Genomic DNA, 56,306 nt, shown 5'->3' on the forward strand with positions numbered 1-56,306 from the left:
CACTGGGGAATCTTGTATCTCTAATCAGAACTGAGCCCCGCAGTTGTACAATGTATACATAGGCATGTTTGATGTGGTTAAACAAATCCTATGCAGAAATGCATTTAATTTCTGTAAGTACTCGTCTTCCAAGAATTTTTAAGACCTTGCAATAAACATAGCCAAAGCCATCATTCAACAAATTGAAATTACACTTGTATTAATGGGGTTGCTATATTCAGATTAAATTTAACCCTCGTGACTTTATCTTGTAATCCAGCAAAGTGGGTGGGTCAACAGAAGTTATGATCAGAGAGCTGAGTGAGCACTTCTTCTCTGACATCTCCTCCACCGCTTCCTTGATTTAAGGCGCTTCCTCTAGGGACCCCTTACCTAGGCAGAGGGCACTTGCTAATGTATCCCTGCGGATGCGTCTCCTCCACTGAGAGTCCCTGCTGCATTTCATATGTTGAATGAATTCACTGTTGTTTTCTAAAATCTGCTTGTTGGTCTGCCCCTTTGTGGCAGTGACCGATTTCAGGAGGGTGGTGTTCCACCTCACGCAAACAAAGTGCGGTCAATGACTCAGAAAAAATGTGGTTGTAGAAGTCATTTTTTTACCATCCAAGGTCCTGGTTTTCTTCCCTTGAAAGCATAACTCTAGAAGGTCCCCTCCCAGCAGGCCGAAGAGATCGCAGCACGGATAAGTTGCAATGTGCATGCCATGCTTTAGTAGCTGGGCTCACCCAAGGTATAAGGAATAAGCTCTTACTGCCAGACAAGGCGCTCTGAGAATAAATACCCAGTGTACTTACAAGCTCAGTTGCATCTCGCCAACATACACATTTTGTTTCCTTAAAGTAACCCAGGAAGTTCCTGGGGTCAAGAGAGCTAAATAAAACAACCAGCAAAAACACTGTGGTCTAGGAAAGGGCAAGATTTTTCAAGGGCTCGGCTCCCGTTGGTGGTACAGCTCCTGTACGGAGTGATGAAAGTGTTTAAGTCACCAGAAAGAGCAGGCAGTGACCTGCAGTAAGATACATGGCCTGGTGAGATACGCAGCGTCTCGCTAATGACCTCCATAGCTGGGTCAGCAGATATCACTGCAGGGGACACCATCATCTGCCAGGCAGCAGGCAGAGCTCCGCTGTCTTGGCATGCCTCCATCCTCACTGCAACCCTGGGCACACCGGCTCCGTGGAGGCCCAGTGAGGGCAATTTAAACTTTTGGAAATAACACCCACGAGTGGGGATTCTTCAGAAATTTTTCAAGAAAAGAGTCTCACCAGAAAACCAGGCTTTCCTATGGGCTGCAGATCCTAAAGTTAAAAGTCTCTCTGACACTGTGTGGCTGCAATTTCTTACCCTTTTGTTGCCATAATTAAATAAAAGCATCAGTGAAAACAGAGTGAAATTATACGGACTTCTCAAGCTTGCAACAAAAGTTTGGGATTTTGCTCGACCAAATATTTGCACTAGGAATTTGAGGACGGTTGTAAATTTTACCCAAACAAGCTCATCCTTTTATTCAGGCAAAGCTGGCAGTTTTCTGCCCCTAGCACATGGCGCTGCCTAATGAGAATACAGAACGGGCCAGCCCAAAGCCAGCCTTATGCTTGGTCCAGGAACTGTCTTCTGGCATGGAGAAAAATGGCTGAGGATTGATGGGTTGGGAACATGGTGCCAGACACATCCTGCTGCTCCACCTCCTCTCGGATCTATCTGGATCCCCTTCCTCCCTGCCCAGCTGGCAAGTTGTGTGGACTGCAACAGAGCAAGCTGGGGCACAGGGCAGAGCTTGCCCTTTTGTGCAATACTGGAGCAGAGTGAAATTTGTTTCCCAGGAGGCTTTGGGGTTTAGGCCCAGGTGTCCCACATAAGAGGACAGTTTCCAAGTGGTCCAGAGCCTTGTCCAAGTCTTGTAACACTGGAGTGTTGGAGGTCTGAAAGCCACACTACGGTGTGTAGCCAGGTCCATGGTCCTCAGGTCCTCCCGGGTGCCAGGCTGGGACTCAGTGTTGCTGCCATGTGCACTGTAGTTATTTCTCCTCCATTAGCATATCCCTGCAACACAAGTCCCAGTTCGGCACAGCACGTATTGCTAAATCTACACACCTTGTAATCCTCACCCTCTCCGGAGAGAGAGAAGACCTGATGCACAGCAGACATATGCCACACACAGCCCTCCTCACCAACAGTGGCCATCTCGGCTGGTGTGGCCGGGGGCATCTCAGAGCCCAACAGCACCCCCTCCAAAAAAACAATAATGAACTTCTAAACTTTGGGCCTCGGACGAGGGGATTGAGGGAGGGTTGGAAATGGCCCCGTTGCTTCACGCTGCACATTAGCAGCCGAGTTCACTTCACAAACACAAGGTGCGCTGTCAGAATAGCTCGGGGCAAAGTTTGTACTTTGCTTGAATTCTAACTTTTGTTTACCAAGGTAATAAACCGGTCTTCTCTTCCAGGTGTAAATGCTATTATGAAAAGGCATATTTGTGTTTCATCTCACCTCAGATGTACAGTATGTGCTCACATCCTACACTGTGTGTACAGCCCACATTGCTCCAGAGCCAGGAGAAGAAAGGAAAAGGGGTAAAAATAAATATCCCCACTCTGTCCTCAAAAATACAGTGTTCTGGAGAAGCTAGGAGTTTGATTTGATCTCTTTCCCTTCACACCATGTGTGCAGCCCTTGCTCTACCCTGTGAAGACCAGCTCAGACCTTTCCCGCATCCCTGTGGTCCTCCCCCTTAGTGCGGCTGGGCAGACCCCGCGTGGGGAGCTGGTGGAGACAACCCATTCACTCTGTGCTGACAAGCTGATGTCCAAAAATTGGAATTTAGTTTCCACCAGACTAGTTGGGTCGCCACTTTGGCTCCGTTGCCCTAAAGCCACCCGCATCTCTATTGTGACATGTGCATTCAGATGTGTTGCGTTTGGTGTAATCTCACTGAAAGTGATGGGAGAGGAGAGGGACGTGAAAAAAAAAATAAGAAAGGAAAAAGCCTGGCATTGTTTTTGTTGCACTTTACCTACTGTTCCTGGTGTCGTGCCCACTTGGCAAGATTTAGAGATAGCAGACGAGCTCTGGATAAAAATGACCTAAATGTTTCCTCATCCCTTCAAACCTGTTCGGTGGCCTTCTTTCTCCAACCCAATAGTAGTTTGGCCCGGCCGCTGGGGCTGCCACCTGAGCGTTCCCGAAAACCAACACCATGAGATCTGCAGCTACTGAAGTGACCAGAGCCCCGCTCCGAAGCGTGGCTCCCCCGGCACGGCATGGCACGGCATGGCACAGCGGGCATGGGCAAGAGTAGCGCCTGCCGAACCAGCGCACCCGCTCCCTGCATCGCCTCGCTTCTCTCCCATTAAGGCACTGACCTCGCCTGCTCCCACTGAGCCTGTAAAATTTCATGAGATGACATCTTGAAAAGCTAAGTGTGAAATGCCGAGCTTGGACGGAGCCCTCACAGAAGCTGACCAGCTGCAGGTCGGCAGTAATTTCCTCCCTCGTCTGTTGTAGCCTTTTATGAGCAGATTTAAGAGGGCAATAACTGCACAATAATTTTTTTTTTTACACAAACTATTTATTCTATTAAAAGCCTGTGCCCGTAACTCCATCTGTACAACAGAAGAGCTGCTGCAGAGAGGCAAAGAAAGGGGCTGAAGAAGACCACAGTCTAAGCGCTGTCTGGTGATGGCTTGGCATGCCCAGCGCAGGCACTTTCTCGGAACGCCTTTGCTCCCGGAATCAGAAACCCCACGGAGAGAGCTGGGCTGCCAGCGCTGCGCAGGTCTGAGCCTGCCCTGGCCCAGACGCCTTCCCCACCCTGGTGTTTACGCCGAAGCGCTCGCTCCGGCACAGGCTGAAGCTGCGCCTCTGGCTCCTGCACCCAGCGGGGCCCCGGCACGCTCTGCTCCCCAGTGGCATGGGCAGCAGCAGCGTCTGGCACCCCTCGGTGCTGCCCACCCCTCCGTGGACCTTGCACGGTCCTTCCCCTGGCAGCACAGGACCCAAGTGACCATGAGGCAAAGAGCCACGGTGCAGATGGAGAGGATGGAGGTCCCTGGCTGCACATGTTCATGCCTCCTCTTCGCTTCTGGAGCCCACAGAAGCTGGTTTTGGGTTGTTTATTTTTAATGTCCACAAAATGCATTGAAGGTCCTTAGCAGCTTTTGCAGTTTCACATTTATTTCTCAACTTCCACTCTTCCTTTACACTTCCACAGCTGGGATAGAAGGAACATTGCCCACAGGAAAGCAATTCCCCTCCGCCATCACACTCAAGCATTTCCAGCAGTTCTTCTATCCCTTCCCACCACATTTCCACTCAGCCACATGAGCTGAGCTGATCCTTAACAGCAGTGACTTCAAACAGGGTCCTTGCAGCAGTAGGATGAAGGGCCCAAGTCTGGCCCACCATTAACTAGGAGTGGGAAGCTCCTTTCTAGCAAGGAAGGGAAACTGGCACTGCCCAGAGAACTGGCCTGTGCTCGCCTCCTCATCAGGGACTGATTGCAATGAGCTACTGGCAAAGGTGGTGGAGAATGGGAATGGCGTGGGTTTCCCCACATGGTTAATTCCTGCTATGGTGCCTTCTTGGATTCACCCACCCCCTTGAGCTGGGTGGGGCAGAGGAGACCATGTCTGGGTCCACCCATGCGCTCCCAAAGAAGGAGCGACATGTCACCCCAGTTTGGAAACAGGTGTGTTCAGTGGCCAGATCAAGGCGCATTAGGAGACCTAGAACTTGTTTGACATGGGCTATTATTTCATGGCATCTTGAGTATATTCCACATGTCCTTTAAGTGCTCCAGCAAAGTAATGGCCCAGGCCAGCCTTTCCAATCATGTTCTTCTAACACGTCAGATTGGTTCTTCCAGAACAGGGAGGGGGTGGCATTTTGCCAGCGTTATGTAAGAAGCAGAGTGATTGCATAAGTTCAGTTGGTCGCAAAGGTAGAAAATAGGTTTTATTGGTAGTTACTACAGCTGGAAATTTTTCCAGAGGCATCTGTGCATATTTTACAAGGAACTTGTCCTTTTCTAGATTTAGGGTCTTCTGGGATCCTCTTTCTTCTGGATACTTTTGCTGTCAGAAACCTTTGTGCAAAGGGGAGTGTTTGGTTTTGTGCAGGAAATAGTAGAAGGAGGTTGTATGTCACTTCACTGGAACTGCTCTGGAGTTGCTCTGCTGACCTGTGGTCTGTGCACAGAGGCTGGTGCTTGTTTTAAATCAGTCCCCAGATGCAAGTCTGAGACGCTTGGTGGGCTCGTCCAGTCCTGCTGAGAGCGACAACCAAACCATATGACTGCAACTAAGCAGAACTGCCCTACTTGAGAGCTTTCTAGAGAATCATAGAGCAAATAACATCTGCTGAAAACACTTGCTACTTGACAAAATTTCACAAGTAGGAAAGGATCATTGCATTCCACGTGTCCGGGTGGGATGGGATCTTGTGTCTTTCAGGGAAGGGGAGAAATGATGCAGCATCTAAAAGAGGTCAGAATGTGACTCACTGTAACTCCAGCAACACAAAGAGAAATGGCAAACTTAGCTTTGTTCCTCTGAATATCTCCTATATGTATCACATTAAGCATATGGAAAAGACTTTGCAAGACCAAGGCCTGATCAGTAGCTAATGCATTCCCAGGTTCAATAACAAGTACACTTCGTACATCAGAGGAATGGCAGGCTGCCCAGAGCTTTTGGGCAGATGCTGTTTCTAAAGAAATTAAATGCGTGAATAGATAATAACCGAAGAAATCCCTGCTGGAATAGAGAATGGACAACCTCCTTCTGATAAAATCGAGTTCTTGCTCAATCATTCCCCACTTGAACACGAAGACCAAATTGAGTCAGTCCTGAAGGTCCTGGAGTCTTCAAATAAGCAGTTGGGTTTCTTTCCTCTTCGTCACGCTGTACATTATCCTAGGAACTGGCAAAACATAACAAGGATGACTCCTCTGTCCCTTCCTAAAAGCAGGACATTGCAGGAGGTCAGCTGGCTCTACTAGGCTGAAGAAGGAGTCACCCAGTTCCTTCTCAACTGGTTCCCTCCAACCTGCTAAGGGCAGGAGGGAAAGAGGAGAGGAAAGTGTGGCTGGCCCGTGTCCTTGCCATGCAAAGCAGGAGGAACAGAGTGATGACCCAGCAAGGAAGACCTGCAGAACAGCAAGCGGGAGCAGGGGCCCAGCGGTGAAAAGATGAACATGAGATTGGTGAGGACTGTGTGAGCTCTGACGTGGGAAGGAATGAGGTGAGGGTCAAGGTCAGAGGGATAAAGAGGGATAACCTCAAACCACCTGGGTATTTCAAGCAGCTGCCAGTCATGATGCAAGGTAAATTCTTCAGCTGGCCTCCCCCACTGCTGAATCTTCTCCCCAAGCTGCTGCCTGACCCTGTCATCGCTGCATGCCCACCTCTGGCTGAAATGGCTTTCACTGGTCTCACTGGAAGCCCTGCAGGAGCCGGGCAAATACTTGGCTGTGCTGAATAGGTTTCCTGGCAGGGAGAGTTTACACCTAGAGCAAGGCTCAGAGAACGGGTGGGTAAAGTGTACGTGGTAGAGCAAATGTTGATGCTGGTGTGGCCTCTGTCAGCTGCTGGCACAGAGGGGTGGACAGAGGCAACTCTTTTGTGCCCTGGGAACCAGGCTGCTGCTACCACATGAAGGCTCTGGGAAGTGCAGAGATGTTCGACCAAACCTTTTACAAAGGACAGACTCCAAGGCTTGCTTCTCTTTTCCCTATTATTCCCCATGGCCCATGGGGATGGTACAGCCTCACAAAATCTCTTCCAAGGCCATGGGCCCTGGATGCAAAGGACAATGACAGTTCTGCCCAGGGCCTGGCTCTGGAAAGCAAGGAACAGAGCTTAAGATACAGATTAAGAGTGGGACCCTGGCGCATAGTTGTAGCTGAGAGGCAAGTGGAGGTGCCCTGAGCAATGGTTAGGACACTTGGATGTCAGACAAGTGAGACAGTTACCACCAAGCCCACAGGCTCATCCTTTGCCTCCTAGTGAGTATGGCCAGGGGACTAGCTGCAGCGTGATTGCCAAGGCAAAACCCTGCTGTAGACGACAGCACGAGGCCAAGGACATTTTCCACACAGGCTTGATGGCCCATCCTGGGCTGTGCCCTGTGCATGACTAGGATGTGGTTCTTGACCATCTGAGGCCACAGGGATGTTTCTGAAATGCCTCACAGTGAGAGGGAATTTCGGTGCAACCAGTCATCCCGGATCGCTGCAATATCTGGTGTTCCTGGATCTCACTCAGCCTCTGAAATATATCTATGGTCTATGTGACAAGTGGTTTATTTTCAACACCTAGAGCATAGAAGGCAAGTGAGATGATGGGCTGTCATCTGGGGCACTTTATACTTGTTTAGTGCCAACTACGTTACGATATCATTTTGATGTTACCGTTTCCTCCTGCTGAAATAAAAAAAAAAATCCATTGCTAGACAACATTTCTCAGCAGGGAGGTTTCTGGGTTTGTTTTCCATTACACCTGCTTTTTATGAATTCATTGGCTTGTTCAGAAGAGGAAGAAACAGAAACAAGAGGGGGAAGAATTAATACATTTCTATATTTTTAAATCCCTTTAATTACAAAAGATCTGAACAATCCCTTAAAAAATACCTGACTTCGGAATGTCAACACGTAGTTGATGTCATAAAGAATTCATGGGGGCTGGGATTAAAGCTGACATTTTTTAGAGTGATTAAATTTGAGAACCTGAAGAGTAGAGCTGGGTTTTCCTTATTCCCCTGACAGGAGCAGAAAGTTTCAGAATTTGAGAGTTTCCAAGTATCCAGCACATCTCTGTGGAGCCCAAACAAATGGCCTGGGGAAAGCAATAACAGGTGGTACCCAACGGTGGGTACTACCATTCCTTTAAGCGCATCTCTAAAGCTCAGTTACTCATATGCAGCGCTTTCATCCTGATTTGTTCCACAAACCTGCCATGCCAGGCTTTGCAAGCGGGCGACGGCTCCTCCATTCCTAGACGCCTCTCGGGGAGCAGCTGCAGGTGCCAAAGCATTTGCCAAAGCTGTGGAGGGAGCGAGCGGTCCCTGGCAGGGCCAGCCGAACCATCGCCAGCTCCCTGCTCTGCTGCTGTAAGAGAGACAGACACATTTCCAAACACCCTCTCTAGCTATCCGTGCTGGATTTGCTACAGTGCTGCACGTGGGACTGGATGGAGCCTTCTACCCTGGAAGCATCTGACGCAGAAGACGTGGTAAACTAGAGCCTGCACACCTTTGGGAGATGCTGCCAGACACAGAGAAAGTCTGAGTTGTCTTAGAGGAAGTTTTTCCATGCAAAATATTGTCCCTGCTTGAGTACAAGCTCAAGGCCCCTCTCAGGAGACCTGTCCTCAGGAAGAGTTTTGTTCCCAGAAGAAAGAGCTCTGCAGAGGATTACTCTGCAAAGTAACCTGTCATGAGGGCTTGTAAATGAGCTCTTCAAGGACCAAGCTCTCCTGGGCAACACTTCAGAGTGCACGGGCTGAAAAAGGCCCAGGCTCTCTGCAGGGAGACAGGCTCCCTGACCAGGGAGACAGGTCAGAGGTTAACTGTTGAACTGCTGAGAAGCTCTAGCCCCCAAATTCACACATGAGAGGAAGGGATGGAGCAGGGGAGGATGCCCAGACTGGGCTCACTTGCTCAGGACCTTCCTCACTCAGTCAAGTTGCTCCAGCACGACCTGGCAAGAAAAGACTCAAACTTCCCAGGGCAAGGGGAGTTGATCTGGGCTGCCAGACCTTCCTTCCCTCCTCCTCCCCAGCCCTGGCAGCACCCCTCTGCAATGTCCATGTAACAACAGCGTCCTGGTGTTTGCCTAGCAGGGCTCCTACAGCTGGCATTTCTGGACATGGGCCTCCTGAGTACACCCATCTTAACTGACCCACATCTTTCCACAGGCTGTTTCTGGGGCAGCAGCAGCGTGTTTTGCTAGTGCTGCTCACGTTGCCCCTGCCCTGCCAGGGCAGTTTTCCAGGCAGGGCAAACATTTCATCATCATCTCCTTCATGTTTCTTTTTCTTTCTCATTTCCCTTTTTCCACCCCCATCTTTTTTTATTAAATATTGCCTAATTGCCACACGGGTGCAGGCGGTGGGGTGAGCTCGTTGTGCTGAGTGCTGCGTGCCAGCCCGGGGGCCATGCAGAGCCAGCATCCTCCATCCTGCTGGAGGCATGGGGGCTGTGGGGTCCATACGGAACCCTTCCATCCATGGACACAATCCTCAGCTGCACATCCCAGCACGACGTTGGGTGGAGCAAGCTGGGCCACTTCCATCAGCATCCCTGATGAGAAGACATGTCTCACGTGGAGAGCAAAGAGAAGTGTCAGCCTCACCACGGTCCTCATCTCCACTCAACTTTGCAAAACCGACCACTTCCAAAAAGGCTCATCTTCTCTTGTTCCCCACTGTGGGAAAACCAAAACCTTGTGTTTCCAGGGGGTTGGTCACCTGGGAGTGGGGGAGGCAGAAAGTAGGCAGGACCCACACGCAACTACCAGGGCAAGCTGCTGCCTTCCTGCACCTTCTCTGCTCACACCTCCCAAGAGACAGAGCGGGAACGTGCTGGTGGCAGAGCTCGCCAGGAAACGGTGCTTTCTGCAGGAAAAGCATTTTTTGGTTTCGTTATTTTCTCTTTCTGCTCTTACTATTTTTTTTTTTTGAGGGGGGAGGGGAATTGAGCTGGAGGATTTCACTAAAAGTATATATTACAGGGGAAAAAAATATCCATTTTCTGTCTAATCGGAAGAATTTTCTTGATGCAGATAAATATCACTGCCCGGAGGGCTGAATTACTTCTGCTTCCAGTTGCTGAGAACTACACTTTGTTAGATGGGAGTTTGATGAAAACCTTAAGTGTTGGCAAAAATGGAAATTTTGCAGAGATAGCTGCTGGAACCTTCAGAAAGGTCATGCTTTGTTGCTGAAAGGTTGTTTTAAACCTTTCTTTGGACCAGATCTTTCAGCAGGATGGCTTTGCCAGAGAAGAAAGACATGGTTTAGGAAAATGGGATGACGCCACTTACTTGGGGACAGATACAATGAGGAGAGATGGGATAAGGAATGAATGAAGGTCGCCTTGTGCTAGCACACAGGCAGGTGGAGCAACCTGGGACTGGTGGATACGAGCATGGCTGGGGGTTTGCCTGGGGACTTTCAGTCTCCTAATTCTAGGTCTGGTACCAGTAACTTGCATTCTGCCCCCCCCCCAAAAAAAAAAAAAATATTGGTAGAGTAATTCAGAGTGCTACAAAGGTGATGCTATGCAAATTTCTGGTGGGAAATACAGCTGTCTCAAAACATCGATAGCCTGTGGTTTCATTTATGTGGTGGATGTTAATGCGTCTAATGGTTCTGGGGAGAGCTGTCTGAAAAAAAAAATGAATTTGGAGTCGTTTTGTTTCATGACTAGTTCTGAAAAGTCAGGAAGGAGGGAATTAGTTCAGATTGCAAGTAGGTCTATTTATTTAAATTACAGCAAATGTGAAAGGTGAGGAGAAAATGCTGCACTTTGATTTGGAGTAATTTACAAGTAAAATGGAGGGGAATTTCAAACTGAAATAAACATTGCAAATGCACTTTCTTGGAATTTTTTTCTCAGGACAAACAATTTAGTACAACCAGCACTAATGCTCAAAACTATTTGTCACCAAATTTGCATTTTTCACACAAGGGAAGTTTCAGGTGAAAGAATTTCACCCATCCCCAGCTCTGAGCCTGGGAATTGAGGATACCTCCCAGCCCTTTGCCATTGCGTGAATTAACTCAACAGGACGTTTGCACCCAACACCGCACTGCTGAGGGGACATCCCCAGACCAGGCTTTGCATCATGTATTCGGGTAGCTCTGTCCCTTTAACATTTGGGCAAGTTTTTCCCCCAATGTGTTGTCACACAGAGTGCGACCGAGTGGCACATGGAGGTCCTCCAGCTCCTGGCTGAGTTTGTGTGGGTCACTCTCCACCACATTTTCTGAAACGGTTCGAAACCCCACCGTTAAGGTAGCCCGAATTTCCCATGCTCCAGAAGCTAGGCAAAGAAACTTTAATAAAACCAGACATTTTGAAATCCAGCCCCCCTGTTTTTTCCCGTCACTTTAACCATTCCCTGTGACCTGCAACCCAAACACTGATGCAGTGTGCTGGGACCTGGGAACCATTCATTAATGTTTACAAGACACTGAGATAATAGGGGAAGAGAGCCATAGGAATAGCGCGTATGAATAAATGGTAGAAATAATATGTTCAGTCCCTGTGATTACTCATGCTCTCAGATCTCAGCAGGTGCACAAGTTTTTACAGGTTTGGGCCTTGGTTTGATCCAGAGATACCTTCGGACCAGGCTGTTTGCTCCAGGAGCGGAGTGCTCCCCAGATCCACTTGGCTGCTCTGGGCAGGGAGGGGGAAGCTGTCAGATACCAGGAATTTGGCACTATTACCGTGTCACTTCAGCCGTGTTAGCGATCTGGAAGAAGGTCAATCACCAAAGCACCGTGTTGATAAATGCCACAGAAGTGTGGAGCTAGGGAGGTCCAGAAGGACAAACACTGTTTAGGTTTTACAGTGCAAATTGCACTAGAGACGGAAAAATGCCTTTCCACTTTCCCGATCCCAGACATTCCTGGGAGCATAGGCCGTGGCTGCTTTATTTTTAAAATCAACAAGTTCTTACGGAGAAAAAGCATTTCTTGGTCTCGTGACTGACACAGCAGCGAGATCAGTCCCCTTGCAGCCAGAGTCCAGTCTTCCTGCTGGACTCGCTCGCTGCCCAAGCCCCGTCCCAGCAACGCACAAGCTGTCTGCTATCTGGCAGGCCGGGCTGGAGCGATGGGGTTGAGACATTTCAAGATATCATCCGGGAGAGCCAGATAAATCGAGGAGAGTTGATTTGTCAATCTCTGCTGCTGCATTGCCCCCGCAGCTCCGTCTGCTCCGTGCACTGGCAGCACCTTCCACAGCACGCTGGGAAACCCAGCCACCCCTGGACCCGGGCATGCTGCTCTCCGGGAAAACTAGGCATGCTCTGCAAGGTCAGGGGGGATGCTACAGCCTCATCTAGCTCTCAGCATGCCCGCACACCACCGTGCACATGAAAGGCCAAGGCCACCCTTCCCAGTGGTGGAATCTCTCAGCAATCCCGAGGGTTCTGTAGCCACTGGAGTGGCCCTGTCAGAGCCAGATAGCGGAAGAAAAGCAACTTCTTTCCCCTCGTGGTGAAGTTGGATACAGTGTGACGGAAATGCCTGCACAATATGTTTTACGTGGAATAATGTTCTGCTCCAGAAAAATGCAAAACTGCTCCCGCTTCCATTTTCTGGCTGCGTGCTTGTTCTGCCTTATCTCTGCTGTACATCGCGCCTGAAGGCTGCCGCCCCATCGCCCGGCTGCACCGCCTTGTAGATGCAACCTTCTCTTGTTTTTCAGTCCGGTTTCATACCGGATAGTTAGTACCAGTTGAAACATCTTATCTCCTTTGCTGGAACAAGGTCTCCCCTCTGCGTGTTGCAGTTTAGCACCCTGGCGCCTTGAAATGGCAAGTTTCAGCCACCACCAGCTGTTCTGGGTCTCTGTGCAAGAGGCACCACATTTCCCTCTGACCCAATCGCTTTCCAGCCTGGCTTAAACCTCACCCACCTGCAGCAGGGTCCGAGCCCTCGCTTCCTGCCAAGGATGCGTTCGGGGTCTCTGATGGATAAGGATGGCATTAAGCCCGTGTCTCCTGAGAGTGTCTGGCAAAGCACAGCTGTGCCTGAGCTCAGCTCCCGGGAAAGTTGATTTGGGGAGGTGGGATCAAAAGGGCCTTCCCCTCTGCTGCTAGATGGTACAGTGCAGGCGCTGCTCCCCACAGCAAAATCTCTAATAAGGACACTGTGTTACGGATTGTAAAGCAGCATTCACTACAGTAACACCACTGTGCATTTGTAGTGGCTTCCATCTGGACATTGTGACATTAATTAACCCGTCCGTCCTCCCTACATCATAAAAAACAGTTATCCACCTTCTGCTGCAGGGTCAGCAAAGAGAAAACATGGAGAAGCATATTTCCCAAAGCCTCCCCTGACTTTCCATCCTGTTTTAACCCTGGCCATAAAGGAGCAGCGCGGGCACAGCGTGTCTCCGAGCCAGGGCACAGCCAGGGCTCTGACCTGCTCAGCGCCAGCCCAGCAGGACCAGCCGCTGCCAACAAGCAGGGAACCCCAAACAGGGGTTGTGTCTGAACATCGTCAAGGCTGGGGCTCGCATCTGAGGTAGCCATCTGGATGGCCCATAAAGATACCTGTAGGGCACAACCAGCTTACCATGGATTGCTCCATCAGGATGAGATGAAGGGCCTCTTTGGTTTTCGGCACCCATTAGAAAAGCGGTGCAGCTAGCCAGCCCCAGTGAAGATGCTCATGCTGGGATACCTGCCCAGGTTCACACAGCAGCAGGTCCAGAGAAGAACCGACCATACCATCTGCCTGCTCCTGCTCCCCTCTCCACAGCCACTCATCTCCCACCAGCTCTCAGACGGCAGAAGTTGTTTGAGTCTCCAGACTGAAATTCTCAGTATTACCATTACGGTCACATCATCTAGAGGGACCCAACCAAGACAAGGGACTTGTTTTGCTGGATCCTACTCATCACATGCTTGGAGGGAGTTTCTCTGCCTCTGAACATACTCACTAATTTCCTGGTCTCACAAATTCTTACAGGCATTACCATAAAACCTCTGAGAAATTACATGGAAAGGAAGATGACCAGGCTCTATGGAAGCTGTCTGTTCCTGTCCCTGAGTTTAATTAATCTGTCCACGGTCTTAAGCTGTTCTGAAACACCTTGTGGAAGAAAAAGGCAGGGCATGGAGAGCTTGGGAGGAGTTAATGACCCACGGAGAGCACTACTGAGCCACAGCACTGGGGCTCTGCTTGTCATGGTCCTGTGGGCACGTGCTGCTCTGGGGGGCTGCCCTCACGCGTGGCTGGTGTCTCCTATGTATTTGACTATTTGCAGTCAATGAATGAGTCTGAATGTCTCTTCTGAGACAATCTCCCACCGAGGCTGCAGTTTCCTTGTTTTGCATTTCTGTTCATTGCACAAACATATTTACTGTTCCTGAGAGTCGTCTCCCGTAGACCCCCACACCTGCATGTGACGGCTGCAGTGCTGACCCCCCAAAAACTGGATCGGCAGAGGGGCTTGAAAATCTGTGCACTGCCTCCCTCCAACGCAGAGCTGAGCTCTGTAGTGACCCACTGTGAGCCACCACCTCGTGGTGCCTGTCCGGCATCTGGATGCTAGAAACTTTCTCTACCCAGTTCTCTCAGTGACAGAGCTATACTGATGTGTATAATAGTCCCGCTCCCTCCCGAGGGAAAGCTCTGCACTGTCATTTTTTCACCTTGCCCAGGCAGACAGACCGATGAACCCTTGAGATACTGGGAACGCCGGCTACTAACAAGGTTGGCCAATGCCTGGGATGTCTGGGGGCTGCAGGCATCTTAGCTGAGCTCTTCCTGCTCAAGAGAAGGCTAATTAATCAGCTCTGCTATTCTGGCATCACCCAAAAGTGAAAATACTTTCTGGCAGAGCAGCAGGCACAAAATTAGCTGCTGCATTAAACTGCCAAATCTCCTTTACTCCTTTATTAGTTGCATTTGGTGATGATGAGGAGAGAGGCATTAACCGGTCCCTGATGGATAAAGAAACTATTACTCTGCTTTCTCTTTGCAGCAGGGAGGAGGAAATAGGTTTTATTACTGAGATTTCCTTGAAGACATTCACTTGACTTTGTGGCATCAGAGACAGAAGAGAAATGAAGAACACGGAAATCTTGGCACAGCAGGAGAGATTGCGCACGGATAATAAAAGAGAGAAGTACCGGGTCAATTGGGATCTGTAATATACTTAGGTGATTGAATCCTCGTGTCGGGTCGAAGCTCTGATGATCTGCTGGGCTCAACTAATTTCAGCATTACAGCCAGGATCTCTGTGCTAGCACTTAGGGCCTAAACTGGGAAACTTGCTGGGAACACACACTTGTAATCCATCAGAAAGGAGGGGGAGAAGAGAGGAGAGGAGAGGAGAGGAGAGGAGAGGAGAGGAGAGGAGAGGAGAGGAGAGGAGAGGAGAGGAGAGGAGAGGAGAGGAGAGGACAGAGAAGAGAAATAATAGATTATTACATCTTTTCTTTATTTCAAAATCAGATCTAGGACTTACCTATCCCATCTTAGTTTTAGGCCTAGATCCTGGCTAACATGACATGACCCTACTAAAGGAAGGTGCAGACGGGAAGAGCCCATAGAAATCACCTTATCCATGTCTCCTGCAATCTCAGAGGGTTCACTCCTTAGAGATCTGTGTCCTCCGCATACATCCATGAGTCACAGGGTGGAATGGCAACTTCTTCAGCCGCCACAGCTGTATCCAACAAGGGTCATGAACCAAAGCCCCACATACTAACTGCAGAAGGAGATGGTGATAAGGGCATGGTGCAGGCTGCCAGGTTGGTGGACAGGTTGCAGGACACATAGTATGTTCAGCTAATTCTGCTCCAGGGCCAAAAAGAGGGACAGGGATCAGTCAGTCAGAAATGGGCAGAGGTCTATTAAATCACTTCTGAATTAGATGCTGAATTTCTTAAGGCATAACCCCAAATTCTTGAGTTTTCTACCCATTTCGAAGCAAGACAAACACAGCCTGGACACAAATGTCCAAGAGACCTAGAGCATACAGAAGCAGGAGGGCAAAGCTGGTACCGAGCTGATGTAAGCATGGTGGGGAACCAATGGTCTATGAACAAACACAGGGTGGAAATTGTAAGAAGCAGCCTAACTATGTGGGGAAAGAGGTCCTGCAACAGGCAGACAGAGGCAAAAAGACAACCTGGCAAGCTTGTAGCTACCAAAGAGGATGTGATGGACCAGAGATGTGGGGACCAGGCTCCAAAGCCCACCAGGTCCTTCCTGCTGTTGGTCACTGAGGGACTGCCCTCATCTTGTGGGATTCTGGCATGTGGAGCCAGGCACCAGGAGGGCCAGGAAGGGCAACCACATGAAACCGCCTTGTCCCATCACTTCTGACACTGAGAGAAGATGACATGGGCTGGTGACCAAGGCATACCCTCCTGGCCAGGGTGCGTTTAAACCTCGCGGGAGGGAAAGTTCAGGCTCCTGGCTCAGGAGCCGGCTCAAATATCAGCACAGCATGGTGACAGGAGCTTGCCTCGTAGGACAGGTCCACCGAGATCCTGGTGGTGGCCAGAGCTTTGCTTCAGGCAGACCTTGCTGGCTGCTGCTCATGGCACTGCTCCCTGGCTCTGCCGCACCTCCGATCCTCCCGCCTCCCTCCGCCTCACTTTCCACATCTACAACGCGGAGCTAAAGCTAATTACAGCCCCTAGAGCAGAGCTGCGTGGCTTGGCTTTACTCGCATTTCGAAAACGCTCGGAGATGAAAGGTGCTTGAAAGAGCAGAGTATTGTTATTACTAATAATTACAAAAATTAACCAAATATTTGTCTAGCAGCCTCCATCCCTGCTGCTGTTTCTTACATAAAATACACACGCGCTCTGACTGCCAAACCAAAGCCCCAGAATTACTACATCAGCCCTACAGTATCGAGAAGGGGGGCAAAAACTGCCTTGGGTCTAAAAAAGGTTGTCTGTTCCAGCAATTAATTTAATTGGCCTAAATATAACCCAGGTATACTGCAGATCCAAATTGCTCGCTGACAACAAACCCAAACAGGGCCCACGGGCTGCGAGGCAGCAGGTTAAACGCTGCCTCTGAAGCTGACGGGCTGATCCTGGCACCCGAGGATTTTTTCTCCTGGTATTCACCACCGTTTGCTGCTGTGGAGTCAGGCTCTTGTAAAAACGTTTATCAACGCCTGGGCATCTTCCAAACCATGAAAGGGTGCACGCGGAGCGAAGTGTCCCCTTGCACTCAGCAGGGACTGGATTTCATCACTTGTTTTAATTCCCGTCTTTATAATTTTATTGCTTTTTTTGCCCCCCGTTTTCTAATAAGCTCTTCTAACACCTAATAAAATCAGTCCTTTTCCCTTCTACTTACCTCCCCCTGCTGCCATCGCGATTACCTAGACAAGAAAAATACAGAGCACGGGGTCCTGCAGGCTGAGGTTTTAGTGACTGATTTCAACCGATGTGAGCAGAATCGGCAATAAACTTCAATGTCATGGTATTTTGATTCCTCCTTCTTCCGTATTGCGTGAAATATCTGAAGGGGACAAACGCGAAGGAGTGAGAGGAATTCTTTGGGGTCGTGTAGCCAAAAATGAAACTAAGAAAGGAGCCATTTCCAGAGAGGGAGATGCAGTCAGCTGTGCAATAGTTATCTGTAATAGATGGCATCTCTCACTGACGTGATCTCTATTACCCTCCTATCTCAGCATCTCGCAGTCTTTAATGGATTCTTCCCTCCAGCATCTTTGTGAGACCGTGACGTTGTCCTATACGCATTTTACCAACTGGGACCAGAAGCACCAACAGGCCAAGACCCAGCTCCCCTAACCTACGTAGGCACCCAGTTCCCACCGGTCACAGCCTAAAAAATCCATCTGTAATCTGGGCACTACACTATTTAACCATGAATTTATTTGTGAAGGTAGAGAAAATGCTCTGTGACCACAGAGAGGCAAAGAAATCTCGTAAACCCCAAGTTTGTTATTTCCTGCTCTGCTTTCAAAACAAAACACAATGATTTTAGCAGACAATTAAACTCCCTGATTTCCAAGGGAGGCAGGCACACAAATACTTTTGAGGATCTGAGCCCACATGATTATGTAAGGAATTAGCAGGAGAGAATTAACCCAATCGCTGGAGCATCCTTGTGGAGAGGAGCTCATCCACACGCGGGTCTGCCGTGTGGGAACATGCCGGAGCGAAACATAAAACGCAGAAATACTTCAAATTTAAATCAGGGAAGTGCCAGAAAATGTCACAACGTGTCTCCAGGTCAGCGGAACGGCTGACCTGACCCCTCTTTACCTCCTGCCTCACCACCGTGCTGCCTGTGCTCCCTGGAAAACAAGCCCGAGGTGGCACGTACCCCTTGCGAGCATGCGGGACCTCTGTGCAGGGCAGCAGCCTGTGGACTTGTCACCCGTGCGGTGCCCGCTGTGCACAGATGTGGGCTCTGCGTGGGGGCAGACAGCCCCTGCGTACCCATGAGGAATTTGGCAAGGGGGCCAGAGGTGCCAACATGCCAGCCCTGCTCTGAGCAGCCGCGGGGACGAGGCAGCGCCAGCACGGGATTACCACGACTCGACAAGGATCTTGCATTCCTCCCTCTGCCCTGGGGCTGTTATTAAATATGCTGTCATATTAAAACAAAACTACTTTTAAAAAATTAATAATAATAAATAGAAGTGAGTAGGATTCGGGGCAGCAATGGGGAAGGTTGTGGGCCCGATCCTGCTCTCCCTCCAGCCGGGGTAATGAGGGGCGTTGGGTGAAGCCTGTGGGAAGGCAGGTCCGAGACGGGCTTCTTCATTCCAGCCTGGGTGGGACAGAGAGGAGATCTGGCCCCTTTCCCATATTTAATGCTGTCACCGTCAAATTTATCACGCTGAAAGCGGTGTTGGTCTTTGCAGGAGCGAGGACGGTGGCGACGGCGGCAGCCCTGGGCAATGTAGAAGGCGGCCGGGGGCAACCAGCCCTCCCTGTCCGGGGTGGATGCAGCTCCCGACGCGGAGCTGAGGATAAAAACATACCTTTCCCGGGCAGGCGAAGGCTGCCTGAACTGTCACTTTAATTGAAACCTTCTGCAGTCGTATACTTCACCTGATGTTTAATGATTCACCTCTTAAGCAGCCCACTTGTACCTTTGTAATCTTTCTGAAGGTTAACTTGTTGATCCTAGAAACTTGTCTGGAGAGAGGCAGGCAATTTGCAGGGAGGCTCGGAAGAAAAAAAAAAACCCACAACTATCATGTTTTCTGATGAAAAGTGTTTTTCTTGAGGGAGAAGGACGGAGAAATAAATTGCAAAATTCAGAAGAGCCGATGAGACTTTGGAAGAAAAAAAGAAAAGAATTAAAAAAAAAAAAAAGAAAGAAATGTCCTTAAAAAATAGGAGGAGCTGGGGGGTGGGGGGGAGCATTTGGGTTTGCTTTCCAGCTCCTGGGAAACGTTTTATTTCTGCTTTATAGGAATTAAAAATATATTTGTCATTTACCAGATTAAATAAAAATAATCCTAGAGTTAAATTATTTTTAGGACATTAAGAGTTACGTTCTTATGGGTAATAATCTATTTGTAACACGGTAATGGAGTAACTGGCCGTTTCATACAGCTTCGAGATCGATCCTTCCCTATTTGCCGTGTACCTATGCAAATAAATATCCCATTCGATTCATGTCCGTGTCGTAGAATCTGCTTGCTTCTTTCTTACTCCTTTAATATTTAATTATTTAAAAGAAGGAGAGATCCCACAGGGAATGTTTGTCTCAAAAAATAGCTGACTTATTCTTGTCATTTGAGAGTAACAGAAAAAGATGAGAAAACCAAATTCTTCTTCAGTCCTAAAACTGAAACTCAAATAAGAATGACAAGGAGAAAAACTCTTAAAACCCAGAACCAAACTTCCCCCCTGCTTTCACATGAATATTCTGGTTTTTTACTGTAGCTATTCATAGTCGTACCTAAATGTAGTCTATAAATTTACTAATATATTATTTAACACTCTAACTACTGGTATAAAAAATTATAAAATATTCTGTTGGCAATACATTTAATTGAATTCTTTTCAGAGACAGTTTGTTATTGCCAGACATGCTTTTAGAGATAGTACAGGCAAATAAAAGAATTTCAGGAGGCAGTAAAACAAATAATTACCTTTTTCACCATTGCTTCTAGATACCCTCCCATCCAGTCACGAAATCCTTTAAGTCTAAATCAAAGGGTTTCAGTGAACAAAATTGTGCAGATATTTCAAAGAGTATAAAAATTATGTTGATGTTTTATTTGAAGAGAGAAATTGAAATTCACGTAGCGCTCTGCCGGCCGAGACATCCCAGGAGTTATTAAAAAAAAAAAACAAAAACAAAAACAAAAAAAACCCCAACACAGTGGTTTATCCTGAACTTTAGAGGCCTCTTTCAAAATGATCAGGATCGATGCAAATCCCTCTTTTAATTTCGATGTTCTTGTGCCCATAAGACTTTGAGGCATCATCCTCCTTCTTAGGCTCTCTTCTGCTTTTTAATGTCAGGGAGCTGCAAGATTCTCTGAGGCACGGGTAATAAATAATACTATTAACCATCCAAAGCAAGCATTGCCTTTTTTCTTTTTATTCTTTTTTATTTTTCCCAACAAAGCAACCACTTTTGCATTAGGTTTGAACTACCTCAGCGTAACTCTTTATCGGGAAAGTATCTGTAAGGGGTTAGTGAGGTTTTTTGTTTTAATCTTGACAGCTGAAAGCTGACGGATCTGCTGAAAAAGAAAGAGGTCAGCGCTGCTGCTCAGCCACGGGCCAGAGATTTGCAGCTTCAGGTTTTCATGGGTGCCAGGACGCCAAGGTTTGGGGACAAGTAAGGGGATGCTGTGCCGGGTGAAGGCTCCCCCAGGAGCCCTGCCAGGAGCCCTGCCAGGAGGCTCCTCGCCCAGCACAGCCCCACCAAGGCACTGCCAGGCTTTGGTCCATAATTGGTTAAATATTGATTGGGACTGGGGAGGGGTGGGAGGTAATTATCTGTGGCTGGACAAAACCTCTGGCTGGGGTTTCCCTTTTATATCAAAGATGGGGCAGAGGTGGCACGGGGCTGTTGGTGCTCAGCGGGACAGGGACGATCCTTACGCACCTCCCGGTAACTGGTGTTTACTCACAGTCAGTGTTTGAGAGATTAGGCAGGCAGACAGGCAGATATCTCCCTCCTTTGCCTATGTGGGAGGAAAGTCATTTTTGACAGGCAAGTCTGCACCGTCTCCTGCCAAGCAGATATGCCAGTTATTTGGGCAATTTTGCAGGAATATTATCCCGGGGTTTTATCCAAGCACGGCGCAGACACACAGCCCTCTGTCATCGGAGCGGTGCTTCTCGCGGGGTATCGGTCCAAGTGCGATTCGTTACCCCAAAATGGGGTGCCTGCACATGGCATGGAGGCGACAACACGCTCCCAGGCGGTGCGGGGAGCCACGTCGCTGCACGGAGGCACTGCAGGTCAGCTGGCCCCGTGCTCCTCAGCAGCCTTTGGCTGTCCCTCCCTCCCTCCATCCACCTCTCCATCCTTCTGGGCCTCTCCTCTGGGGTGCCCCATGTCCCCCTGACCACACCACTCCAGCTCCAGATGCCAAGTGGTACCTACGGCCATCTAAATCCTCTGCATGAGGCGCGATGGCAGCAACACAAAGCCGGCCGGGGGCTTGCGGATGGGCAAGCAGGGGGGTGGGCTGGCTTGGAGCCAGACTGGGCAGGGGCGAGGTACGGCCAGGTGTGCCCAGGGCATGCTGGAACAGCCAGGCTCTACCACAACATTCAAGTTTTTCCGCTCTCAGTCCTTTCCCTCGTAGTAAGGACCCAGTCAGATCGCAAACACTCCAATTGAAAAAGAAAAAGAAAAAGAAAAAGAAAAAGAAAAAGAAAAAGAAAAAGAAAAAGAAAAAGAAAAAGAAAACAAGAAAAAAGAGCCCCGATGAGCATCGCAGCACTCCACTCCCTGCCACTTCCATACGCCCGGCTGCTGCTCCCTCTCCTCCTCCCAGCTGGAGCCCATGCCTCTTCCCATACCCAGGAAAACATTTTGTTCTGCGTTAAAGGCTAAAGCTAACACATGACCAGTGAGAGGCAGCAGTTTGTTTAGCTCTTGGAGTTTATTTTAATTGCGGCCTTGTTTTGTAATGAGGCCGGCCGCGGCAGGGGGAGCCTTCTGGGATCCGGGGGGCTGTTCCGGGGGAGTTTCCTTATCAATAAAAACAAGTCTCGTCTACTTAAATTAACAAGAACCGGATGGGATGCATGCTCAGCTCCTTTGTTTTCTTGGAAGTTAAACCGTACACATTTGCTTATTAAGGATCTCAGTGGCTGCCTGGGATCACGGGTCCCCTCCCAGTGCTACCCTTAACATCCCCAGCCTCCATCGGGGAAGGAAGGGGAGAGAGACAGGCCCTGCGTTCACGCCGACGGGCAAAAACCAGCCTGGTGAACCTGAGTAGTTTGTTATGATGATGCATGAAAAAAAAAAAAAAGGAAAAAAAAAAGAGAAAAAAAAGAGGAAAAAAAGAACAATCATGTGATTTTTATGCAAATCAGGTGAATTGGACGGTTAAAAAAACCCTAAATGTCAGGTAGATAAGATCACATACACCTAGAGCACTGTCATGATATTCTCTGCACGTTACATTCATACTGGAAACCAAAGCGTGTTACAGAAATCAGACACCCACAAAAAGCTCTGAGATTGCACTGAGAACAGGTTCCTGCAAAGCACCAACCTCTGACAAAAAGAGAAAAAAAAAAAAAAAAAGAAAGAAAAGAAAAAAAAAGAAAAAGAAAAAAAGAAAAAAAGTAGGTTAGATTAGAAAACAAGATAGTTCAATTCAGGCAGGGAATAGGCTGTCCCCGCGCAGCGTGCAGCCTGGCCTCGGTGCACGCGCATTAATATGCACAAAACTCCTTTTAAGTAAGGTTGGTGCAGTGGCACCCGGCTCTGAAACGGGCAGGATGCTCCCGCAACCCGTCCTTGGCTGCCATGGGGAAAGGGGAGAGAGATTTACGGGCTCTCTTCGGTCAGGCTAAACTTTCCTCTCCCGGACGCATTTTTTTTTATTTTTTTTTTTCTTCCTTTAAAAATCCTGGCAGCTATTTTGTGTGGGGATGGGTAAGCCTCATGGCCTGAAGGAGTTAATTTCAAAAGAAAAAAATTATAGTGGGGCACTGTTTATTTAAGCAGTATTTTGTAAAAGATGAGGCACTTCTTTCCAGAGGTGCGGTTCACCTGGGAAAAATACACACTGGCCTCGGCGCCGCTTAAAGACACGCTCCGTGTCCCCTGGAGGGGGGATGACCCAAGCCGCGGGGGCTCCCATACCCACCAAGCAGCTCCTCCAGCTTTGAGGGCCTTCAACATCATGCCGCAGCTCTCAGGGGAGGGTTAAATAATTTCGCACCGCTTTGCGCCCCGCACGCCAACACACAGGCAGACGGGTTGCTTTTCATCTGGGGAGCTCTTCCCAGGGGGGGAAAATGGAGAGGCAGGAGTGGGACACCCCTCGGGGGGCTGCAAGGCACCCGTAGCGATGCCCACCCCTGCTCCTGCCTCCAGTCCCGCTCCTCGGAGCTGCTCCAGTGTGCCCAGAAGCACCCCTGCCAATGCCGAGGGGATTGTTTTCCAGCAGCATCGCCCCCGTCTCGGCATCGCCATCGCTTTGCAGGGCGGCACAGGGGGGTTCAAACCCCTGCCCTGGGTGAGGGGCTCTTGAGAGGGGGGTGAATGAGGCTGGCTACACACAGCGGGGTGACCGCAGCTTCCCACCAGCGGAGCCGAGCTGCTGCCCCTCCACATGCCACACAGGCACCTCGTGGGGCCGAGGTCGGTGGGGACCGTCCTGCAGCCAACATGAGGGCTGCTGGTGGCTTCCCACCCTCCCGGCAATCCTCCCCGCCATGAGGCCACCTTCCCCCCAAAAAAGCGGAGCCGCTTGCTGTCGGCCAGTGGAGGCGAGGAGGTCGCCCCGCCAGGGCATCATCGCCCTGCCCGCCTGGCAGCCACCACCACCCCACCGGCTGCCAAGCTGGTCCCCAGAGCTGGGACCCAGATGGGACAGGCAAGGGAAGAGGGTGACAAGGCCTCACTCGGCACTCAGCCCTCTGGCCGATGCGGAGAAAGGGGTCCCAGGGAAATGACCCCATCCCCAGCACTCTGAAGCCCCCAGAGAAGGCACCGCTGCTGCTTTTGAGGGGCAGAAGGAAGCGGTGGGAGGTGGGGACAGGCAGAAGGAGCCACCGAGGAGCTGCAGCCAGGCCCTGAGTGACAGAGAGGGGGGAAGAGAAGGTACAAAACCAGAGGAGAAAGGCTAAAAACCCTGCGAAGGCACCCAGGCCGCCCAGTTCCCAGCCCGAAGGGGATGCTGGTGGCTGCTCTCTATGTCCCCGTAACGAGGGGGGGGTTACAATGGAAACTCTGATGCGAGCCCAGCTTGGCAGTGGCCAGTGAGAAATCTCCCCCCCCGCTCTGGTAAAAGTGCTACTTGAACAGAAGCCGTGCTCGACCCTGGGTCTCCACCAAAAAAAAAAAAATCCACCCCAAAAGCCAAGCCCTTGCGGCAGCACTCCGGCTGCTCCCCATCGTCCCGCCGGCGCTGGGCTCTGCCGGGCACACGCTCCGGCTGAAGCGAAAGCGTCACAGGCTGCAGAGAAATGACAAACAGAAAAGATCTGTGTCGTCCCCCCGCCACACACACACCCCAACAACCATCCCCTTCCTTTTCTGTAAAAAAATAAAAAAAAAAAATAAAAAAAGAAAGATATCAAGATGCCAGAGCAGGGTTTATATTATTGGGTCCGTTCCTCCCCTGGCCGCTTGCGGAGCCCCGGGGACCCCCCTCCCTGCCTGGGGCCGGGATCGGAGTCGCACAGCTCAAGCTGCTTGCACTCCTTGGGAATTCCATATCGCTTTTTAACTACAGGAAAGCCGCCTCTCCAGCATATCTGTACCATCCCCGGTGTCTCGGGAGCACCATCCCTGCCTTGCCACCGGGCTATTTTTAATGATAAGATGAGTCGGATTAGCAGAAGGGCTTTCTTCCTGATTTTTCCACCCCCCTTTCCTTGCTTTAAAGCATTTTGGTTTGAGTTGAGAAACCAAAAATACAAGCAGCACCTGGGGACTTTGCGTCCCGGGGCTCGGCGGTGGCCGAATCGGTAGCTCTGAGCCATCGCATCAGTTGGACCGAAGGACAGTGACCTGCAGTGCTTCATTCTCGTCAACACATTTCTATTAATTGGAAGGGCCCCGGGAATGCCATCGCAGCCCCGCAGCGTGTCGTCCCCCTTGCTCCGAGCGACAGCGGCACCTCGCAGCCCACCCCCTCACCCCCCCCCAAAAAAAAAAAAACAAAAACCAAACGACGGGGAAAGAAAAAAATTGAGTTTTGCTGCTCATCCCCCCACACACCGGAGACAAACCCTCGCAGCGGGCCCTCGCGGAATAAATACGCGAGGCTGGGGTGGTGGTGTGTGTGTGTGGGGGGGGGGGGGGGTTAGAGAGGCAGAAATCTCGACGGATTTACATACAGGGCGATAAATTTCCATAGGGGAAGGCCGGGACCCTCCCTCCACACACACACACCCCCCCCACGACCCGTCCCAGAGAGGGACCGCAAAGGCTTTGCCTTATCCCCCCACACACATACACACACACCCCGGCCGCCCAGCAAAGGCCTTCGCCCGGCAAAAGTGCCGAAATAACCAAGACACCCCCCCCCCCCCCCGCCTCCTTCCCCCCTTCAAGAAAAGCCACCGCGGTTTTGCATCCCCCCGGCACCGTCCGACGGTTCCGCACGAGCAGAATATTGACAGACTTACAGGTTATTTTGCAACAATAACAACAACAGCTACAAAGAATTAACCCACCACTCCAGAGTCCTGGAAAGGCAAAGAGGAAAACGCATCGGAAAAATAAATTTAAAAAAAAAAAATAATAAAAAAATTAAAAAAAAGGAATCCTATTTTTTCTTTTTTTTTTTTGTTTGGAGAGTCCTGGCAAAGAAATAAAAAAAAAAAATGGAAATAAAAGTTGAAAATAAAAAGGAACAAGGGAAGGGGAGCGTGTGTGTGGGGGGGGAGGTTGTCTTTAAGGAAAAAGCTTCTTTCCCCCAAAGTAAATCCCGTCGGAGGCCGTGAGCCGAGTGTGGCTGTTTGCAAAAATTGTTAAAAAAAAAAAAAAAGAAAAGAAAAAAAAGCTGATTGAGGGAAAAATAATAATAATAAAAGTAAAAATCCAGTGCAATGCAGCAGGATCCCGGCTTTGCTCGCTGGCTTGGCTCTTTTTTTTTTTTTTTTTTTTTTTTTTAGGGGGGAGGGTTGCTTTTTAAACGCGCAAAGTGACACCCCTCCCAAAAATCAAAGAGAAAAATAAATAACTTTTTCTAAAAAAAATTAAAATTTAAAGGCGCAAATTTTTTTTGGGGGGGGGTTCTTTTTTTTCTTTGCCCCCCCCCCCCCCGCTTTAGTTCTCCTCTTCTTCTCCCTCTTTCGCAGAGGGACGGGGAAAAGTGGGAAATGTGCGGGGTGGGGGTTTTTTTTTGGGGGGGGGGGGGACGGACCCCCCTCGTTCAATCCTCCCGCCGCCGCCGCCGCCGTTCCTTCCGCGCAGCGCGCGCTCCTCCGCGGCCGCGCGCCGCCACCCCGCCGCGCCCCCACGTCACAACAGCACCCGCCGCCACGTGACCCGCCGCCCGGGAGCGACCACTGGGGGCGGGGGGGGGTTGAAGAAAGCGGGGGGGGGGGCCACTCGGTGGGACCCCCGCCGCCGCCGTCGCCCTCCCGGGTCCCTCGCCCCCCCCCCCCCCGCGACGCCCCCCCCCGGGGGCGTCGCGGGGGGGGGGGGGGGCGAGGGACCCGGGAGGGCGACGACGGCGGCGACGGAGCGGCGGGGGGAGGTCCGCGTCCCTCCCCGTGCTCGGCGCGATGGTAGAGTCCGCAGCTCAAATTCCGAGAATTGGGCTCTGTTGATTCTTAGAACTGGGGTTCTTAGAAGTGGTGATGCAAGGAGTTTCTAGGAAAGCCCGGAGACCAGGTGATTGCTGCTTCTATTGCCGCGGCCGATTTTACCCTTTAATTCTCTCTCTCTCTCTCTCTCTCTCTCTCGCTCTCTTTTTTTTTTTTTTCTCTCCTTTTTTTTTTTTTTTTTTTTTTCCCTCCTCTTTCCCTCCCTGCCCCGCTCCGACGCCTGGCGCGGAGCCGCCTCTATATATTTCTACCCATTTCATTTTTTTATTTTTTTTTTTTTTACCCCCTCCTTCTCTTCTTTTCCCCGCGGCAGGTGCCCCGCCAGCCCTTTAATGTATTATTTTTATTACCTCCTAAATTTAAAATATCTTTTTCTGCTTTATTTATTTAACAACATGCCTCCCCACACACACCCCTCTTTCCTTGCCCGCTGTCAGCCGAGAAAAATAGGGGTGCCTGCATGTCTTAACGCTGTAGAAGGGGAGACGGGTGAAGGAGGGGGGGAGGGGGTATCTTTCCCCTCGCCGTCCTCTCCCGGGGATTATCGGTTATCTGGGATTATTGGCTTTCCCGCACGCGTGACAGCCGGGTGGGGACAGGGAGGACGGCGGCGGCGGCTCCGCTCTGCACCTGCAGCCGCCCCGCGGGCGCAGGACAGCGGCGAGCGCGGCCGCCGGGCTTGTGGCGTTTTGCGTGACTCGGGGTCGGTTCCCAATGGCTGGATCCCTCGGTCGGCTTGTGTTGGTTTTCTTTTCCCCCTTTTTTTCTTTTTACAACCCCCCCTTTCTTCTTCTTCTTCTTTTTTTAATTTTATTTTTATTTTTTAATTTATTTTGTCCCCTCCCGCGTGTGCGCGTTAGTGTCGCTGTCGGCGTTTCGCCGCCGCGCAAAGCCGCCGCGGAGCGGGAGCTCGGCGGCAGCGGGCACCGCCGCTCCGGCCTTTGCGCACCGCTTTCCTTGCTTTCCTTCCCCTCTCTCTCTTTCTCTTTTTGTTATTATATTAATACATCACCGTTATTGTTATTCCGGTCGTCCGTGTCCCCCCGCCCCCCACCCCCTTCGTGCAACTGCGAAACGGCTGGTGCGTTTTGCAACCTGTGGCGGGGCTGCGCCGTGATCTGTCAAGCCCCGGGCTAAGAGCGGGCGGTGATGGAGAAGACTTGCGGCATTTCTCTGACCGGGAAAGAGGGGGGGGAGCCCGCGGGGAGGTTCGACCGTCGCCGGTTACCGGCCCCGGAGCACCGCGGAGCGGCGGCGGCCCGAGGCGGCGGGGACGGGGACGGGACCGGCGTTCGCCTCGACGTTGTGTGCCGGGGCGGCCGCGACGGGCTTTTGCCGGGCTGGAAAATAAAACGCGATGCAAAGCTCGGGAAGGGGGGAAAAAGCGTGTGGAGCAACTCTGATATCACCCTGAAAATAATAATAATAATAACGACAACAGCACCACCGGCGGGGAGGAGGGGGGGGGGGTCCTCCGCCGGGAGGAGGGCGGCCGGCGGGGGAAGCGGGATGCAGCTGTGCAAGGGATGGGGGTCCCGGGCGCTGTTGCGGGGGGAGCCCCCACACCCGGTGCCCCCATCGCAGCCCTTCCCCTCTGTTTACTACCGCGGCGGACTTGGCGCGGCGACAGGCGCTCGTAAATCTGCCGCCGGCGGCCGCGGGGCTGGCCCCCGGCCACACGCTATTCCTGGAGCGAGCGGAGCGGCCGGCCGCGGAGAGCCGCGCAACTCCCGCGCAGCGCGCCCGGCCCGCGCCGCTGCGCCCCCCCAGCCTCCCTCCGGCTCCCCCCCAAAAAAAACCCACCCAAAAGCGAAGGGGGGGGAGAAGGCTTTTTTTTTTTGGCTAGGTGTGTATTTTTGTGTGTATGTGTGTATATATATATATTTTTTTTTTTTTTTTTACGCACACACCCCCCCCTCAAAAAAAAAAAAAAAGGCAAAACAAAACCGAAAAAGCCCAACTTTGTTATGAAAACTTTCGTGGTCGGGCGGCAGCGACCTCTCCCGGCCGCCGCCCCCCCCCCCCCCCCGGGCCCTCCGCCTCGCCATCCTCCCCCCCCACCCCCCCCTTTAGTTTGCAAAGTCACAGTATGAAATGTTATGAAATCGCCTCTTGGGAAGGAGGGAAACAGAAAGCAAGGCGTTTGTTTAGAAAAATCTGCGGCGGCCTCTCAGATGTGCCTAAAAAGCTGCCTTTGACCCCCCTGTTGCATTTCCAGGGAAGAGGCAAATCTGGGCTTAAAATCATGAGTCAAAACCAACAAAAACAAACCCGGCCCGGGTTAGTTTTTTCCACTGACTTCAGTAGGTGCAGGATTGGTGCAAAGGGAGGCTGGGACCAGAGGGATGAGGCTCAGCGAGAAGCGCTGCGTTGGTCCAACAGCTCCGTTTGGGGCCAAATTCGTACCTGTGCCAGTGGAAGTGTCAGCAGGGCTGGGTATGGGATCAGGCCCTCGTTCGATCTGGGGATGCTTATTGATTCCTCTCCTGAGGTTTTAAAATGCTTTAAAAAATTATTATTTGCCGTATTGTTTGAAAGGTTCAAAGGATAAGTGCTTTAAGAGCAAATATAGGCTTCTTCCTGCAGTCCTGGGGGGGGGGGGAGATTACAGTTCAAAAATGGCTTTAAAAATATTTTAGGGGAAGCCTCTCTTTATAAATACATGGAGAGGCAGAACCTGAGGTTTGGTTATTTTCTCCTAACGATAGGATCGCAGGTTTAAAAACTTACGTTATATATGGCAATTTTTGCCCTCTGAAACAAATCATCAAGCCATTAAAATATTCAAAGGGTGTCTAGCAATTTTCCAGAAGAATGGATTATTACATTGTTCCAGTAAGAAAAGACTTCATCTCTGAGCATTCAATTTTGACTGGCAAAACAGATCAAAGATCTCTTGGGATGCATTTCAATTCCAATTTCCAATCCCCCTCAGTTCTGACTGTCTGAGTCAATATTGGGAGAGGAAGTGGAGGTTAACTGGTTAGTTATTATTGCGAAGGAAGAAGTCGGAATGAGAAGTGATTCTTACAAATCCCACCCCAAAAAAAAAAAAAAGAGGAAAAAAAAATCAGTCAAAAGTCTTCATGATACTTTTTAGACATCTCTGTTTGCAGCACTGGGAGGACTTCAGCCTGCTGTCTGATGAGACAAAAATAAACCTAGCAGAAACATTAAGTTTTTCAAAACAAGGCTGGAAAAGCTCGTAAAAATAATGTTGCTCAGACGCGTTTTAAGAGAAACAGAATTACATCGACAAAATTATATGTTTTCCAGGTTTGGTTGGGGTGTTTTATTTTCCAAGGGGAAAAATTGCTCCTGCAGCAAAGCTAACTGGTGCCATCTAGTGTCAGGTCTTCTCCAGGGCTCCTCCCGGCCAGGGCCCGCGCTGCCGGAGCCGGGAGCCTCGGGAGAGTGGGAACATGTTTATTAACCGCTCGTTAAAAAAAAAAAAATAATAAAAAAAAAAAATATCCTTGCCAGCTCGGAGGAAGGTGGCAGAGGAAACTCTGGATGCCACTGAACTTACTTAAGGAGCCTAATTGGAAACAACCGAGCGCTTATTAAAGTCACTGACATTTCCATATGGAGTTCTCTTCGGGTCTGGTCATGAAATCACATGTGAAAATCTTTTTGAGTTGTGGTGTTAATCTGCCCTTGAATTTCTGCCTAATTTAGGATGTATTGTAAAGCTATGCGCTTCCCCCCACCCCCCCCCTTTTTTTTTTTCTTTTTTGGGGGTGGTGTTTTTCTTTTTTTGTTTGGTGGTTGGTTTTGGTTTTGTTTTTTTTTTTTGGAGGGATGGAAGATTTCAGCCCCTGACGGCAGCAGCCTAATACTAATTTGGAGAAATGGTGTGGGGTGGTTGTTTTTAGGTTTTTGTTGTTGTTTGGTTTTTTGGGGTTTTTTGTGTTTGATTTTTTTTTTTTTTAGTGAACAGTAATGTTGTCCTAAAAAAACCCATTACAAATACAGATTGTAAAACTTAGTGAGGCAATCCTGTCTTGTAGGAGCAGGGCTGGGTGTCCTCTTATTTTATTTGAATACTCCATTAAAAAGACAATATTGCTACAAAATCTGTAGGTGAGTAAAATGAACCTCTGAGCAGTAGGTGCATTTCTCAGTGTGCAGCTTATGTACCTTCACGTATTTATGTTGCTGAGGTTGAAGAACTGTTTCATGCCTGTTTTAGTCCATGTGCTGTAATGTTTGCACTCCAAACTCCAGACGAAGAGCTTTTACTGGTTCACTTGGAGCCTGAAATGTTGTTTTCAGGTTTCTGAGAAGTTTGTAAAATCTAAATTTGGTGAAAAGTTGCCTGTGCGCTCGTAACCTCTGGTTCCATTTTATAGTAGCATGGGAGTCTATAAACAGGAGTCCTGTATGCCGAGTGCCTGTATTCTTTTCTTAATCTATTTTTAAACCATTCTTCTGTTTGGCAAAAAGTGACACTTGGTTTCCATGTTTACAGCAGGCATTGGCAAACCTCAGGAGTTCACAGTTTGCAGTTTGGTTAGATGAGTATCCAAAAGTCAGCATCTGACCAGTAAACTCCTTCAGACTGCAAATTTAGACTGCAAACGTAGTCCTCCCCGCAATTTATTTTTTTTTTCTTTTTAAAATCCATGTTGGGTCTTGCGTGTTCCCATTGCTGCAGGACGCTGGCAGCCGAAAGACACACACCCCTAAATGAGAGCAAGCGTCTCTTTCGTCTTCAGGACTGCTTTAAAACACCATCAATCTCGGTGGAGCTTCACCTCTAAAACACAGGGAGAGCAAAGGGCAGTGGGAGAGGGGAGAAATTTTGGAGCTATATTGTTTTCCTCCCCCTTTTTCTCCTGGTCAGCGTGCTGCCTTTGGGCTGTATGCCAGGTACTCACAAGGAATGCGGGATCCCTGCTTAGGGAGGGGAGAGCTTGGGACAAGCACACTGTAGGACAGTGGGTCCTAAAGAATATGTCCTGTAGGACCAGGTACCATCTGAAATGGATCTCCTTAAATCTGTTTGACTAAATAAACATAGTGGTGAGGGGGTGCCTCTCACCTGGCCAAGGGACCCCAAGTCGCATGCGCGTCTCATCCCATCCAGGCAGGATGCAGTTCCTTGCTGCTGAAATGAGCTGTGCCACCCTCAGCCCCAGGAGGAGAGAGACAGGGAGAGAAGGGTCGGTGCCGGCTGGTGATTTACCACCCTGGTGCAGGGTGGGGATGATGGGACACCTCCTCTGAGCCCAGCTGGGCCAAGGACTGGACTCAGCTGGTTCTGGCTGCACCCTGCTGTCGGGTCGGCACCTGGGTGCAGGGCTCGGTGTTGGCAGGGCACCGTGTGGATCCCTTGCTCTCTGGAGTAGCTCCCTTGACTTCAGCCGGGATGCGGTTCCTGCCTTCCCTTGAAAAATTAATGTGCCAAATTGCTTGGGGTCGTTGGAAATGCTGAAGAAGGCTTGACTCCTCACTTCCCAAGGGCATGTGCTGCCTCTGCCTCGCAGTCAGAGCTTGGCTCCGTGGAAGGCAGGGGAATCCTCTTTAGTGGAAAACATTGGAGGCAGTTCTAGCATGCTTCCCCCCTCCTCTGCGTTTTCTCCTGCAAAGACCAAAACAATGTGGAGACTTGATCCAGGCCAGCTTTCAAGGGCAATCCTTTTAAACCCTCTTTTGAAGTACAAACTATAAAGTTCCCTGCAGCGCTTGAGAAAATATGCAGTTTTCCTGGTTCCAAATGCTGATAATAAACCCGTCGAGATAATGTATTGCATTTCCTAGAAACATTTGTTTGCTGGCAGGAAATTGGATCAGATTGAAAGTTAGCAGAGACCGCTCGATAGAGCGAGTGCAATCCGCTCACGGAAGGGTACGATGGAAAAAACGACAGGGCTTGCACAGTGATGCTGCTTTTGATCTGTGCTGACACTGTGCGCTAGGACTTCTCTCAGTCTCTTCTTGGGTTATTATTAACCCAGCCACGTTTTGGCTTAGACGCCAACCAGAAGCTACTAAATTAATAAAACTGTGCTGTGACAGCTAAAGGACGCTTAGTGCCCCCTGATTGCATGACACCGGGAAAGCTGAGCCGGGCTCTTGCACACCCCCAGCCAAGAGCATCCTCTTCACTATGGCTTGTAGCACCCATGACTGTTCCCAGAGGGAGGAAGGGGGGGGGGGGGGCACACCACCCCCCTTCCTTGATTGTCCCTCTAGTCCCTGTTCTGGAGAAACTAGGCATCCCTTGGTGTGGTGGGGGGGGCAGCTGGCGGTGTGCTCTGGCAGGCTGGGGGGGGGGAGGGGGGGGGTGTGCTCCCAGGGGGCTGGGACCCTGCAGGCTGCTGGGACAGGGGAAGAAGAGGTGGGGGGGCAGGATGGAGCTTCCCCTGGGCGGGCAGTTTCGGAGCACTGTGTGGGAAGAGGCTGTGGGGAAGGGAGAGTTCACCCAGCCACCCCTCCGGAGTGATGAGAGGGAGTCGGCGCTGCAGGCTCTGGAGGGGTAGGAGATGGGGGCCCGGTGGGGAGGTGTGTGTGTGATCAGTGTCCTCCCCTAGACTATGCATTTGGGGGTGGGAGAGGGGCAAAGACGAGGGGGTATCCCCCATGCAAAGAGGGGTAGGGGAGGAAGGAGCCTCCCCTGTGCACAGGGTGGGAGGAGGATGGAGGAAAAGGGCTTGCCTATAAATGGGAGAGTGGATGGATGGAGGGGTTTCCCTGTGCATGGCAGAAAGATGGATGGGGGGGGGGAAGGGTAAAGTCCCTGGTTCTCCCCCCTGCCATGGGTTAGGGGAGCTGTGAGGGTCTCCCCCTTGCATGGGGTGGAGCTGAGAGGGGTTCCCCCACACATGCAGGTGCTCCCTCCCCATGATCACTGAGCTGGGCACAGGGAAGGCAGAGCCAGCCCTGGGCTCCCTTCCAAGAATGGGTTTTCTCGGGGAGGTGCCGGCAGGGAAGGGCCGTTCCCTGAACCGCTGGGGCAGACCCATTGCCTTCCTGGAAGGCAGCAGCAGTGGCAGTCCCATGCGGCCACCCCCGACATGGGCCCTGTGCCTGGCCCAGACCTTCCTCTCCGGGCACAGCGAGCCCCGGCGTGCAGCCCCGAGCGCTGCTGGAGCCCACACCTGCAAGGTACTGGGCAGGAAAACTGGAGCGGGGGGGCTTGGGGTGATGCTCTGGCCCCAGCTGAGCCTGCGGGAGCCTCATGGGCTTTGAGGGGGGCAGGATGGAGAAGGTCATGCTTGGCTGTGGTGGTTTTCCCTGCTCCTCGTCACTGTCCCCCTCTCTGCTGGTCTCTGGCAGGAGCATCCTCCCACGCTGGGGTGCAGAGCTGGTGCTGTGCAGAGGCCGGGAGGGGCAGGGTTAACCTGGCTCCGCAGAGCGAGGGAAAGGAAGGTCCCTTTCCCTTTTGCGTGCCCACATCCTGCAGACGGGAGCCGCTTGGGATGCACCTGCGGCTCCCAGGGCGGTTGCAGCAGCCCTGTGTCGGGGAGGGATAATTTGGGAGGGTGGGGAGGGGGCTGTGCCGGGATCCAGCTCTGGGAGAGGACCTGGGTGTCTCCGTGGCCGGGCAGTGCTGTGGGTAAGGGAATTTGGTGACAGCAGCAGCTTCTCACGTGACGCTCACAGGCACAGAGTTCATCTCGCAGTTTGTAACTTTGTTGGTTTATGGATGGGTCACTTCCCCGTGTCTGTGACACCAGGATGAGTCCCTGGGAGCGCGTCTGCTGGCGCGGCAGAGGCTGGGATGTCAGCCGGCTGCACCAAATGCCTACGTCTGCTCGTGTGGACACACAGATGCATGCTGGGCTCCTTGCAGAGCGCCGTGAGTCCCTTGGCTTGCGATTGTCGGTAGCGAGCGGCTGGCAGCGAGCATGTACAGAAAGGTCAGAGTCTGCAGTATTTGGGAAATGAGTCACTTTTTGTGTGTGTGTGCGTGTAAAGTTCTAAGCTAGCCAGGCTCAGAGCGGCTCTGCAGATTTGCATTAGATGGCTGGCTCGGGGCTGTAAGACACCCCTCTGGGTTTTGCGTGTGATACCTTGCCTTGAAGCTCACCTCTTCATCCCACCTCGCTGTCTCCAGAGATGTGAGGGGAGCCTGGGATCCAGATCTGTGCAGCTCCCGCATGGGAGAGGGAAGGGGACACTTGTCCTCACAGGGCTGGATGGGCTCTCTGCAAGTGCTGGCAGCCTTACTGTGTCCATCTGGGTTTTGGGGGTCAGTCCTCAAAATGGTGCGGTGGAGGTCCTGGGGTTTGTTGGTTCACTTATTTATTGCAATTCTCCTTGCTGGGGCGGCTGCCTGAGAACCTTCCTCCTGCGTTAGTGCCAGGTTAATTGTCTTTCTTGGTCTTAAGTAAATTTGGGAGTGATAGAGTGAGTTCTGGAAGGCAGTTAACTCCTGGGTTTCCTTGCCATGCTGCCCCAGCCGCGTTGCCCATGAGGCCAGCGGCTGGAGATAAAGCTTGCGGTTTAGGGGAAGGCTTTTCCAGCAGCCAGAGGAAGGCATTTGTTCTGGGTCCTCATCCGTCTCCGCCACTGACTTCCTCTGTGATCCTGGCCAAGTCACTTCAGTACTTGACGCCCGTATCCTCCCAAGTCTGTTCATCAGTCCCGTCCCAGGGCGTTTTCATTGGTGGCTGGGGCACGTGGGTATTCTGAGAAGGGGAGTAGCTGTTTTGAGGACTGGATTCAGGCTCCTTCCAGGTTTCTGAGCAGAGTGGCAGCAGGTGTTTGTGTGTAAGTCATACCTGTTAACATGGTGCTGGGAGTACAGCGTTGGTCTTGGATGTGGCACTGGCCAGAAATTTGATGTTGGCAAGGGAAGAGTTATCTCCGAAAGAAGTGGTGAGAAAATTCTCGCTTGACTTCCCTTCCCCACCTGCCTTTAAGTTCCTGAGTCATGGAAATGAAAATCTCCTTGGCATACGCCCATGGTTTGGGCTAGAGGGTGTGGAAGAAGCTATGATTGGATTCTCAAAGCCTGTGGTTGTGATAAGAACGTACTGTACCGGAAGAAACAAATCTTAACCTTACTGGAGAGTGGAAGGTTTGTTATCTCTAGCTTTTATCCAACTGATACTCAAGCGAAACAGCAGGCTTGTGTCCTGCCACGGCCAATTCATAATTACCAGCTAATATGGCGTTTGTTTTCTTGTGCTTTATTTGTAGGTTTGAAAGAAACTTTTGGACTGTGAATTGAGGCATTGGGTATGTAAATTAAATTTTGTGCTTCCCCTCCTAACCTCCCCCCTCCCCTCCCCTTTACCATGTTGAATGAAATGTTTCATTAGACCCAGCTGGAATTTGTTTTCAGGAGAGCAGCTGCTCTGTAGAAAATACTGTACGTTCATATGCGGCTGGGGAAGGAGAAGGAGAGTTCGGGCTGTGGGAGAGGGTTGATCATGGAGGAATTTGATGCTGAAGATGCAAGTTCCAGCCCAAACTTCAGGCACAGGGAAATGTGGGCTCTCCTGGGTGCTGGTTCGGAGGACAGCTCTGAGATGGGTCAACAGAGGTTGTGCTGGGGGAAGGCTTCGTGTTCCTCGACTAACCCAAGCCTTGCACGCTGGGAGAGACTGGGTTGTGGTATGGGTAGCAGCCCAGCAGGTTAGATGAGTTCTGTTCCTCACTGCCACCACAAATTCATTGGGAAGCTGTGGAGAGGTCTTCTCCAGAGTGGCCACCACTTGGGAGCAGGAAAGTAGTTTGCTGGTGAGTGAGGGTTGGTGCTCCACTGTGGTCTGGATTTTCCAGGTGTTGAAATCCTTCAGCTTAAGTTGGGACCTTCAAGGCTTGTTTTGATTCCCGTGGCTGGATTTGCAGCCAGCCAGCAGACAGATGAGGGGGATGGCTTCTGAGGAAGATCTGGAGACTGGGAAGCTGTGTTGGGAGCTTCATGGAGATGAACCCGAGTGGTGGTGGGAGGAGTGGGCTGGGGTGGAGCCGCCATGGGTGAGGCAGGGAGAAAGAGGAGCTGGTTAGCTAATCCTCAGGAGGGTCTGGTCGCCTTCGCCTGCCAGCTTGCTGGGTGGGACTGAAACATGCCAGGTCTCGCTGCTGGCCGAGAGACCTCACTGGGCAGCCTGGCAGGCACTTGGCGTGGTGCAGGGCTGTTTGGGGACTGAGGAGCTGGTGCTGTCCCTACCAGCAGCAGCTGGCCATCTGAGCACATCCCAGAGTAGCAGCTGTCTCTTCACTGGGTTTAGGGTACTGGCGTGTCCGCTTCTCCATTCCCATCCTCCTCCCGCTTCTGTTTTGAGCAGACTCAAGATGGCCTCACCAGCAGACAGCTGCATCCAGTTCACCCGCCACGCAAGCGATGTCCTCCTCAATCTCAACCGCCTTAGAAGCCGGGATATCCTGACCGATGTCGTCATCATTGTGAACCGGGAGCAGTTCAGAGCCCACAAAACAGTCCTGATGGCCTGCAGGTGAGAGCAGGGTCCCCTCCCTGCCTCCCTTCCCTGCTCCCTCTGCCTTTGGCCACCAGCAACACTGCTGCAGCCCTGTGGAGACTCGTGGGATTTACAGAGAGGGAAACAGAGGCAGAGAAGCAGAACTGAAAGGGGCTGCCAAGAAATTTGTACCTGTAATAGGATTACAGCTGGGACGTTTCGCCTCAGGCGCGCTGCCCACACCTCTCTCTTCGTTGCGTGCCCACATCTGCCCACACGCAACCAATGGAGACAAACAGGAGCACAGCAGATGTGAGGCACAGCCTTGAAGTCAAAGCACGAATCCTCTGCAGGGACAGGACAGGAGAGAGGAGGGAGGGCTGGATGCTCGCTGGGGTGAGCGAGTCCTCTGTGATCGCAGTGTCCCCTGCTGCTGCTATTTTTAGAGCTATTCCTCCCTGGCTCATAGGCTGCTGGCTGCACCCACCTTTGTTGGTTTTTTTCCCAAGCCTGGTGGGGTCTGAAATCCCTTTCCAGCTCCTAGGATTGCTGGAATTGCTTCCTAGTGAACATTAATTAACATCCCACCATTGCCCAGTTGAATTATGGCAGATGCTTTCCAGGGTCTCCTGCTGACAATGTATAAAGATGTGAAAAAGCCAAAGTTTGACTATTAAGACATCTGAAAAATATTTTGCCGACATTTCCTCCTTCTTTTTTTTTTTTTTTTTTCTGCTTAAAGAGTGAGTGTGGATGCCCCAAGAGGCTTCTGAAAGAAATGAGTCACAGTGGGAAGGTGGTGGTAAGAACAACAACCGAAAAAAAAAAAAAAAAAAAGGGGGAATTTCTAAATAGAGGCAGTGGGGAGTTGTTGAGCAGGTGAGATCTAAAAGCAGGCTGTTCCAGTTGGGAAAAGTGCAGTGCAGAAGACGCTTACTAAGCTGAGAAACCAGGCTTGATAATAAGGGGGAAGCTCAGGAAATTCTGTAATTGCCTCCTCCTCCCTTCCCGTTCACGAACCCCTCTGTGCTAAGGGATTTCAGACAAATTCTCCTTTCTTTCTCTGAATTGTCGTAACACTTGTCTTCTCTGCTGTCTCCTTTCTGCAGTGGCCTCTTCTACAGCATCTTCACTGACCAGCTCAAGTGCAACTTGAATGTCATCAACCTGGACCCCGAAATTAACCCTGAGGGGTTTTGCATCCTCTTGGACTTCATGTATACATCCCGCCTGAACTTGAGAGAGAACAATATCATGGCCGTGATGGCCACAGCACTGTACCTGCAGATGGAGCACGTGGTTGATACCTGCCGAAGGTTTGTCAAGTCTAGGTGAGCACCGTGAGTGAACTTTGGAGAGCCTGGGATGGTGTGTTTGGGTGGGAGGGGGGAAAACTGCCGAAGTATCTGCAAACATATTCTTACGGGCTGAAAATGACTGCATCTCCCTCCTTTTTGCCTGGTTCCAGTGAAGCAGAGATGGTATCTGCTGTGAAGACCCCAAGGGAAGAGTTTTTGGCTGGACGGATGCTGAGCCACCCAGAGGTGATGGCTTATCGGAGCAGAGATGTCTCAGAGAATGGCATGCCTCTCCAGAATGGGTCCCTCTGCAATGGAAGGGCCTTCGCACCTGGCTTGATCAATAGTTTGTCTGGATCCCCCATTTCCTACCATGGATACAGCCCTCTCCCTCTAAATAGCTTCCTTGTGGATGATGAGTTGCGGGAGATGAGGATGCCTCTCTCCGAACTCTCGAGGGCAGGTGCCTTCCCCAAGGAGAGGATCCTGCCATGTGACAGCTCCAGGACAATCCCCACCGAGTACATGAGAACCATCACCGACATCTCGGCCAACATGTGCCACGCTACCATCTATGCTCCAAAAGAAGGTGCTGCTGAAGAAGCCAGGAGCGACATGCACTACAGCGTAGCCTCTGGCCCCAAACCTGTCGTCCCTTCGATCCGGAACAATCCCTATTTCTCTTGCGACAAAGTGGCCAAAGAGGAGGAGCGGACCTCTTCAGAGGACGAGATCAGCCAGCACTTTGAGCCCACCAACACCTCCCTGGACCGCAAGGGACTCATCAGCCCCCAGAGTCCCCAGAAGTCGGACTGTCAGCCCAACTCACCAACCGAGTCCAGCAGCAGCAAGAACGCCCGTATCAGTCAGAGCTCCACCTCCCTCTTCACCAAGAGCCCCACAGACCCCAAAGCCTGCAACTGGAAGAAGTACAAGTTCATTGTCCTCAACTCTCTCAATCAGAGCACTAAGCAAGACAGTGCTGACCAGAACGAGATGGGAACCCTCTCTCCTCGCACCTACATGCCCATGTCCACTTGCCAGCAGTCCATGGAGCCGGAGCATCTCAACGTGCAATCCCCCACCAAGATGAGCGTGAGTGGAGAAGACTCTACTATCCCACAAGCGAGCAGACTCAACAATATTGTTAACAGGTGAGAAGATTTCCCCCCACCCCCCAGGAGAGAGAGGACACCCTGTGGTGTTGGTGATGGTTTGGAAGTGTGTGAAATAGCTGTAGCATTGGACTGGGGAGTCTGGCCATGAGTCGGTGGAAACCTTTGCGTTTAGTGGAGCACTGCCAGTGACATCGGCTGGATGCCAGCTGTCCCCACCGTAGTGGTGCCAGCCTGGCCTGGTGGTGGAATTGGGAACATTGGGTCAGGAATCTCTGGCTCACTTTGGCAGCTCTGGCCGGTTTCTGGAGCCTAGATTTGCCCAACCTGGTTTTCACCCCACTCCCTGTGCCTCAAGCTGTTGATTGGCTGGTAAGCGTTGGAATGGCTAAACTACCAAGGGACAGTACGCTATCCTCTGGACCCGGATGTTCCTAGAGAGCTTTGAGGTGGTTTGGTGATGGGCATCTGAAGGATTGAAGCTCAGGGGCCTATTGTTGAGCAGGGCTATGCTGTGCATCTCACCATAAAAGTGTCCCCATAAAACATGGTTGTCCCTCGTGTCTGAAAAGGTGCAAACAAGGGCCCAGTAGCTCAAGCACAGCACAAGCCTTCTCACGGCTGTGTGCATTGCTGTCCTTCCACAGGTCCCGGGACGGATCCCCTCGGAGCAGCGAAGGGCAGTCCCCTCTGTACATGCATTCGTCGAAGTGCAGCTCCTGTGGCTGCCAGTCCCCACAACACGCTGAGATGTGCCTTCATACCCCTGGCTCAAACTTTGGAGAGGAGATGGGGGAAACCCAGTCTGAATACTCTGACTCCAGCTGTGGTGAGTCTTATATCCCTGGTCCCTTTTTTCCACCAGCAGGCAGGGGGGCTGTGCAGTCTGGGGACCCGTCCAGACGGCGCCCTGTGTCCAAACGGGCAGGACCCGTCCCTGATGCTGGTGGATCCCAAGGTGCTTTACAGTCCCCTCTTAACTGGCTGACCAGCTGTGCGCGCGCATGTGAGGGACACACACACATGGGAATTGCTTCCTTCCTTCCCTTCCCCAGCACCATCCGGATACCTTGTGTGGGGAGTTAGTCACCTGCTGCAAACTTGGCAACTAAGGACAGGAAACAAAGTGGACCCCACCCCACCAGAACCATAGGAGAACAAGCTTGGCAGATGTAATGACCCTAATGGGGATTGGGCAAGATGGTGTGTCTCATGCATCCGTCATGATATCCTCATTATCAGGGAGCCCAGTGCGCACATCTGGAGAAATGCAGATAATGAGGCTTGCAATCTTGTTGCAAAACTCCACAAGCCCGGAGATAAGTATCTGTGCACCCATCTGCCTGTAGCTCAGGGAGGGGGAATGCAGAATTGTCACCTGTGGTGAGGGCAGAGAGCCACAGTGGGAACCCCGCTGTGGCGGTGCTCAAAGCTACGTACAGCATTTAAGAGTTAGGCACCCTCCTGCTGGGGTGACCCGCCTTGTGCTTCAGATAAAGACGGTTTTCCCATGCTCAAGGAAGACATTTGTACATGTAAAGGTTTAAGACCTCCAAAGGTGCTGGAGTTGCTCCAGAGCTGAGCATCCATCCTTCGGAGGATGCCTGATAATTTGCATGCCTTTGTGGACCTCTCTGAAAGATGTCCAGGCGAGATGCTGGCTTCTTGGAAGCAGCTTGTGTTGCCCTGAAGGAGAGATGGCTCATGATGACTTTGCTCTCCTGAGCCATACATGTTGTTGCTGTGTGCACAAGGAGGTCAGGAGGTAATGGCACAGTGCAGGCACCGTTGACCACAAATATCTGGGCTTGTCTCCTCCTTCTATCACTTGCTCTGGCTTCCCTTCTCCACCACTCCAACCCCATCTTGTGGCCCATCGAGGAGCTGGCCCATGCCTTGCCCATCTCATTGCTCTCCTCTCTGCCCTCCCAGAGAACGGAGCCTTCTTCTGCAACGAGTGCGACTGCCGGTTCTCCGAGGAGGCCTCTCTCAAGAGACACTCTCTGCAAGTCCACAGTGACAAGCCCTACAAGTGTGACCGTTGCCAGGCCTCCTTCCGCTACAAGGGGAACCTTGCCAGCCACAAAACCGTCCACACAGGTACGGTGTCAGCCATCGGGACAACTTACTGGAGAGGCTGCGGGTTGCTGGGCATCTGTTTATGGCTGAATTTGTCCCAGTCGTGGTGTTCCCAGCTCTGTGTCACCTGCTGTCCCTGATGGGAAGAGCAAGGTGCTTTTCTCGATGCTGTGAGGGAGCCCTTGGGCAGAGCATCAAACCTGGGAACAGGGGAGATGCTGCCTGGATTCGAAGCGTGGATGGAGCATGAGCTCCTTTACTGTAAGTCACTGGGCACTGCCATTTCCAAAGGCAGCTCGCACAATGCATGGCTGGGAGCAGATGTGTGGCCTTCGGGGTACTTTATGGTGGACTTAACAAAAATAAACAAATAAATACAATCAAAAGAACATTTAGGGAGAAGTCTGGGATTTATTTTTTTTTTTCCCCCTACATCCTAGAAATCCAGATCGTATCTAGCCTGGCAGAAACTCTGCTGATGGGAAAAATCTGTGAACAGATGGACGCTGTGAATCAGCACAATGAAAGCTGAGAAAGGAAGGGGATATTAAGGGTTTAGTCATTTGCTGACAAACCTGGGGATTTATTATTATTTTTTTTCATGCTTTTATTAATGCTTAACATGTCAACAACCTGTTCGGTGGCTGGGAAGGGAAGTCTGTGTGACGTCTTGCTGCCGCTGCGCTGTATTAGGCAGAAAGTCCGGTAACCCCAGCTGAGCTCCAGGAGGGCTGTGCCGGTGAATGGGACAACACAAGTGCCAGAACAGGGCTTGAGGGCCCGCGGGGTCGAAGCCTGGAAACAAAAGAAAAAGGCAGGAAGGGGTCGATGATGGCTGTTTCCCGCTCCCCTTTGAGCCCATCCTTGAGCATCCTAGAGAAACTAGTTAAAACCTTTTTGCAGCTCCCCCCATCACCATGAGAAAGTTAGCAAAGGCCAGCAGCAGTGATTGTAGCTGAAAAATTACTTGGGAGCCGGGTCTGAGCGTGCCTTGGCCTTCCGCTCTATCAGCTCTTCTCACTCCTCTAAAGAGGTGACGAACAGCCAGGGCAGGATGTGCTGGGGACCACGAGGAGCCCGAAGGTAGCCAGGTGGCCCTGCATGCCTTATCACGGCTGCAGGGAGACACAGGCGCCAGCCGCTGTCACGGGGCCAGGAGGAGCGATGCTGTTAATCCTCCCTGGCAGAGCTGCCCGACTTTCTCTCTTGCCCTGAAGGCTGTAGCTCCTAACCTGAAAAAGAAAAGGTACCCATGGTGCCTGGGTACCTCCTGAGCTTTGGGGACTTCCCGAGCTGTCCTGACTGATGCTGGTTGTCTGCAGCCATCTCCAAAAGGGACAGGAGTCAGGGCTAGTGCTTCATGCCACGGGGTCTGGCACCTAAAAGGGACTTAACTTTGGGGAGCGCTGTGGATCGTGGGGGCTGAGCACACCGGTACTTAATCCCTCGCCCTTTCTTTTGGGCTCTGCAGGAGAAAAGCCGTACCGCTGCAACATCTGCGGAGCGCAGTTCAACCGGCCGGCCAACCTGAAAACCCACACGCGCATCCACTCCGGAGAGAAACCCTACAAGTGCGAGACCTGCGGGGCCAGATTTGTCCAGGTGAGTGTGGCCTCTGGGACCTGCACTGCCTGGGGAGGTGGGACATGGCCGGACCTCCTGCCCAAGACTGGTGACGCTTCATGGCAGGGAGGAGGCTGATGGGCCACGCTCGCTGCCTTGGGCAGCTCTTCCCGTGATGTTGTGGGATAAATAGGGGCCTCGAGGTTCATGTTGGGCCAGTTTGGTTTAGTAGGAAGCCTGGTTGCTGGTTTTAGCTCCTCTCCTCCATTTGCTGTTAAGGATTGGAGATACCAAACCTCAGACACGTGTGGCCCAGCTAGAACCCCATAGACCAAAAAAAGATGGCTGGGCAGAACTTCGCCCCTGGTGGGATGCCCTCTCTCCCAGTGGGATGCCCTCATCCCTGGGGCCGTCCTCACCCAAAGCTGCTCTCTCTAGGTGGCCCACCTCCGTGCTCACGTGCTCATTCACACCGGGGAGAAGCCGTACCCCTGCGAGATCTGCGGCACACGCTTCCGGCACCTGCAGACCCTCAAAAGTCACCTTCGAATCCACACGGGAGAGAAACCCTACCATGTGAGTGAACTTGCTTCATTTTTGGGGGGAGGGCTCTCAGCAGGGGCTGGGGAAGGATGCTGCCAAACTCGGGGGGGCTGAGAAGACACTGAGCTGTTTGCGTGGGCTGGTTGCAGCACCCCGATGCCGTTTGCTAGCCTCACGAGTCCCCGTGCCAAGGTCACGTCTCTGTTCCTTGTGCCCCGTCCCCCTCGCCTGCATTATCTGATGCCGATATGGTATTTTGTCGTGAGTGGCTGCGTTGGAAACGCTGACGTGCTGCCTGGGCTGGGTACATCTTAGCTGCTCTTCTTTTCTTCCACCCCATCTGGAAGAAGGTCACACTTCTCCAAATAGCTGTGGCTTAAATTACAGCCGCCTGCGGTGCGTGGGGATGGAGGAAAGGGGCCGGCAGCCTGGCCTGGGGTCTCCTGTGCCGGTGGCACCCATGCCGAGCGAGCAACCTGCTCGGCCTTGCTGCAGTCCTGGGGGCTCCCAGCTCTTTGACAAGACTTTTCTGGCTCTCCCCATCTGCTGGAGAGGGAATTGCAGCAGGGATTATCACCCGAACATCCCTCTGGAGCCATCCCGCTTAACAGGGGTCAAAAGCAGCTCCCAAAATAGCCCTGTAGCTGGTTTGAGCATCTAGATAAGGAGCTTGGTGCTACATCCATCAGAGCCGAGGTCCCCTTCTAAGGGACCTTGGCCTTTGTGCATCCCATAAACCGAAATTTGCTGCTGAAAGCCTGGGATGGGGTTCCTGACCCCGGGAGAGGTGCCCACGTTGTGGAGACAGAACGATAGGACACGGGGCAAGGTTTAGGGACTCAAAGAAAGGCAGCTCAGGGTGCTGCTTCAGCTTCCCCACTGCTGCTCCCCCTGCATCCTCACTATCCATCACCCACCGGTGTAATGGGTGCAGCATCCTGGGGTCATGGGATGTGGGACCCCTGCCCTGAAGGGCAGGACGTGTCCCTTCACCACCCTCGTGTTTCACACCTTCTGCCTTCGCCTCTCGCCCCACAGTGTGAGAAGTGCAACCTGCATTTCCGCCACAAAAGCCAGCTGCGGCTTCACCTCCGGCAGAAGCACGGGGCCATCACCAACACCAAGGTGCAGTACCGCATCTCGGCGAGCGAGGTGCCTCCGGAGCTCCCCAAGGCCTGCTGAAGGCAGAGGATTTCCCAGGAGGAGGTCGTCTTGGGGAAGGGGGTGGGTGGGAGAGAAGTTGTCCAAAGGATACTTGCCAACACTTTAAAAGAAAAAGGAGAAAAAAAAAAAAGGAGAAAGAAAAAAAAAAAATATTAATATTTCATCACATGATGGAGTGCCTCTAAACCCATAGTGCAGATAGGTGGAAAAACATTAGAAATTAAAAAAAAAAAATAATTACAAATACACGGGTTTTATTTTTCCCAGTTATGTGAAACAAAAAGACAAATAAAATTATTCAGATCTTACTGTATATAAAACGTAAAAAAAAAAAATAGTCATTTTAAATGTCTGTGCAGTGGAGTGTTGATAAACTCTGGAGTCTAACCTTCACAGCCTTTGCCGTTTGAAGATGAGGAATGTAATGTTGATTTATGGGAACAGATTTTTTCTTTTGTATGCAAAATGTGTGTTCTTTTAAAGAGAAAGTATGCTATTAAAGAGAGGGCTTTAACTTTTTTAACCAAAGGTGAAGGAATCTATGGCAGAGTTGTAAATATATATAGATATAAATATATAAATATATATATAAAATAAATATATATAGACCTTTAAAAAAAGCTATATTAAAAATATATAAAATGCATTAAAGGCTCAGTTGGACTCTGCAGGCAGAAGCCACTCTGAGAATCTTTATTATGATAGAGCACTTAACAAGATATTTTAAAGTATTGCATCTGTACAAGTAAGAAAATATTTTGTCTAAATGCATCAGTGTATTTGTATTTTTTTGCAAGTGAAGGTTTACAATTTACAAAAAAGTGTGTATTAAACCAACAAAGCTGCAGAAGGAATTTAAAATAATAATAAAGTGTAATTTTTTTGTTCTAGTTCTCAGTCTGTATATATGTAAAATGTGGTTTCGCACGGTGCCTTTCTTTTCAATGGAAGTTTTCAATGTATGGACTATATTGAGCTCAGTTTCTTCAAGGTACAGCCTGATGTTGCAAAAGGAGTTTTGGTGGAACTCTCTATCGGGGAATGTTTTTTTTGTTTGTTTGTTTTTGGGGTTTTTTTTTTGGTCGTATTTTACATGCTTGTGTTATAAACAATCTCGGGAGACAGGGTTTGGGCTGTGTCTAAACTGCATTAATGCGTTCTGTAAAATATAGCTGTACAAATAAAAGAATAAAATGAAGAAAAGTGAAGTATGATGGAGTGAGGGGTCTCTTCTTGCTTGTCCTTCTACTTACGCCCCTTGAAAGCCAGTTGGTGCCCTGGGAAGGGGCTGAGCATCCCGAGCCCCGGCACAAGCTCTGGGCTTCGTGGATGGAAGGCGGGGCTGGCTGAAGCAGCCTTTTCCAGGGTGGAGTGAGGATGGTCCCTGAGGAAGACTCAGGCTGGCTGCTCTGCATCCTTGTGGGGACTGTCCCCCTATGCCACCTCCTTGCTACATTCCTCATTGGCAGGGAGTAGCCAGCAGAAATAGGGCAGAGCCTGGGAGAGACCTTTGCTGACCAGCCCAGGGCTGGTTCCAGATGGCCAGGGCAGTCACTCATATTTCCTGGAAACCGATGCAATTGCCAGAATTGCCCAGGGAAGAAGGCTGCCCACTCCTCCCCCAGTGCCTGGTGGGGGTGGGGGCTGCTGGTTTGTCTGCCCTTGTGCAATGGTTGGATGGAACAGGGTCTGTAGCCCCCTCCAGAAACCCACTGGCCGATAGCATCTCTGGGCTTCCAGCCATTGCACGATGGCTGCGGGCCAGAGCTGAGAAAGCCCAGCTTGAGGGAGTTCCCCTGCTCTCCCCCAGGAGGGAGAGGAGGTGTTTTGGTCCGTTTGGGTGGCTGTGGCAGAGCTTGGGGTGAAGCCGCAGGGTGACCAGCCCCTTGGGAAGCAGGGGTGCCCGGTATGCATGGAAGTGCTTTGTGCTCTGTGCTCTGCAAGCAACTCGGCAGCTCTTTGGTTTTCTGCAACTGGTGAGCCCTCACCAGCAAAGAGTGTCGTCCAAAAAGCTTCTCTGAATTACACAGGCAGGACCAGCTGCAACCAGCGCTGGTGTGGAGCAAAGCCACTGCTCAGCATGGCCTGGGGTGGGGTCTGAGCCACACAGGGCTTGTTTCATTTTTAGTTTAGTTTATTCATGGATAATTTTGGTGCAGAGCTTGGGGGGTGTGTGTGTGATTCACAGTGGGGGGACTTGGAAATGCCAGCTGGAAGGGGAGGGTTTGGCTGTTTGCGAGGTCAGGAGGGGCTGCATAAGGAGGAGCTGGAGGGGAAGAGGAGGATGGGCTTTTCGACACACAGCGGTGTGCGGTTCGACAGGACAGTGGTGGACATGAGCACTGCTTTGCAGGACCACCAGCTCCTCTGGCTTCTCTCCCAGTGGACCAGATCTGCTGGCACATGAAGAAACCCCCAGGAAACCGAGGGCTGATCTGGAGCCAGCCTCTCCCTCCTCCTGCTGTGTGATTTGGCTGGGCAGGGCAGCTGCCCGGCAGCCTGCAGCAGGTGCCCGCCTGCTGCAGGGCAGGCTTTTTGTGGGCTGACGTCCCCTTGGCCGCAAAAATGTCTCTTCACGTGCATCCTCCCGGGGCAGGAGCCTATTTCACACCCCCGCAGGTTGGTCCTACCCCACTGCCTGCTCAGCAGATCTGAGCCCAGCATGAGCCCTCCACAGTTTACTCGTGTTTGGCACAGGGTGGGAGTGAAAATGACAACAAACGGGTCATTGCCTGAGCATTGGGAATAGCAAAACCATGTTTTCCCACCTTGCTCCCTCGCTTGCTTCCCCTCTCCACCTCTCCCCGGTAGATTTTAATGTTTAGTAAAGCTGGTTATACTCAAGATGGGGTTTTGACACACATACTGTCCTCATTTGACACACATACTTAGGTTTCTCCCCTCTCTGTCGGAAGCTGCCTGTCTTTGAGCTCACTACCTCTCCGATTACTGCAGTTGTCACTTTTAGAAGTGGCTGGGCTGGGCTGTCAGCTCCGCTTGCCCCGGATGAGCAGGCTGCATAGCCGCGACCTCTATTTCCCATTGACTTGCTCAGCTGCATTTGAAAAATAAATACAGTCTTTTCCTGGATCATGGCTGTGTTTCCTCCTCTTGACAGATAATTTTATTTTTTTTTTTTTAAATGATGTCATGGCTTTTCCAGGCAGTTCAGCCGAAGCGATAGCAATCATTCCCGTACTATCCGCAGGGCAGAGGTCTGCGGGCATCTGGCACGGCCAGCTTTGCTCAGCACGGACGGTGTTTGCAGCGGTGAGGGAGCAGTCACATAAAAGGGCCCTACACGTGTTTTATGGCTGCGGAGCCCACAAACACCGAACTGACGCTGCCCGTGTCAGCGCCGCTGGGTTATTTGCCCTTTGAAAACCCAGCTCCAGATACGGGGTCTGACTCTTGCCGAGACACAGAAGAAAGGACACCACCAAGCCAATAAACTGGCTGCTTTCCATGAAGTTTCCCAGAATGTGTTTGAGCAGCTCTTTTGGTACCCATCTCCCCTTCCTCCCACGTAAAGACCTGCCCGATAGACGGGGATGTGGTTAAGTTTTCCTTTTCTTAAGGTTTCTTCTGCACTGAAAAAAAACCCTTGCCATGCTGCCAGCTCCTTTCCCATTTTACTTTTTAGGACAGCCTTTGGGAAAGCCTGTCAGAGAAATGGGGATTCAAGTTTCCCGGGGCTGAGCAGGGGATGCTGTGAACCCCTGTGCTGACCTTTCTGCACTCACCAACCCGCTCTCTAGCCTTTAGGCCTGGTTTTGGTGCCGAAAAACCTGTGCTGAGTGAAAAATGACACTAAAGTGTGGACGGTTTAAATGCAGGCAGCAAGGCCGTGACTTTCCAAAACGTTTGATGCGTGTATGAGCTCCGCGACATCGCCGAATCTTGCTTTCTCTGTATTCTGCCGGGTCTCCACGAGAGGGCAGGCGAAGACGGAGTTTAAGCAGGGAATAAATTAAAAAAAAAATAAATAATAAAATATATATATATATATATTGCAGCCCGACCTGGGACATCTGCTACTGTCAGGGAAAATCTTTCTATCATGTTTGCAGGCAGAAGGCAGGTCCTTGCCTGCAGCTTGTCCCCAGGGTCTCCCGACGTGGATCTGCTGTAGGGAATGACCAGCTGCAGCCCAAAGTGTCTGGGAGCTGCCTGGGAGCCGCCGCCAGCCCGCGGGCAGGATCCTGTGTCGCTGGGATGCAAGCTGCCTGTTTGAGGGGTTGGACCCAAGTGCCCATGGCCACCTGGAGCCTCCTGGACTGGCCTCTCTGAGAGGGGGACACTGGTACAGCCAGAGGGAAGGCCGGACCAAGCTCTTGCTGTGGAGATGGTGTTTATAGAGAAGAGTTATAGAAAGAAAGCAGAGCCCTCTGTTATTCCATGTTTTCCTGTGCTCACCCATCTGTATCCATCATCACTTGCCTTATGCTAGTAACTCCTTACATTATGGGCCAGCATCTGTTTGTACAGTCCCTAACACAGGCCCATCCATGGCTCCCAATAGTCACCACAGTAGTACGGGTAAATAGCCTGGTACTGCTCTTAGCTCGCCCTCTTCACCTTTGCTTCTGCACGTGTTTGTGCTGATCTTTCCCTTGCCTGACTTCCAGGGGGCTGCTTGCAGCCCTACGGATGCCATGGCAGCACCCTGGGAGGCTGAGACCGAGGACAAATCTCAGATAGCAGCAACAGAAATCCTAAATACAGCTCAGGCTCTTAGACAGAGATGTCAGAAAAATTAGGTAGCAGGATCCCCCTTCTGTGAACCGCCACAGTCTGGCTCCCATCCTTGCTACCTGCAGCAGAAATGCCAGAGGACTGTAATTAATGGAGAGTCTAATTCTTTTGGATTTGTGCCCAAGTTTTACTATAGAAACTGCATTTTACCCAGAAACCTCTCAGGACTGTTACAAATCCATGTACATTCCTGACACTGCCAGGCCTGTCCCAGCGACACACCGTACCAGTCAGTGGAATTTTCTCTCCCTTGTTGAGCTCTTGTTTCTCATTATCATTCAGGAATGACTGACTGTTCATCCTCTGCTCCTCTGTATCTCCCGGGGCAGCATCAGCCCTCCACAAGGAAGCTGCTCCGTTAGGGTTTTGGGAAGCTGCAAGAGCTGTGGTGGCTTCCTCACTGCCCCACAGCATGGGATGCATGTCCAGAGCCAGGATGAGGAATTCCACGGCCCTGTCTCCCAGACCACAGCTCCACCCTACCGGGTTGAGTGCTAGAATATAAGAAAAAGGCGGGGGTGTCCCTGCTGGCAAGGTAGTGATGCGTGGCAAAACTCTCCTGCTCGTGAAAGCAGAGCTGAGAAAGTCCAGAGAGCATTTTTGTAGGTGATAGCTGGGGAGGGAAGGTGTCACGAGAGCCGATCTTGCGGCCGTGGTGACAGCAGAGGGCACGCTTTGCTGGCACAGCGCTGAGCGAGCAGCCTGTGCACGCAGTCCCAGGCATTGCTGGGCTGCTCTGGATCTGCGGAGCAAGCTGGGAACGTGGGGGTAAGGAAGCAGTCACAGGAATTCAATACAATTCAATCGTCTGCAAAGCCACATGCCCCGCAGCGCTGCGGCAGAAAGAAAGGAACAGAATCGCCTTCGCTGCAGCCGAGCGGATGATGGATTTATCTGGCTGGCGAATGAGTGGGAAAAAATTCAGAGCACAGTGATCCCATAGAGGAGCTGGGGGAGGCGGAACTGGTAAATCAATCTGCAACTCTTTCGCCGCTCCATGCCTCTGCCAGAGTCATAAGGACGTCTGGAGGTCTGCCCTTACCTCGGAGACAGTCCGAAGACGTATGGAACAGATGGACTCCCTTTCTCCACTCCCTCATTGCTAGTTCCTTCATGGCAGCACAAGAGGGTGTTCTGAATCAAAGTGCATGTTTTCATTTTCATTTAAATTGTATTTTTCCTTTAGATTTTCTTTGAAATTAAACATCAAAACTTTTCAGCTGGAAATCAGAGTGATTGTCCCAAATTCTACCTGAGGTCACCTAGAATTTTGGTCCATTCGACATTTTATCCAGCACCAAGGCTCAGGCCTAGTGGGAAATCAGTCTCCTTTAAACAGGCTGAGATGTTTCTAGGGGCACTTTCCCAGCAAAGCCCTGGCTGTAGTCCTGCCTCCACCAGCCTCACAACCTCAGCTGAAGCCCAGGAAGAGAAAACCAGCCAAGGTGGGCATCAGAGTCCTCCTGAGGCTGCTCTGGCTCGTGAAACAAGTCATCTCCTGATGGGGTGCAGGACCAGAGAGCAGAAAATGAGCACATCCTTTCTTGCCAGATGAGTGTCTGAAATTCAGTGGGACAAATCCAAGACATGTCCCTGCAGTAATATTTTTCCTGTTGCTAGAGGACACCGATGTAATTTCTCCAGTCTCCCTCAGGCAGGCCGGAGCAGGGGGACAGACACTCAGCTCCAGTGCTGCACAGAAACGTGGAATCAGAGCCAACCTGGTCTTTCAAACCTTGTTCCCACATGGCTGGAAGACACACAGTAGCCAGAGTGACCATCGAAACCAGCGATCTGCAATGTGACTGAGGGTCTGTGCTTGCCTGGGACTACACTGTAGGGAGCACACCTCTCCAACTGCAGTGACATTCCTCCTAGCCCCAAGCCCGGTTGGGCTTTATTGCTGTGCAGCAGGTTGCCTTGCGCTGCCAGATGGTCAGGGAGGGTCGGCAGGGCAGGGTTGAGGTGGATAGATGTTAAAATGAAAAACAAAGGGTGGGTGAAGACAAGGGCTAGCAAGGAACAGCTCTGGTCTGAAAGTCTTTAGTAGGGCTGGACTCACGCACACTGAGGTGCTGCAGGTAGCCAGGGAAGAGTGGGGTGCCGAGCAGCCTGGATTTGGGCAGGACATCAAGAATGGCCTCACAAAACCCCGTAAGAACTCAAGTCTGATATTTTCCCCCATTTTACGCCAGCCTAACAATACCAGCCCTAAACACAAACCAGCCCTGCTGGCCCGCCCAGAGCCCATCCCTCTCAGACTGAGCTCTGCGCCTCTGCAAAATCCTGTTCAAACAGTCCTGCTGGCCCCACACAAAGTTGGTAGGAAATAAGAAAGTTGGGAAGGTTGCTCCTGCGCTGTGCCAACTCCTACAATTCCCATCTCCATGTTGGTGTACAGATGGGTCCTAACAGTGCCGAAATGCAGCACAGTTTTCCATCCCATGCAGCAGTCCAAGGCTGTACTCCAGCTCATTGCTATACCCTGGGAAATACAGATGCTGAACTGATCCCTGTGGCACATCAGTGCAGATCCAGAGCTGTGGCAGATCAAGGAGCTGGTAGCCATTCCTTCCCACTCGGGCGTGATGGGAGATCCCAGTGTCCCCTTCCCTTTGGGGTGACAAGCTGAATGGCAAATGGGTGCCAGGCCGGACAGTTGCCTGCTGTGTGAAGTGGCAGGGGACATTAGGTAACAGCTGATCTAGTTAAAGATGTCCCTGCTTACTGCAGGGGGGTTGGACTAGATGACCTTTAAAGGTCCCTTCCAACCCAACACATTCTATGATTCCATGATTCCAGTAGCCCCAGGGGAGTCTGAAATAACCCAGTGCTGCCTCCCACTTCCATTTCTGCTCCTCTCCAATACAGCACCCAAGCAGGCCGCTCTGCCCTGGGCTGTGGGAGCTGAGATGAGCTGATGGGGAGTTTGGGGCCCTTTGCAAAGCTGGTCCAGGCTGGCACTGCAAGCGTGGTACAGCTGGGTTGTGCTGTGCCAAGGAGGTCTCCCTTTGTAGCCTTGGGGCTACAAAAACAGTCTATTCCCAGTGCAAGTAAACTGGGAGAGCCCAGCTTGCTGCTACTGGCACAGCTGGGAGAAGTGGGGAAATTCCTGCTGCCGGGAGAAACCATCCCTAGGAAATCTCTCTTGAAGGCAGGCAAGAGGGCCAGGATAGGTTTAATGCCGTGGCATCTGCTGCCTTGGCCATTTGACATGCCCAGGACTGGCTCTGATTCTTTCGCTCCTGGTAGGAGGAGGGAGATGCTGGTCCAGCTGCCAGTACAGGGAAACAGTGGAGAGAGAAGCTGTGGGACTCATGGCCCTTGGAGCCAACCAGCTCCGTTGGCCCTGGCAGGAGGCTGTGTCCTATGCCCAAAATAAAGGAATGTGTCTGAACAGAGCAGGGGCAGACTCCTCTCTACCAGTTCCCCCAGAGCAACACCAGTGCTAGAAGACAGACAGGGTCCAAGGAGTGCAGAACTTGGCCTTGTTCAGGTCAGACAGATATCCACAAAAGTAGCACAAGTCAAATCAACACACAGGGTCACCTGGGCTACAAATGAAGGCTTCTTCTCTCATGGGTGTCATTCATTTTACACTATGATTTGAGGAGGACACAGAGGGTGAAGGTTACACCGGCAGCTGTCTGCACAAAGGAAGGGAGGCACCACCCAGGGAGGGCAGTCTCAGTTCAGCCCAGAGCTCTGTCTGGTCTGGATCCAACAACCAGCACCGATTCCTCTTGTTGGGCTGTAAAGCAGAGCAGGAACAGCTTGGTTCATGCTCCATGCTTCCAGACCAGTCTCAGCAAACCCAGCTAGCAGCACTGGGGTTGAAGTGGGGGGAGGCACATCAATTTGACATGAAATGAAACATCCTTTTGGAGATTACTGGAGATCTTTGTGCAGTACTTGGGCCCTTGTCTCCATGAGCCTTTGACTTTCCTCGTCTGTAAGCTGAGACAGGAGAGAGCCCCTGATATGCCTTTTCTGTGTGGTACCAGAACCCACCCCTCCCTTGCACATCCTGCTCTGCTCCTGCCACCTAGGAGATAGCTGAAGAGGCCCATCCTTTGAGATGACAGGGGCTTGCAGTAGCTTTGCCCAGTGTGGGCAACATCCAGCTCACGGGGACAGGCTGGAGGAGTGGGAGACACTGACCACCCCAGCGGGACAGGCACATCCCCATGGGGCCCAGCAGGTCCAACGACCCTGGGACAGAGACAGGGGTCCCTGCAGGCTCAGCCAGGGACCGATTTGTCACTGCTCCCCCGAGCTGCAGAGCTATGGCAGAGCTGGGGCACTCTCCCGGGAGGCTGCCGGCTGCCAGCGAAGCTGTCCCGACGGCCGGTGGAGCTGGCCGGGGCCGGGGACAGGGTCTGGGCAAGGACCGGTGCCGGCGAGTCCCACAGGGGCCGGGGAGGCAGACAGGACCCCCAGGGGCAGCTCAACATCCCCCACTGCCTGCTGGAGCCGGGGGCAAATCCACTCTTAAGGGGGGGACCCTTTCCAGCTCCCTGGACTCTGCAGCCGTTTCTTATCCGACGGGGCGGGAAGCCGCGCTAGGGCGAGAGGCTTTGGCACCGGGAATACTGGGGGGCTTAGCCCTGCAGCATGGGGCTTAGACCGGCGGGGTGGGCGGTGCACAGCCGGGACCCCCCCGGCGCGGCGGTGGGGGGCTTGTGGCTGGGGAGGAGGGAGCAGAGGAGCAGGGTCGGGGGCTCCGGAGGGGTGGTGATTTGGGGAGAGAACGCGCCGGGGGCGGCCGGAAGGGGGTACTCGGGGGGGCACCGTGGACGCTTAGCCGGCCCCGGGCAGAGCGGAGCATCCCCCGTCCCGACCCCCCCCTCTCCGCCCCGGTGCCGGGCACGGACCCACCCCCGGCGGCGTGGGGCGAGGGGGGCGCCCCCGCCTTGACGTCAGGAGAAGGGTTTATAAAGGCGGCGGGCGGCGAGGAGATCCCCAACGCCGGAGCCGAGCCGCAGCGGAGCCGTCAGCGCTTCCCCGCCGCCGCCTCTCCGCGCCCGACCCGCCGGCGAGATGCTGTCGTGCCGCCTCCAGTGCGCCCTGGCCCTGCTCTCCATCGCCCTGGCCCTCGGCACCGTCTCGGCCGCCCCCTCGGACCCGCGGCTCCGGCAGTTCCTGCAGAAGTCGCTGGCTGCCGCCGCCGGGAAGCAGGTGAGAGCCCCGCGACGGGGCGGGCACCCCTCGGGCACCCCGCTGGGCACCCCGACGGCCCTGATGCAGACCCCCGCTTCTCCGCTGCAGACCCCTGCTTCTCCTCCAGACACCCCACTGATTCCCGGTTGTAGACCCTCGGTTTCCCCTGCAGAGCCCCTGGCACTGCTGTTGCATACCCCCAGCTTGCCTCCCTACAGATGCCTCCAGTTCCCCACTAGGCATCCCAGTATCCTCAGTCCAGACCTCCAGCTCCTCACCAGACCTCCCCAGTGTCCCCGTTTCAGACCCTCAGTTGCTTGCTGCAGACCCAAAATCCCTGACAGATCCCTTGGTTCCCTGCCAGGGCTGAGCTGGTGACAGGTTGGGCAACTGGGGCAGGAAGGGGACGCATTCCTGCAGCCCAGCCCAGCTGGGTGCTGGCGGAGGATGAGGAGCAGCCATTGCCAGGGCAGAGGGCAGAGCCCCCAGTGAAGCTCTCCAGGGTTTCCCTGGGGTACTGAACCAAGGCAGCTTCCTGGGTGCAGCAGGAGGTTGTCCTTATCCATGCAAGGGGGCAGCCAGGGCTTGGAGGGACAAGAGAAAAAACAACCCCCAGTGAGAATGTGACCCGACTCAGCCTCTCAAGTGAGCTCCCCCAAAGACCTTTCCCTTGTCACTTCATCAGCATCTCTCAGCATCCTTACTGGGTCTGGCACAGTGTGCTTGGAGCAGTGGGGAAGGGAAGGTGATAGGGTACTCAGATGAGTTCATTCCCTGCCACAGCCAGGACAGTGGTCTCTTCCCCACACCAGGTAGATGTCAGCGCTTTTCTCCTCCGCTTTATTTCATAGGCATAGATCCTGCGTAGTAGCTGTCGGTCTGGGCTCTTTGGAAAGCTGGGGCTCCCCTTCTCCAGAGTCCTGCATGTCTCTAATCTGGGCACAAAAGTGCTTTAGAGGGACAGAGTGGTGAGCCCCCAGAAGCCAAGGACTAATGGTGGGCTCTCTCTCTCTCTTTCTCTCTCTTCTGCCCCAAGGAACTGGCCAAATACTTTTTGGCAGAACTGCTCTCAGAGCCAAGCCAGACAGAAAATGAAGCCCTGGAGTCTGAGGACTTGTCCCGAGGGGCTGAGCAGGACGAAGTGAGACTGGAGCTGGAGCGCTCGGCTAACTCAAACCCCGCTCTGGCACCCCGGGAACGCAAAGCGGGCTGCAAGAACTTCTTCTGGAAAACTTTCACATCCTGTTAGCTTTTGAAACCCACCTCTTCTCCCCATCCATCCCTGCCTTCTTCCTAGCCCCCCGCCCTGAGCAGAACCTTCACCACAAGAGGCGAAGACTGTAAATACACAATCCACGGTTATGGTGAAATTAAACAAACAAGGAAAATTTGAGTTTGATTTCCAGTTGTTTTAATAAAACTTTCTGTTCCAATTGTACACGATTTGCTTGAGTTGTGATTTCTGACTAGTTCTTTAATGACATGCACTCTGCAACTCTTTCAGATGTACTATTTTTAATTCTTTGTTGCAATAAAGTTTATGTTTCAAACAGTGATGCTGAGACTTGGT

The 56,306-nt window shown here is 51.8% G+C and overlaps 2 protein-coding genes across 3 annotated transcripts; both read left to right on the forward strand.

Moving 5' to 3' along the window:
- The first annotated feature begins 26,633 nt into the window (after positions 1 to 26,633).
- Positions 26,634 to 46,032, forward strand: BCL6 (BCL6 transcription repressor). Of its 2 annotated transcripts, none has more exons than XM_054205175.1 (10): positions 26,634 to 26,750; positions 35,834 to 35,872; positions 36,928 to 37,095; positions 38,169 to 38,390; positions 38,528 to 39,511; positions 40,120 to 40,301; positions 41,405 to 41,572; positions 43,023 to 43,153; positions 43,553 to 43,690; positions 44,696 to 46,032. In XM_054205175.1, exons 3-10 carry the CDS (start codon positions 36,935 to 36,937, stop codon positions 44,837 to 44,839), a joined length of 2,130 nt encoding a protein of 709 aa, XP_054061150.1. In that variant the 5' UTR covers positions 26,634 to 26,750; positions 35,834 to 35,872; positions 36,928 to 36,934; the 3' UTR covers positions 44,840 to 46,032. The 2 variants fall into 2 exon arrangements, with proteins under 2 accessions (XP_054061150.1, XP_054061151.1); XM_054205176.1 differs by lacking the exon at positions 26,634 to 26,750 and adding an exon at positions 34,256 to 35,711.
- Positions 46,033 to 54,616: 8,584 nt separating this feature from the next.
- On the forward strand, positions 54,617 to 55,985 carry SST (somatostatin). The gene is made up of 2 exons (XM_054205191.1): positions 54,617 to 54,754; positions 55,773 to 55,985. The coding sequence occupies exons 1-2, from the start codon at positions 54,617 to 54,619 to the stop codon at positions 55,983 to 55,985; spliced, it is 351 nt and encodes a 116-aa protein (XP_054061166.1).
- Positions 55,986 to 56,306: the final 321 nt, after the last annotated feature.

The sequence above is a fragment of the Rissa tridactyla genome, chromosome 6, assembly GCF_028500815.1.
Source record: "Rissa tridactyla isolate bRisTri1 chromosome 6, bRisTri1.patW.cur.20221130, whole genome shotgun sequence".
Taxonomy (NCBI): domain Eukaryota; kingdom Metazoa; phylum Chordata; class Aves; order Charadriiformes; family Laridae; genus Rissa; species Rissa tridactyla.

What these genes read in the sequence shown, in the direction of transcription:
- SST (XM_054205191.1), top strand. Translation starts at nt 54,617, where the DNA reads ATGCTGTCGTGCCGCCTCCAGTGCGCCCTGGCCCTGCTCTCCATCGCC. An exon ending in CTGCCGCCGCCGGGAAGCAG is followed by an intron (nt 54,755 to 55,772) that starts GTGAGAGCCCCG and finishes TTCTGCCCCAAG; the next exon opens with GAACTGGCCAAATACTTTTT.
- BCL6 (XM_054205175.1), top strand. Translation starts at nt 36,935, where the DNA reads ATGGCCTCACCAGCAGACAGCTGCATCCAGTTCACCCGCCACGCAAGC. An exon ending in GCGGGGCCAGATTTGTCCAG is followed by an intron (nt 43,154 to 43,552) that starts GTGAGTGTGGCC and finishes TGCTCTCTCTAG; the next exon opens with GTGGCCCACCTCCGTGCTCA. An exon ending in CGGGAGAGAAACCCTACCAT is followed by an intron (nt 43,691 to 44,695) that starts GTGAGTGAACTT and finishes CTCGCCCCACAG; the next exon opens with TGTGAGAAGTGCAACCTGCA.